The sequence below is a fragment of the Panthera uncia genome (assembly GCF_023721935.1).
Source record: "Panthera uncia isolate 11264 chromosome A1 unlocalized genomic scaffold, Puncia_PCG_1.0 HiC_scaffold_16, whole genome shotgun sequence".
In the NCBI taxonomy this organism is placed as follows: domain Eukaryota; kingdom Metazoa; phylum Chordata; class Mammalia; order Carnivora; family Felidae; genus Panthera; species Panthera uncia.
The window spans coordinates 76,662,496-76,733,806 of NW_026057576.1; the positions used below are offsets into that span (position 1 = coordinate 76,662,496).

General features: G+C 51.3%; 1 protein-coding gene across 1 annotated transcript; it reads right to left on the reverse strand.

Annotated features, from left to right (window-relative positions):
- Positions 1 to 22,970: 22,970 nt before the first annotated feature.
- IRS2 (insulin receptor substrate 2) lies at positions 22,971 to 54,848 on the reverse strand. Its single transcript, XM_049647212.1, has 2 exons — positions 50,861 to 54,848; positions 22,971 to 25,506 (listed from the first exon to the last, which is right to left on the reverse strand). Exons 1-2 carry the CDS (start codon positions 54,843 to 54,845, stop codon positions 25,502 to 25,504), a joined length of 3,990 nt encoding a protein of 1,329 aa, XP_049503169.1. The 5' UTR covers positions 54,846 to 54,848; the 3' UTR covers positions 22,971 to 25,501.
- Between the last annotated feature and the right edge of the window lie 16,463 nt (positions 54,849 to 71,311).

Below are 71,311 nucleotides of genomic sequence, written 5' to 3' on the forward strand. Positions count from 1 at the left end.
TGGAAGCCCTAGGGAAAGCAGAAAGACAAGCCCACCAGCATGGTGGGTGGGCAGGAAGCAGTGTTGGATGCTGGGGGGTTTACAGAGATGATCGGGCATGAGGCAGTGAGGGGCAGAGTCGAGGGGAGACACCTGAGCTGGGCCGGGCGTGCGAGAAATCCTGGAAACGCGTGCAAACTTTGCGTGTGTGTGCAAACGTGCTTTCCTCTGGGACACGTTTGAGTGCGTGACCCAAGAACAGGTCCTTATTGGATGCCCCGAGGGGTAGGAGGGCCGCAGCAGCACTCCAAGCTCCTGTCTCCCCACCCCCCACCCCCCGCCCACACAGGGAGTCTATGGACCAGTTGGGGGACGCGGGGGGGGGGGGGGGGGGGAGGGGGCTGGAGTTCTGGGCCACTGAGACAGCAGGAGTCCCTCACCTATTGGCCGGTCCTTGAACAGCTTTAGTTGGGTTAACCGTTCAAGCACTGAATGACTCTGTTTGAGTCCAGTCTAGGGAAGGCTTGTCAGCCTTCCATCCCCTTGGAGGATCCTTCTCTTGGCCAGAGGCTGGTGGTGTTGGCACAGTGGGAACATGACCCGGCCTGCCCGGGCCAGGGTTTGACATGAGCCCAGGTCTCACCTCAGGCAAACACAGAGCAAGCTTCCTGAGCAGTGAGAGGGCCTGCTCCCCACCTTCCGAAGGTGGTGGGCAGAGGGAACACAGGGGAGCAGCAGACAGCCAGCCAGCCAGCAGCCGCCCCCCACCCCCCAGTCTACACCCGCTTTCAGCTGCTTTCAGCCAGTCCCAAACAACAGCCGGCCAGCCCCAGGAGCCCCTGCGGTGGTTTCACAGAGCAGAGGGTGCATTGCAAATTAAAAAACAACAGCCTGCCAGGCAAAAGCAGTGTTTTGAAGCACAGGAAGAGGAGTCCCACCGTGGGGGGCAGATAAAGGGGCCTCGGAGCACCTCAGGAGCCGGTCCCACACAAAAGCACCTCTGTGCCTTTAAACAAGAACTCCTGTAAGTGTCCCAGGGTTTCATAACCTGAACGCTGCTGCCCGGAGTGATGTGGTTTGGAAATTAACCTAGCTTTTCTTCCCACTGCTGTTTTACATATTAATTAAAGTGTTTTCCTAGGATTCAGGAATGCCTGCCGGCTGGCTGGGTTCTGCAAAGGCCCCGCGTTTCCCCATCCCCTGCCCCCTTCCCGGCCACAGTGGCACAGAGTTCAAGGATTCCAGTCTCCCCAGGCCTGCGGCCACTCTCCCCTGTCCACCAGCTCTGTTATACGGATGCACACTTTCATAAGGCCTTTAAGAAGTCGTGGCTTCTTCCCCCCAAACGACTGTGCGGAGCTAATCTAGGGAGGTCATGTGGGATAGAAGACATCACGGAGGACAATGTCCCACTATCTCCTCCTCCCTCCTTACCTCCATCCGGAACCTGTTCCTTTCTCTTCTCGTCCCGCCTCCCACCCCCACCCCTCACCGTGCTGAGAACAAGTGCAAACAACTCACACGCTGAGACTTGTTTTAACTCATATATTTTTGCAGAATCATGGTGGCCGAAAGTTGAAGGCCACCAAAGATCATGCTGCTGAGGGTTCCCATGTCGTACCCTGATTCGCAACTTTGAATTTCGTTTTTAAAAATTGAAGAATCAGAGGGGTGCCTGGGGGGCTCGGTGGGTTAAGTAAGCGTCTGACTGGCTCAGGTCATGATCTCACGGCTTGTGGGTTCGAGCCCCAATGGGACTCTGTGCTCACAGCTGGGAGCCTGGAGCCTGCTTCAGAGTCTGTCTCCCACTCTCTCTGCCCCTCCCCCACTCTTACTCTGTCTCCCCCACAAAAATAAAAATAAAACGAATCGTAGTGGTATTTAAGATATTCACTAAGGCCAAGATTAATTTTCTGGGTAAGTACATACGGTTAATGCATCTGAGACCCAAAATAATAGAGTTAAGTCATAGTTACTTCCTTGGTTTCATGGACATTTTAGTTCAAAGCTTCCTTTTCAGTTTTCAATTATAATTTGGACTGTATCCATGAACTTCTTGGATTATGTTAAATAAACATATTTCTTTATGATTTTAGGAAATCCATTTGTTTCCTGTAAATTCAAGTGTATAGGGGCTTAACCTATGAAATGCAAAATATAGTGACGATTGGTAATCTCTGATGAAGGCAATTATGTTTCTCCACCAAAGGGTAGATTACCCCACCACTTACACATGGAAGTAGATAGCAGTTCAAATAAGTAAATTCATAAATTCGTAAAGGAATCGGCTGACTCGTTGCGAATAAAATCCAGCTACTTTCTTCTCCTACTTAGCATTTATAAAATTCAGGAGAGATCAGGGAAGGCCAGGATTCAGCGCAAGGAGGGTTTCGGGTGCCGTGAAAGGTGTGGCCTCCACACCGTCGGTCACTGTGTCATCAGAAACATCATCAGGGCTGCCTTGTTCCTTGGAGACACGTCTACGGGACGTCCCTCCTGAACATCGTGTGCGCGCGCCTGCAGGAGGAGGGCAGGAGTCCGGGACCCAAGTAGTTTCATGACAAGGAAACGTGTCTGCTACGACGGTGCATCCTGAGGTATAGAGTTGGCTTCAGCGCTGGGGGACTCAGGGGCCACTGATAGCTTCAGTCTGGGGTTCTGTCCATCTTCCGCGCCAGGATCAGCGTTCTCCTAGAGATGTTTCTCTAACCTCTGCCAGAGAGCCGGGCTCCTACAGTCACAAGACAGCAAGGCAAGACTAGCTCAAGGAGAGGGAAGTGACGGCCTGTAGGAGCGTCCTCGGGGAGCTCGGCTCTGAGAAGGGGATGGGGGGCAGCCCCATGGGGGGGGGGCCGCTTCCCCCAGCAAGATTCTGTAACGCGAGTCCTGTTTACGAGAGAAAAGGACTGTCCCATTTTGTCACGACAGAGGATGCCCTCCTCCCGCTGTGACAGTCCACACAGCAGGGACTGGGGTTCACAGCCTTTATGTGGGATGCAGCTCCAAAGCCCAGGGGAAGCAGGAGGCAGACCAGGCAGAGAAACGCAAGGGCAGGTGTGTGGGTGAGTGAGGGAGCATGGGGGGGCCGGGCTGCTGCACGTGACTGAGGACCCGGGGGAGGGCCAGCCGTGGGGAGCACAGCCCAGGGCTCCCCAGGATGCGGGGAGGCAGTGTGGCCACGCACGGGGAGCCACGCTTGGTGGCGATGCGGTGGCGACGTGGGTGGGCGACACCGGGCTGTGGGCCACGGGGGGACCGGGGAAACACTGTCCACAGTGGACCCAGGCGTGGCCAGGAGGCGTTTCCAGAGAGGCAGCGGGAAACAAACCAGGTCGGTTTTCAGGACACAGACTTCTGCTCCGAGTGAAGTTGGGACACATCTGACCTATTTTCTTCAAGGATCACAGCGCTTCTGAATAGAGAATCATCAGAAGGGAAGGAAGGCAGGGGAGGGAGACCCGTGAGGAAGGAAGCCAGCGGGACCTGGCCACCAATGCGGTGGCCAAGGAGCCCCACCACAGCGTCCCGCCTGGGGGAGGGCCAGCGGGAGGCCCCCCACCTCTGCTGTCCCAAACACCAAGAAGAACCCGACTGCCATCGAGTGGGCAGGGGTGATGGCAGGACAGTGAGCTGGAGGGCAGGGGACTCGGTTCTGGGCACACTGAACTTCAATGCTCGCCTGCCACCCCAGCGCGTGTTCAAGGAGTCCGCGGGGAACCGCACTGGCAGGTGCACCCAGATCACAAATTCAGCCAAGGTCAGGGGCCTGCAGAGGTGTGGTCAGTGAAGGGACCAGCCCAACAGACTAAACAGTGGGCAGGGGCGAGGCAGAGACAGCCCCGAGGGTATTCTGGAAACCAAGCACAGACTTGAGTAAGGAGGAAAGACCAAGTGGTGTCAGAGAAGGCCACCAGGTCTAATCTACCTGACTAGGACATTGCCCGGAGGGAACCCCACGGGTGGGAGCGAGATGGAGGGAGACAGGAGAGACAGAGGAGAAGGGGGAGAGATGGTGAGACAGGACAGAGATGGGTAGAGATGGGGGGGAAAGGGGGGGGGACGAGGGGAGGGGCAGAAGAGGAAAAGGAAGCACAAACAAATCCCCTTGTGTTTGCCTTTATGACACCAAATCAGACCTTCAAGGCAGCAGGGGAGACACGCCCCTCACTGGAGGGAGGGCACCTTTGTAGCTGCCGCTGTTGGGGTAAGGAGGGTGGGCTTGGGGGCTAATTTTCCTTTTCCTGACGATATTTGGCCCTGAGGAGGGAAAGCCAGGCCTGCCTCCCCAGACTTAAACTGTTTACTTTATTTCTTGTCAATAAACTTTTCACGTATCATGGGCGCGCCATAATTTTCAGTGAGCCAGGGAATGCAGGTGCGGGTTTCTCAAAGTGCCTGCAGCATCAGTTGGTTGGATCTTCGAGGGACACCTCTAACGCTCTTCTGACGAACAGGTTTATTAAATCCGAGAGGCGAGAAAAAAGTGACCCACGCTTTGCTAGCTTTGCGTGTGTCACCACAATCGTATCTTTGAAGAACAGAGCGGCCAAAACACACAGAACAGGGGACAGCTGGGTTCCCCAAACTGGCCACAAAAGTCATTTATCAAAATCCGAAGTTAGTTCCCCACGGTGCTGCCTCTTCATACCAACCCACCGTTCCACAAACAGCGGTTTCAAACACCCAAACATTCACGTTCTTTGCGAAACCCTGCAGCGTTGGTGCAAACACTTTAATCGGTGAGACGACGCCATCCCGCCAGACTTAAGCTCCCTAAAAGCTGTTTGCTCCTTAGCAACCACACGGCACACCTCTCCGGTCTTCTCTTTTAGGGTATTTGCACATTTCTAAAAGGATTAGCCCCGAGTTATAAAAACATAGTTACCACCCTACTCATAATCGTAACTTATTATTTTGAGTCAATTTTCTAGATGTGTACCATCCATGAGAGTCAAGCTTCATGGCAGGTGGGGCTGTCGCTCACCCTGCTCTCAAAGTAGAGGGGTAACACGGGCACCCCGATTCGGAGGCAAATTGGGGCCAAAAGAAGGGCGGCGTGTCAGCGACGGGTTTGAGAGGGGATCAGGGAAGACTTCATGGTGGAGGCAACGGTGGAGAAGGGCCCCTGAGGATGGGCCAGCTTCAACCAGGCAGAGCTAGGGGACTGGAGACACAGGAGTCTGGTGACACAGGGTCGTAAGTGTGCGTGAAGGCTGGCTGCTGCAGCTCAGGGGCCGTGCCGTAGCATCACTCAAACGTAGCGTTTGGACTTCATCTCAGTAATAAGGGGGTCTGTTAAGGTTTTGTGTTTGGAGCGGTGACCTAATCCAAGCCGAGCACCAGAAGGATTCATCTGGCCACGCGGCAGAAGTGGACCAGCCGTGAGGGAGAGTAGGACAGAAAGCCCCACGTAACGAGCAGCGTGTTGCCAGCAGGAATGGCGAGGAAGGGTCCCCGTGACGCCTCGAAGACAGAACGGACTGCGTGTGGGAAGGCCCAGGGGGCTGCAGAAAGAGGCCGCCCTCTCCAAGCTGTGGCCTCACTGACTCTGAGAGGACAGTCGTCCGTTTTTGGACGCGCTGGATCCAAGATGCGGAAGGGAAACCAAATCGATGCGTCCTGCAGGCTGGAGCAAGTGCGACGTGGAGTCTTGAGGACCTGAGAGGCAGCTGAAGAGAGACAAGCACAAGCCAGAGAAGAAGGTCGCAGGGAAGGAAATGAAGGGCCCAGCAGGTCCTTGCTGGAGCCCGGGGTGCGTGAGGTTTCAGGAGCAGAGGCAGCAAGGGGCGAAGGATGACAGTGGCTCGGCCCCCAGAGGCCACAGAAGGAGGCCAGGGCACCGAGCGGGCAGACTCAGCCCTGAGCCCGTCCTCTCCACTGTGCTCCATGTCCTGGGCCATCGGGGCAGCTCTGGGCGCGTTCCCCTTCCTCTCCCCGCCCACCGTGCAGTCACTGGGAGGGGTCTCCGGGAGAAATGGCATGCCGGGTGTTAGGGGCAAGGCCTGGCCCTTGCTGGCGCTCCGAAAAGCTTCTGGCACCTCCTGAGCAGGGAGGGGTCTCTTCCTTCCCCCTGCTCCGGGGGGGGGGGGGGGGGGGGGGGACATGAGTTACTGTGTGGGTGACTCAGAGGCTGTCACTACAGCCATCTCAGGGCCGAGGCCAGATTGCAGAGGGGGAGAGAGCGAGAGCAACAGGGAGGAAACAGGGCGATGCCCCTCTCGACCTGGAAAACATCTTTCTGCCGCCTTCCAGGCTGTAGCTGGCGGTGCGTCTCCCCAAAGCTTTCCTTGACTCTTCCAAACAGAATGAGGGGCCCCAGCCCCCGGTGTCTCCATGGTCTTTGCTCTTTCTGTCGGGCCCCGGGGACGCAGTCCAGCCATCGACTTGCTCGCAGGCTCCTTTTCCACCCGCCGGCCCGCAGCACCAGGCGGAGGGCCCCTCAGGCAGGAAGACGTCCTGGTGCCGTGACAGGTGCAGGCCGGTGCCAGACCCACAGCTGACCCGCTGTGGGCACGGCGGGAGGGAAGCTGGGGCCAGTCATGGGAGCGGGGAGGGGCGAAGGCATGTAGAGGCGGGGACCCGCTGCACGGAGCCAGGGTCCCGCTTAGGGCTGGGCGGGAGTGCGGGCCGAGAAGGCACAAGTCACACACGTGCTAGGGTGTCAACAAGAGAGAGGGGACCAACAAAGCATCAGTGAGGCCTCGACTGAGATTCGAAACTACAGATTTGACTTGGGGGTTAGCTTGGGGGCAGTCAGCAAGACGCCTAACCACAGGGTCACCCGGGGCCCGGGCTTTGAAATCTGCTGGGCCTTTCTTGGCTGGTCTCCTGACCCTGCTCAGGTTCACACCGTCTGCTTTAGGATAACCAACCGTGGCTGGGAGGCAGGTGAGACCACAGAATGGGGAGGAGGGCCTGGGAGACCAGAGAGAGGGTCCCGCTGGCTGGAGGACAGGTTCAGGGGCTCACCCGTGGCCACAGAAGGCTGCAAAGTGACAGCCGCAGCATCGCAATGGCAGACGACAGGGACAGCAGCACAATGACAGACGCCAGTAAAGCTTCACCTTTGCTCCGAGCGGATTGCTCGGAGCTCGTGAGTCACTCGGCCGACTCCTCATCGGGACCGGGCTCTGTCGTATCTTGGGACTGGCCGGTGTCTGTCCCGCGCGTCCCTCGCCGGCCCGCTGGAGGCCGGAGGACCGGAAGGGGACAAGGAAGGATGGTGGCAGGGCCATGGCAGGGCCAGGCAGGGGACGTCGACACTGGAGATCCCGACCCGGGACCAGTTCCGTCTCCTGATAAGGTCTCACGAGTGGCTCCTGAAGGGCTAGTCAACACTGTCCTCTGTCATACGGAATGTCGCGTCGTGAACCGGGGACGGGATCTTCAGTGCCTCTGTCACTTCTGATAAAATCAATGAGTGTAATGAAGGGCCTGTGCCTGAGTCGAGGTGATTAGTAGAGGGCATTTGCTGAATGAGTCTAATTCAATGAGATAATCCCCATATAAGGAAGGCGCGGCCCAGAGAGGTAAGACAATTCACCCCACATCACACAGGAGAAGGATCTCCTTGAACCCTAGTCTGTCCTTTCTCCTTTTCATTCTTTGTTATAGTTTTTTTTCTTTACAAGTGATGGAGAAAAGAAACTGATTGAAGACACAGTAACATTAAGTCATGTATTAATTATTTATTATTCTTTATTTAACTTGACTTCCCCCCAAAGTACTGTTGCTCCCTGACCTATAATATGGTATGAAATGGATTCGCCTGTGATATAAGGAGGTGGATACTATGCAGGGACTTAGCACCATGGTTTGGGAAATCCAACCCCACAAGGCTGTTCGTTTCTTTTTTCACACATGATTTATTTCAGCCTCAGAATGCCATGTTTACTTCGGGTCTTATCGTCAGGTTCCAGCATTCAAGAAGGACTTCACTAAAAGAGGATTCTTGTGATTTTACTCTTCACCTGTTTGTCAGTATTTTCCTTTGTCGGGAACCAAGTGGGGAGGGGCGTCCGACTTGGGCTCAGGTCATGATCTCGCAGTTCGTGGGTTGGAGCCCCGCGTCGGGCTCTGTGCTGACAGTTCGGAGCCTGGAGCCTGCTTTGGATTCTGTCTCCCTCACTCTGTCTCCCTCTCTTGCTTGTGCTCTGTCTCTCTCTCTCAAAAATAAATAGATTGAAAAAAAGAAACAAGTGAGGATGCCATTCCCAAACTGTGCCTTCGGCTAAGAACAATTTCAGAGCACAGTAGGGCTGCAGCAGGTGGCCGGGACACAGGCTGGGACACCAAAACAAAGAAGTGCCTGGTCCCCGAGTGATCTGCCTCGGGGACACCTGTGGCATCTAGCAGGAGCGATCAGCATGTGACAGCTGGAACAGGACCCACAGGCATCACATTATAAGGGAACACACGGATCCTATTTACCCAATAAAGGATCCCGTTCTTCTGTGTCGATTATATAAATTCATCTACTGATTGTATTTAAAACTTTCGTGTCTGTGTGGACATTCAGATGCACGTCTACGTATGTGTTTTTAATTCAAATTAATGGGTAAATACTAATTAATAGTGGTTAGATCCTTACTTTTTCCTTTCTCTTTTTCAGTTGCTTCCGTAACTCCAAAACCTTTCGAGGGGAGTGAACGTATCGGGATGCTGACCTGTGCTCGTACGGATGGACGTGTGGGAGGCCCCGCCATTCGTCAGCCACTGAAAGGCACGTGGATGCTGCTATGAGGGGACCGTGAGAAGGCGTTGGCTTAGAGGCAGGTGAAAACACCAGGATTTGCTGAAGGATGGAATGCGGGGTAGGGCTCCCAGCTTCTTGGCCCCGGTGTTCGGGGGGCAGGGCTGCTGTTGGGTAACGCGGGTGGGCAGGGCGGGCTGCGGTAAACCAAGAGGTCTTTCTTTGATCGTGTTGATTTCAAGGCAGGTGCTAGACATCCGGGTGGAGAGCTTCAGTGGGTGTGAGTCACGGGAATGTAGACTGGATGTGGGGCCCTGTGATCTTGTGAGATTGCCATCCCAGATTTCCTGCTTTGGAGGGAGGTGGCAGCGAGGAGGACAGAGAGAGTGTTTGACAGGAACGGCCGCATGGGGGACGCAAGGGGATCCGCAGGCTTCGGCAGGAAGATTCTCTTCCGAGGCACTGAGCACGGGTGCCCGAGGCACGTACCGGTGAGGTGTCCAGCCGGAAGAAGTTGAGGTAGGGGAGGTCAATGCCCAGCACACAGGTGTGCACCTGCAGTGATGAGGGCACGTGCAGGTGTCCAGGCAAAGGGGTCGAGGTGACGAGTATCGGGACGGAGAGGAACACGGAGTTCGAGGACGGGGAGAGGAGACGCACTCGTGAAAGGAGCCACATCACAAAAGTCTAACTCGGAGGGACAGCTTCCTCACATCTGGGTGAGTGTCGCTGTCCTTCCTTACCAAACACGGGAATGCTGGTCCCCACGCATTCCAAAATAACAGGACCTCGTCCTATTTCAGGGCTGGACAGAGGTCATTCCCGCTGTGCGGTGGCACTGGTGGGACAACCGAATGATTCCTGCCAGGAGGATCCAGGCTATCCCACCTTGGAAGCTGTCCGGAGGGACCACGGCCCTCCTCACCTCAGTCTCTGGGCAAGGACACTCGGAGAGCCAATGACCACGTCATGACTGACCCTCTTACTCTGTTCGCTAGCCCTGTTCCTAAGGACAGCGGGGCTTGAGGGAGAATGGAAACGTGGGGGACCATGACTTTTAAGAGTTAGCCCCTTGGGACGCCTGGCTGGCTCTGCTGGTGGAGCATCGGACCCTTGATCTTGGGTCCGTGAGTTTGCGCCCCATGTTGGGGGTAGAGATTACTCAAGAGTCCGTTCCTCTTGCCGTCATGCACGTCCCACTCCCGCTCACACATTATCTGCCCTCGCACCCAAAGAATGGTCCCTGCACCCACAGCATCAGCCTTACCTGGGAGCCTGTGAGACCCGCAGAGCCACAGGCTGACGGCAGAACCAGAATCTGCGTTTAAAAAAATTTTTTTTAACGTTTATTTATTATTAAAAGACAGAGCATGAACAGGGGAGGGGCAGAGAGAGAAGGAGACACAGAATCGGAAGAAGCAGGTTCCAGGCTCTGAGCCGTCTGCACAGAGCCTGAGGCGGGGCTCGAACTCACAGACCGCGAGATCGTGACCTGAGCCAAAGTCGGACACTCAACCGACTGAGCCACCCAGCCGCCCCCAGAATCTGCATTTTAACACGGTCCCCGGAGACTCTGTGTGCACATTAACATTTGGGAAGCATTATCATACATTGTTAAATGACGTTCGCTAGAGGTTTTCCAAAGAAAAGCTTTTGGAGGAAATAATGAGACTCCTCTCTTTTCATAAAAGGCTCGCTCGACTTATTTTGAGGGTGCCCTGAAGACCCAAAGAGAAGCCGTGCAGATGCTGACCGTCACCTTAGTGGCCGACGTGGCTTCTTTCACCCTTTAAAGAGTAGCTTCGGGCACCATCACTGTGTGTGGGCACAGCAGGGACCTCGGAGCTTCCCCTCTGCCTACTGCTCGGGAAGGTGGTGGCACGTGTCAAAGCCGGCCGTGCAGGGCGAGGACGGAGGCTTCGGGTTCATGCCTTGCGCTCTTGGGTCGTTCCCTATCATCTCTGTGTCCCAGTTGTGAGCCACTGTGTGCCTCTGTCAGCACCTGTGCACACTGGTCCCAGGTGGACACTTACAAATGTCACGGTCTGTTCATGTGGCTAGAGCAAAGTCGCCGGGAACCAAGTGGCCTCACCACGGCAGACATCTACTCCCCACGCTTCTGGAGGCTGGCGCTCCAAGACTGGGCCGCCGGCATAGCCAGGCTCGGCCGAGGGTCTCTCGTGGGGTGCAGACTAGGCAGGTCTCCATGCAGGGAGCACGGCCAGGACGCCCCTTCTGCCTGTTTCCTAAGGGCACTAGTCCCACTCAGGACGTCTTCACCTCCCATCCCATCACCTCGAGGCTGAGGTTTCAACAAATTCATCTGCGGGGTGGGGGGTGCCGCAGGGGTGGGATACACACGTTCAGTCTACAGCGACAAAGTTGAGAAGCGATTTTATAGGAAACGAAACAAAAACGACTTCAGTAGCTACTTTGAACTTACTGTGCTTTGGTGCAGTTCAAAAATTAATTACAAGCCACACCTTGCTACCAGACCTTGGATGCAAGAGAAACATAATTAAACGTTTTGTTTTCTCCCTCAAGAGAGCAGCCTAGAGAGCAGTGTTGCGGACTCTGGGACTGCAGGAAGGGTGAGGACACGAGGTCCCCTTTCTGGTGAACCTGCTCTCCAGCAATCAAACTCAAGTGCAGCGTGCCGTCCGGCCCCCCGTCCAGCCCCTGCATCCTGCCTGAGTCACCAGGTAATAGCGGCAGCTGCTGCGGGCATCAGCCTGAGGCACAAGCCTCCTTGCTCTGCCCATGGCTGCCCTCGGGTGTAGATATTTACTCCCTGGCCTGAGCATGTTTTCAGCCACACCTGGATGCCTGCAGGTAACCGGGAGAAAACTCTCAGTGGCAGGGAAACCACATACCTGTGAATAATCGGAATGTGTGCACAGAGGGAGGCGATTACTTACTGTCTTTGGAATGGAGCAGCTTGGCTTCTGGTTGGACAGGTGCACACTGGAAAGGAGGAGGGGACACCGAAGGCCCCCGTGCCTGCTGCCTGCTGTATTCAGTTAGCTCTCGAGGAGGCTGGAAAGAAGGCTCCTTCACCAGAGCCAGCATTCAGGAGATCTTGGGGGACAAATCCCAGGGACCGGGCTACCTTGCAAGCATGCTGGGACCCAGGATTGGATAACACGATTAAACTGGAGACAGACATGTTATCATCTGTCACCAGGGTCTGAGTTAGACACACTGCCTTCATCCTGAGTCTTCAAAAGTGCACTCGCTTTGGGGCGCCTGGGGGGCTCAGTCGTTTGAGCGTCCGACTTCCGCTCGGGTCATGATGTCGCGGTTCTTGAGTTCGAGCCCCGCATCGGGCTCTGTGCTGGCCACTTGGAGCCTGGAGCCCGCTTCGGATCTTGTGTCTCCCTCTCTGCTCCTTCCCCACTCATGCTGTCTCTCTGTCTCTTTCTCAAAAATAAATAAACATTAAAAAAGACTTTGAGGAAGTCCTGGTGGATTGTAATGGGCAAAAGGAGCACACAGCTCCCTGAAGGCCAAGCCTGGCCTTGCTGAGCCGCAGCCTCTGGGCACCGGCGGCCGGGACAGTGGCACTGCCCGCAGGGGGCTGGCTCTGGTGCCAGCCGGACGTCGTGGGTTCAGATGAGAACAGGAAGCAAGACCTTGGAGCCAAGAGCTTCGTGTTTCCAGAGAATAGACCGGATGGCAGGGAGGAGCGCGAGTTTGCTCTGAGAGCCATAAACAACGTCTGGGCTGCCTGCCTGGGAGGAGATGTCTCCGGCAGGTCCTCGAAAGCTACGGCGGCTGGAGGGAGCCGGCGGTGGGCATCCCTCCCCTTCCCGGGTCCCGTGGGGAGGTAGCGGCCAGGGCGGGTCCAGTTTGGGGTAAACCAGACGTGGCGCGCAGCCCTAGCAGAGACAGGGAAGCAGAGCAGAGCCAGGTGGCGTCGTCCCCAGCTCTGGCCAGCGGGCGCCGACCCCTCCTCGCCTGGGTCCCCTCACCACCCGGGCTCTCAGCCCAGCGCCCCCCTCCTCCTTTGCAAGGAGCGTGAGAGGGGCACGAACACCTCTTCCAAGGAGGAGAGAGCTTTGTGGAGATGGACGCCCATGTGCGCAAGTTAACCGGCCTCTGTCGCTTTTCCGGGGAAGCCTGCTTGCCCCCACCCAGCACCACGCTGCTGAACACCAAACCTCTAACCTTACAAAGTTGCCGTGGGAGTGACTCTTTCTGGGCGGCCTCAGGCGGCACCGGATGGTGGAGTGAGACTCCCCGTAGGGAAACACAGCTGGGGAGAGGGCGTCTTCCCAAAACCTCATCCTCGCTCAGTTGAGCGGGACCCCCGTGGCTCGGCGTGTCAGCAAATGCCCGCCACCCCTTGAGAACGGAATCGTGACGGTGTTCTGGGCTTTGCTTTCTCTGGGCAGCACGGACGTTTGCAACAGATGTCACTGATGATGGTAATGCGATGACAGTAATTACATCAGTGGATAAAGACACTACACGCCCGGCGATTTCTGACTGCGCCGACTCGTGAAATTAACCGCCTTCAACGTGGGGTGATGGACACAGCACCAACGCCCGGCAGGCGTGGGGCCCGCCTCAGGTCCACTTTGGGCTCCCTGGAGGCCCCCGGGTGACCGGCCGGGGAGGAGATGTCACATGTGCCCGTGGCAGAGCCCAGCCCGGCCACGCGGGCTGAGACAACAGAGCATCAGCACGCACCCACCCGCGGCGACCTGCTGTTTCTGGAAATGTCCCTCCCTTTCACTTGGAGCAGCCCGTCACCCCCAACGAACAGCCTTTGGAAGCCGATGGAAGTTTCCGCCGTTTGCTTAATGCTGTTCATCCTCCTGTTCCACCCGTTCTGCGTATCAGGCAGTAAAGCAAAGCTTTCAAGAAACACAATAAACTTTGCTGGGAAATTTGCATAATTGATTCTCATTGAAACATGGGAGTTAAGGGGCGCCTGGGGGGCTCAGTCAGTTGAGCATCAGACACTTTTCCTTTTTTAAAGTTTATTTATTTATTTTGAGAGAGGCAGAGACAGCATGAGCAGGGGAGGGGCGGAGAGAGAGGGAGGGAGAATCCCAGTTCAAGGCACTGGGCTTGAACCCACAAAACTGCGAGATCATGACCTGGGCTGAAACCAAGAGTCAGACGCTTAACCGACCGAGTCACCCAGGCGCCCCAAGCATCCAGCTCTTGATTTTGTCTCCGGTCATGATCCCAGGGTGGTGGGATCGAGCCCCAAGTCAGGCTCCAGGCTAGGCGTGGAGCCTGCTTAAGATTCCTGTCCCTTCTCCCTCTGCCCCTCCCCTGCTTGTGCACATAATCTCTCTGTCTCCCTCTCTCTGTCTCTCTCTAAAATAATAAAATAAAATAAAATAAAGTAAAATAAAATAAAATAAAAATAAACATTAGACCTCAATAGTCAGTTGAGAAAGTGAAATAGTAGAGCAGGAACTGACACGATGGCCTCCTTGTTTCTTCAATTTGTCAAGTATGTTTCTGCCGCAGGGCCTTTGCACATGCTGGTCCCTAGGCCTTCAATGCTCTTTCTCTGAATCTCCTCCACACAGAGGCCTTTCCTGACCACCACAGAATGTCATGGTCCCGCCATTTCCCCCAACCTAGCCCTCTCTCTAGGACTCCCTGTCCTGTTTGTCTCATGTCACGTTTTGTGTGTGTTGACTTCTTTGCAACGGAAGAAGTTCTGTGAGTGCCGGGATGCGTGTTCCCTCACCACACTGTCTCCGGCGCCTGCAAGATTGCCCAACGTGGAGGAGACAGATACACGATAAACGCTGTCAAAAAAACAAAGCGGAAAAAGAGGAAAGATGCTCAGTGACTTGTCTCAGATACGCAGCCACATACGGGGTCCCCAGGCGGCTCAGTCGGTTGAGCTTCCGACTCTAGGTATCCGCTCAGGTCATGATCCTGCGTTCTGTGAGTTCGAGCCCCGCATTGGGCTCTGTGCTGACAGTGCAGAGCCTGCTTGGGATTCTCTCTCTCTCGCTCGTTCTTGCTCTCTCTCTCTCAAAATAAATAAACTTTAAACATTTTTTAAAAACTCAGGCACAAATAGCCTCTTGCTTTCTCAGTTGCTCCAAGGCCTATACCATCACTGTCACCATCGGACAGGGATGGTTGGGCTCGCTTACATCTTCTGAGTGGGAAAAACGGAGCGAATTCTGGAAGGTCCAGGGACTCTCGCCATGAATTGGTGTTGAGCAAACTCCCCACTGCCTCCAGGGAGCTGAGGGAGGGACCGGAACTAAGGGCGTCTGCCAGAATGGGAGCTCACATGGGATCTTAGTCTTTTTAAATGTGCGTGCTTTTCCCGGAGAAAGCTGGGGTGTGGTCACCATGCGATTTTTAACAGACGTATCCATGCAGGTACCTCCTTTCCAGCATCGCATGTGCCACAGTAAATATGCGCTCCTTAAGCCTTCGCTCTGCTGTGCGTGATGCTTCTGGCACTTGTCCACGGGCACCGTGAGCCTCTGCACTCAGTCCTCCGTTTAGTTCAGAGTCATGCTGTTTTAAAAACCCTTGAGATAAAAGGAAGTCCAGTAAAAGGTATAGATTTTAAAAGTCAAAACATAATGATCACATGAATGCAAAAGAAGCAGCTGTGTTTGAAATCAGATCTCCATATGTAATGTGTCTGCCCCTCTTTCTTAGACCGAGAGCCTGCTTCAGTTCTGGAGAGGGGGTGGGAGGCAAGCTTCCACTTCAAAGTCTGTTTCCCAGCTTCTCCTGGAACTTTTACAAGTGTCCAAAGTCCAGCCCATGCGACCTACACAGAAGGTTTACTTATAAAGCAGCTGATTTGTTTCATATGTCCCCTTCACTTCCTGGTTGGGAAAGCACGTGTGATGGCTGGAGCTGCAGAAGCCACGTTGCACCACGAAGAAAACTTGAGGACAGAAGATGTGCATAGAGGATGGCAAAGCCTAATGACAGAGCGAGCCTCGGTCCTGAGAAACTTCGTGAAGACACCGTACCGGCCTCGAGGTATCCACATTTGGTCTCATTTTACCTGAGAGAATAAACCCTTCCATATTTGAACCATTGTTGTTTTGGCTTTTCTGTTATAGGGAGCTACATGTACGCTTGGTATTGATGAAGCACTGGGATTGAATGTCAGTCACTTATTATAATTCAGATGTACTTTAATCCCCTCAGTAATGTTATGCATTCATAAAGCCAGTAAACAAGGTAAATATTGAGAGGTATGCAAGTCTATGGTACAATCTTCAAAACAACGAACTCACGTAGACTGGTGGTTAGAGTAATATGCAAGACAAGTGCGTCCATTCAAAACACTCAGCAAACATTTGTTGAGTACCTACTATGTGCCGTGTGTTGTCTTAGCCCTCCCAAAGCACAGGGGGAACGCGCCAACATTTGGAACAAGCGCTCTGAATTCTGACGCTTTGTTTATTAGCCGTGTGACCCCGAGCAAGATGTGTGATCTCTGAGCTTCGGCACTCTGGATAGCACCTAACCCTTGGGGTTTGTGAATGTGACAGGTGAATGTGAAAATGGAGGCAAATGTCCTAGGACAGTGGCTTGGCAGTCACAGAAATGGAGTTTTGACAGCCCCTATGTCCTCAGTGTGGTCCTGTCCTTCGGGGAGCTCCCTCGTGGGAGAAAAATGCACATAAGCAGGTGCCGTGGTGGAGCGTGGAAGGTGGCAGAGTAGAGCGGTGAGCCTTGGAATCCAGAGAAGTGAATGCATGGTGAGGCGAATGGAAAATGGGTCGTGTTGTCCTTAAGACTGCTCACCGCGTGTTTCTGGATTTCCTCCCCCCGCCCTTCCCCCGCTCACACTGGAGATGTTACTGTGAGAAATAGGTCTCTTAGATGTGGGGCTTGCTCATCATGGCAACGTCACCTAACTTATCCTGACTGATCCAGGTGATGCTACCTGTCTTGAAGACCGAGTGCAGGTGTCCAGGTAAAGAAGGAGCCCTCAACGCTCTCGGGCCAAGGGAATTTCTTGCTCAAGGGCCACAGAGGCGTAAAAGGCTTCACGTCGGTAACGAGTTCAGTGTTGACTGTTCCCCGGCACGGGGAGCGTGGACAAAGACGCGTGTGGGGGTGGAGTGTTTAAGCCACCTCGTACAAGGCCAATTCCCCAGAAGTGATTCAAACTCAGAAACATTCTGGATTCAATAAGTTAAGAGCTCAGAAATGATTCTGTAAACAGAAATCAGAATCCGATCAAAAGGGGAATGAAGTCCTAAAGCAGCACTAACACAGCTCGAACGTGTTAGGAACATACACGGCAGGTTGGACGTGGGTGGACTTGGAGTTGCCGACACGGAGGAAAGTCCGACTGACCACAGCGAACACACACAGATAAAAAGGAGAAACGAAGACATGTACAGCGAAGCTAATGATCTGAATACGGACATGTGTCAGAAATAAGGCCCGTCCCATAATCGCTGCCCTTAAAGTAGAACTCAATACGCTCGGAATAAAGAGTCTTCAAAGGCATAATACAAGAATGTTTTCTTGACATAAAGGAAGATCAGTGTCTGGAAATGCAGAGTTCACTGAACTGCCCAGAGCATTTGAAAAACAATGCTCAATACTGGTGAGGCTTCTGAATTTCAAGGATAAAGACAGCTTTTCAGGCATCAAAACAGAAAGAAAAACACTGGAAGAGTAAGAAATTAGGTTAGGCAAGAGTTCTATGCACCAGCATTTAATGCCAGGAGGCAGTGGAGAAATGCATATAAAGTCCTTGAGAAAAGACTTGAAAACATTCTACCTGACCCAATTTGTTGTTCATCTGTAAAGACAAGAGGCAAATATTCTCCTATACGAGAAAACTCAGGTAACATAGCAAATGAAAAGGTTTCTTGAAGAAATTTTTGAGTTTTCTGTTTAAGTCCCAAATCCAGATAATTAACAAATGGATTAAAACATAAGCATGCCCAAAGGTCCAGTGGCAGAAAATTAATCAGTTTAAAGAAAGGTTGAATATTTTAAAAGTCATGTGAATTATATTACGGAGGAAATGTAATCTCTTCATGTTGAGAGTGTAAAACCAATAAAGTATCATAAAAACCAAAAAGACCGGAAGGAAAGGGAAGAGGAGGGGAGGGGGGAGGGGAAGAAGAAGGGGCCAGTGGGAGGAAATGAGGTTCAGAATGGTCTCAGATTTCAAAGGAAGGACTGAAGTGTGATGCCTCATGTATGTATGTCTTTAAAAATTCTTCTGACTTCTAATATTTTAGGAACTAACATCTTTTGGCAACTAAACATTTATTTCCAGCCCAGCAATTCTGATCTTTGGTGTCTTTATGTGTCTGTTTGTGTGTGAGCTGGGTGCAGCTCCCAGACTTTGGCTAAGTCTTGGGCGTGATCCGGGGGCCAAGATGAGCCTCAGGAAGGCCAAAGAAGCCACAGCATGAAGCACATGTGTCCGCCAGGCTGAGGAGGTTTGACTTTTCCTATGAGATAGTGGGATGGGGGAGGGGCCGGGGATTTTTTTTTCCCCCGCCAAGGTGGAGATAAGGTCCCGTGTGGATTTTGTAAGGATCCCTCCGTCACTTTGGCTACACCGAGTTTTATAACCCGTCGACTGGAAGGGCTCCCTCAGCATGGCCTGCCACTCACTGGAGGTGCTCCCTCAGCATGGCCTGACAAAGGTGGGTGATGGTCGGGACCCCCTAAGATCCTGATCCTCCCCTCGGGTCTCTAGATCTTTATGTCAGATCCTTAAATGCCACTTGGCCTCGTACTTTTGCCACAAACTACACTGGGCACAATCGTTCTCTATGTCCTGCTTAAATCCAGTGCTAACTCGTGTCCTAATCTTCAGAGACGCCAGACAAGAAAAGGAAGGAGGCTCCAGGGGCTTGCAAGCTGTGCCCACGGGTCCAGGGCGCTGCTGACGAGGGCGCCGGGGTGGGGGGCGCCCCCGCCCTCCCCGAGCTGAGGACGGCCAGGCCCCGGCAGGAAGGGCCGGTTGAGTTTGTACGGCCCACCTGCCCTTCTCCCCGAAAAGTCTTATTTTTTCAGGCCTCCGTACAGTGTAATCGAAAATTCTTCTGACGTCAATATTGGCATTCAATAATCCTCACCATTATCAAATTATTCCTTGTGGAAAATGAACGTAGTTCTTCCATAGCCTTCCGTCCCTTTTTCTGGTTCTGTCTTCTTTCAGGAAGGTCGGTGACAAATCTCTTTTCTTATCATAGCCTCTAACGTAACCAATGGGGATAAATCACTGCAGCTTTCTCTTTTGCAACCTAAATAGTGTTTGCTTTTAATGCTCCTTCAAAGGTCCAATTTTCCATCCTCTGTATCTTGATCTTGCATGAAATAGCTTCCAGTGTGACAGAAATCAGTACCAAAAAACAAACATACTCAAAGAACATGGTGGTGGAATTATGTCCAGGCTCTTGGCCACAACAATTCTGTAAATATAAGCCGGCTTCGCTGTTATGTTTTTGATCATGCGAAATTTATCACTTTATTCCACTTGTGCTTTATTAGGAACCCCTTTTCGAAGTCCCTGGAGGTGGGGGGGGGGTGTAACGGGAGTGGAGATAGCTCATTTGAAGTACACAGGAAAACCCAGGATCGCGAGTAACTTGTTCTGCGGGTGTTCTGCAAGATGAGCAAACATTTCTTGTAAATTTTAACTTGGAAAAAGAAGGATGTCTTGCAATACGAGTCGTACGTGATGCTGAAAGTCACACGATCACAACTGAGCCAATGGTTCTCCTCTCTCTCTCTCTCTTTCTCTCTCTCTCTCTCTGCAGGATTGTGGGTGACCATCTCCCATGCTCTGATGCTCGGTCTCAGGGCTCAGTGTTTGGCAGAAATCAGTGATTTTTTTCGGACGTTGGAAGGTGCCCCCAACTGGCACTGGTGTATTTTTTGTCACTTCAGAGCACCCAGGGACAGTCCTTTGCTTTTCCAGACAAGAATAAGCTTAGGAATGTTTCCTTCCTTCCAGGGCAGGCTGCCTGTAGATACAGACCCTTTCTTCTGCTGCCTTATTGCCACTTACATTCAATACAGCATATGACAAGCGTTTAATAATACTGTACCGTAGTCAACATCCACTGGTGACAGTGAAAGTCGTCCTACGCAATAACCCTCCTCTCTCTTGTCTCCCTCGCACCAGCCACAAAGGTTTTCAAAGGTAAGTGCGGGTTACTTTATTTTTCTTTATATTTTGTATTCTCTCTTTCATTTTGTATTAGATTACAATTGTAATCATTTTTACATGAATATTTGGGGGTTGTGGAACGAACCATCTGAGTTTCCATGATTTCTCATGGGGAAATTCGCTTTGATATTCAAGTGCTTTGGATTACAAGCGTGTTTCTGGAACGAATTATGCTCGCAAGCCGAGATTTTCCTGTACTTGCGTTTGCAAGGGTTCCAATCACGAGTCCCTTGCCTGCTGCTGGTACAGCCACTGTCGGCCCCTCCCTGCGAGACACGACCCCACCTCAGTGTTTGTCACCAGCACCCGGCTCCGCTCACCATCTTGCAGTTTTACACTTCACAGGATGCTGAGGGCTCCCAGCCCCAGAGGGCGAGCCTCGTTCAGTGCAAACCAACCAGAGACTCTCCAGTGACCAGGATCCCCATGGGCAGGGACCCAGACTCGGTCAGTGGGAGTGAGGCCCAGCTGGCTGGGCGTGGGTGGCTCTGGGACTGTTTGTGTCTCTTCAGAAAGTCCCCAAAGAGGACAGATTGTCTTATGGGATATTATTATGGGATGATATGCCTTTGGGGACCGCGACGGCCATCTTATAAACATGAGGAGACAGGTCTGAGAGAGAAAAGCCAAGCTGCTGAGGGCAGCTGATAGGTGACAAGGTCCTGGGGCCCTGATGATGCCATTTAGCTGCCTACATAACCCCGCCCTGAACTCTTGTTTGTGACGTCATAAATGCCTTTACTGTCCAGAGGCTCTCACAGTTTGGTCCCAGACCTGTAGCCTTAGCATCCCCTGGGACACTGCTAGAAACACAAATTCTTGAGCCCCACCGCAGATCACCGAAAAGAAGTCTGGGGACTGTCCAGCGATCTGGCCTAAGAAGCATTCCAGAAGATTCTGATCAGCCCGCACTCTGGAGGACTGGTTTAAACCACTGAATTGGGCTACTGTCTGCAGCCAACACCATCCTGATGAATACGCGCATTTTCTGGGAAATGCTATCGGTCCATTTGATGTTTTTGTTTTATGTCTCATGTGGGAGTCATCCGGGAACTTGCAGTGTCTCAGAAGGGAGGGCTGAGCTCAGGCAGGCTGCCTGGGTCAAGGTAGGTTCCTTAAGGTGTAAGGAATTTTGTGACAATTTAGAGGTTTTAGAGTTCCTGTCCCGGATGAAAGGAGGGGATTCTGGAAAGGAGAAAAAGAAAACCCAGCAGGTACAGCTCAGGTCAGGGGAGCCAGTGCCCAAAAGAGCCCAGAACTTTCTCTACGTGTAGTGGCCAAGGCCATGGGTCACTTGAGAGTTGAGCTGGACTCAAGGAAATCATTTTAGCCCCAAATCAAGGAGGTACTAACGACAAGCAGGTGCGGAACCACCCAAGAGTTAAACAGCACCCTATGGAGCAGTGCAAGCCAGCCGAGTAGCAGAAGAGACACCGGCCGGAGGAGAGAAAACCCAGCCAGATCCTGGAGGGACGTTTGGCATTGCCCAAGGGCACGAGGCCACACAGGTCTCTGTCAAGGACCATCTCCACCCCGCAGTGGGTCGTAGAAATCAAAGAAATGTGGGAGACCCGCACAGGGAACGTGGTGGAAAAGACACACCGCCCATTGCAAAGGAGCAGTTATGACCCCCTCCGCCCTTCAACGGGGGGCCAAGCGTGGCTATGATAAACACGGCACGCCAGCTCCACTCAAATGCTAGCACGCCCCGTCCAATGTCCACGCATAAGCGAGTGGCCCGTCTGCCGGGGCCCGCTGGGAAACCCGTTCAGGGATGTGGGACCGGGGACCCCAGGTCCTGCGGGACAGCTCACACACTGGGCACGGCAAGAGGCCGGAAGCCAGTCTGCGTCCTCCAAGTTGGCTACTGAGACCCTCCATAGGTGAGAACTGCACTCTTCCAAGATCAACAGAGGGGGATCCCCACCCTCCCCATCGTTGGGTCATATGGGACTCAGCCTTCTCTTCAAAGTTTCCAAATGGTGCTCGGGCGAACATTCGTGGCATTCGTGGACCTTTGCGACAATTCCACGCTTCTTCGTTTCCAACTGGCTTTTGGGTAAAGACATTTGCTGATTTCTGCCTTGTACGACTCCCCTAGAATGGCAGCTTTTAGCTGCCCTTTCATTAAAATAGTTAGATTTCAGGGGTGTCCAGCCTGGAGGCCTTTCTCCTCCTCTGTGTCCAACGGGAGCCCTGAGGGGAATCTGTCCAGGCACGACCAGGCTGCGTGGCCCCCCCGACACCACACAGCTTTTGCCAGTCTCATGCCTTAAAAACTAACACTGAGGGGCACCTGGGTGGCTCAGTCGGTTAAGCGTCCGACTTCAGCTCATGAAGTCATGACCTCACAGTTTGTGGGTTCGAGCCCCACGTCAGGTCTGTGCTGACAGCTTGGAGCCTGGAACCTGCTTTGGATTCTGTCTCCTCTCTGCCCCTCCCCCACTCGCACTCTGTCTCTCTCTCTTTCTCTAAAATAAAAGGTAAAAAAAACAAACAAACAAAAAGCCAACATTGAAAACCATCTTCCAAACTGCTCTGGCTTCATTTGTTCAAAAGAGGGGACACCCATGTTATGGCACTACTTTAATTTTAGGGTAAAGTGCGGGCACAGAGGAATTATCTCTAACAAGGAGGGGAAGCAATCCTTGATGAAAGTCTACAGTCATCATTTCCGTTATCTGCTGCCCCCGGAAGCGCACCCCCCGCCCATGATGACTCTGTGTGGATGGTTCGTGCGCACCCCCGGGGGGGGCTGCGGGTCGGCTTGGACGCTGGCTCCTGCCGCTCAGAGCCATGTGCCCTCTGGCAAAGTCATTTCGTCTCTTGCGCCCCGGCCGCCCCGCCCACCATAAAGGAGCTCGCGTCAGCACAGCGCTGGGGACAGCGCCCAACCAGCAACCGCAAGCATCCTACATCCTGTACAATGTTTCCTTCGTACGCTTACTTTTCATTAATTCTGTGACTTGGGGAATATTCTCGGCTTGCCAGAACAAAAATATTTAAATGAGAGGAGGCGTCCAAGTATCTCAAGAGCTTCAAGTTTTTACTCTGAAACACCAGGAGGAGAGTGGCTTTATGTTGAACTCAGAATCCTCATGCGGGAAAAAAAACCTCCTCAAGGCCTTATCCGTTTCATAAATAACGTATTTTATTTTATTGCATATGGCTGTTAAGGAGAGCATCCATGATCAAGACAGACTAAATACAGTGCACTATTCTAATTCCATTTATTGCTGTCTCCAGCAACGTCACATCGACCCTTATATACAGCGTGTACAATGGAAGACAGACCAAGGTTAAGTCTTTTGTCATATCACAATAGCAAGAAATATATTTAACATCTTGATATCCAGAAACAATACGTACCCAAAAAGAAAACACTGTTTAATAACTGTTAAAGTTTATATAGCAAAAAATATTTTAAATTTAAGGTAAGTCAGGCAAAATGTACAAAGACCCAATATACATTGCGAAGTTTTAGCAAACATAACATTTATACATTTTGGTTCCATTCTGTAAACTAAATTAAAAGTGTAAATATTGCATATGCCTTTTTTTTCTTTTTGAAATGTACAGGATGGAGGAAAATTTAGTATATTATCAACTTTTTATTTTGCTTGTTGTAAGCGGCAGTCTGAACGTGAACCATTTGTATAGAGGCGTGACTACTCTAAGTATAGAGGACTACTTAAATACACATCATACACTGTATCCAGCAGGGTCCAGAGTCAGTCCCACTGTACCCGGGGGAGGGGGTGGGGTGGAGGGGGGCGGGTTACATAGCAAATACCACCCATCGATCCCGAGTCCCAAAACGAAATCCAAACTTTGGGACGTTTTTATACATTTTAATAAAGTATCTGTATTATACACTGAAATCGACCTTCAAACTAACATCGTATGGTCTATACACTGTTGTGATGTGTAATTTTAGAAAAGTAAAACTTTAAAAATGTTCGGGGGGGGTCACTTTACATTCAACTTTGTCTTGCAATACAATCCTCTGTTCTAAAAGTTCAGCACGGAAGCAGGAAGACTTTTGCATTGCCATTAAATATATTTTTAAGACATTGAATTTTTTGGTCTTCCTCTAAAAAAGCCTCATTTTATTAATGCATTATTCTATAGTGATATATATCTATATATTTATATATATTTTTCTCCAAAAAGAAAAAAAAAAAAAAAGCTCACATCTCCAATGAATTAGTGTAGCCTCTCTGGGACCATCCGAGCAGACGGGGACACGGACACAGACGTGCCCGCGGGAGGAAGGTCTATAGCCCTCTGTCACGTGGGGCAGCAAGACGACGGGACATTCTGCCGGTCAAGGTTAGCAGTTTCAGATGACCCCTGCAATGATTACCGCAACACTGATCTTTTCAGAACACTGAAAATATAAAATGAGGGTAGTCTCGTCAGGAAGTTTTCTCGACAGGTCACATGTAACGTGACGTTTTCTGTCGTCTTTTCTTTCTTCTTCCCTTAACGACACAGGGGCCGGAATACCTCTTTTATCAATTTCTTTCCTTCCCTTTCCTTTTTTAATTTTTTTTTCTTTTTTTTTTTTTTTTTGTATTGTTGCTCAGGGCAGCCTCGTTGGCTGACACGGTAGCGTGGAGTAAAGATAACACATTTTTGTAAAATCTGCCAAAGCCGCGACCACCCGTGAATCGCTAGCATGCCTACGTGAATTTTTGGTTAAGGAAACGCAGGCTCGAGAGTCAGGGTAGCAGAGACATTTGAGCTTATAAATAGGATCAAAGGCTTTTGCAATCTGATGTACCTACATAAACGTCTACGCAGAGAAGATTAAACAAGTCTGTTAAAGGTAAAAAGATATATTCACCCCCTCCCCAAACCCCTCCCCACCCCCCCGCTACCCAATACAGTTGATGATTTTCAAAAGTAGGTTGCTTCAGTTACATATAATTATTATTATTATTATTATTTATGAATCCATCTTCAAAGTCCAATCCCAAATTGCATTTCCGTTGAGAAGTGTCAGTCCCACGCTGGGCTCTGGCTGAGTAAACACGCAGGTACCTGGACTGGATCCACAGAGCCGCTGTTTCCTGGGACCAGTTAAATAAGGCTGAAGGCCGCACTCGAGACACTCAGCAGACATCTATGTACAGGAGGTCCTGCCGGCCCCCGGCCACACAAATCCGGCTTCACCTGGAACTGAGGTAGGACTGTGGTAGTTTTGAGTGCATGCCAGTAAATACCAGATTGGCCCACTTCCATGGGTGTTGGTAGCATCTCCCAGCATGCTGAGGGATAAATCTGCTTTGCCAAAACGAAAGTGAGAAGAAATTAAGACACCGGCCACAATTTAAAGGGCCAATGGAAACATCCGATTTTCTTGAGAATACCTTCTTCGGCGAATTTTGTTAAAAAAACAAACGAAACACAGCACGAGCAGCAGAATGACGAATGCCCCCTGTGGGAACCAGGGGGAGAGGCAGGTGTCCTCGCCTGGGGGGTTCAGAGTCTAATACAGTCGTAGATGTTCCAAAATGTAGTCATTGCTCAGATCCAAAAGAAAATCTGTAAGCAGCTTCAGATTTAAAAAAAACAAAAACAAAAACAAAACAGTGAGCATCTTCTTTGAAAGTCATTCTCTGATGCGTGACGTCACGGTGATAAAGCCAGACAGATCCTCACTCTGGAAAAGAAAGGAAAAGAGTCAGCGGTGACTGTCGAGGGCACAGTGCAATCTCCAGTTAGAGGAAAGGTCCCTCTCAAGCCGCCTTCACCGCCCGTGTCTCTGGCAAACACAACTCCGTTTTCCAGAAACAACTTGGAGGGGGAACCCGCCCCCCCCCCACCAAGTGTCCGAGGAAGGGGAACAGCCAGGTTAGGGTGACTGTGAGTGTGCTTTCGTGAGGCCCTGGGCCGAGTGGGAGGCGGAGGCAGAGGGGCCCCCTCGCCCTTGCCCTTGGGGAGACAAAGGGAGCTGAACTCTGCCTCGGGGGACCCTGGCACAGGATCGCCTGTCCCGGAAACGACCACGCCGCACGATCTCCTGCAGAGACAGCCTGACCGCAAACCCTCCTGGCCAGGCGGCCGGGTCCAGGTTACGCCATGTGCTCCCAGGAGCCCCGTAGGCGACACGGTGTTAGGACCCGCCAACAGCTCTAACTGCGCACTCCCTTCCAGGCCCGAGGATTAAGCTTCTGTAACCTGCTCCCCATTTCTATCGTTTCCAGCATATTCTTACTTAACATGTTCCTCTTTAAGGAAATGACCAACTTGGGAGACTTTGACATTTTATAGCAAATTGTCTTTTTAAGCTTCTTAGTTGCTTTTTTTTTTTTAAGATTATTTATTTTGAGAGAGAGGGAGAGAAAGAGAGAGAGAGAGAGAGAGAGAGAGAGAGAGAGAGAATCCCAAGTAGGCTCTAGGCTCTGAGCTGTCAGCACAGAGTCAGACACAGGGCTCAAACCCATGAACCGTGACATCATGACCTAAGCCGAAAGCAGGAGTCAAACACTTAACCCACTGAGTCACCCAGATGCCCCAAGGCTTCTTGGGTTTTTGATTAAAATGCCAAGTGGCCCTGTGCACCACCCCCAGGGTCACCCACGGGCCCTGCTGGCCACACCCTGCCCTGCGGTTGTACTAACCCACTTGCACTTGGCACGCTGCTCTAAAATCATCACAGCCCCTCCCAGACTCTCAGTTTACTTTTGGGGGGCTCTAATTCTTCTCTGTTCACCTTGAGTGCAGAGGGCTGATTCCAGCAAGAGGAAACTCCCAGCGCACCCTGAGGCCAGGAGCGGGCCCTGGAGGCCTGGAACCAGCTCCCAGAGTCATGTCCTGGGTGCAGCCAAAAAACAAAGGCCTGGACACACAGGCCACTGTCAACTGCCAACATTCAACGCCCAACGTCCACGTATCTTTTTCATGACCGTGTTTTTAAACATGCCCCACAACGTGATCTTTTGGGGCAATGCTACCATATTTTACTATTTTCACAAAGCCCTATGGCCTTTAAAAAACAGGTAAACTCTTCCGTAGAGTGGAAACAGGGGCCCAACTCTGTCCTGGGGAAAGATGCGCCCTGTAGCTGGCTATTTCGTCCTTGTCCCCGCGACAGACCGCATGAGAGCCCGCACGCAGCTGCTTGAGTCCCTTAAAGAGCGGCTGTTTGCTACAATCCACCCCGGACTTACGTCTCCCCAAATGAGTATGCGTTTTGTCACCGAGGCCGAGTGCCAGGCGGACCCCCAGCCACCCCAGAGCACGTGGCCAAGATGCAGTCGATCTGCTGACCGAACACGGTTTATTTATTTTTTTACAGGGCTGAATCCCCTCCTGTTAGCCCGACATCCATTATCTTGAAAACAGCTAAGCCAGTAAATTCCTCACTTTCCCAGACTTCAGCGCAGTCCTAGAAACACGGGTGACAGGTACCCCGTGTGGAAGGACGCTTCGCCGTCACACCACGAGATCACTGTGCACCCGAATCGGGGTGAACAGGTAACTGTCTCTTTGTGACGTGCAAGTATCAAAACCTCACTTCTATGCTTGAGCGTCGCGGGCAAGTTTGAATACAGGCAGGGCGATCCTGGCTCGCACATTTGTGCACACGGCGATTTCTCCGGGGCCGGGGCCTCCCTGAGGCCCCCGGGGGGTGCTGAAGGGTGGAGGGGAGCTCCCATGGGCCTCTGACCCCCGGGGCAAGGAGAGGAAGCAGCTTTCGTGCCTGGCGCTGAAGGGTGGCCAGGCCGCGGTCACCGGCAGGGAGAGAGCTGGGGGCATGCCAGGCGGGGTGGGGGTGGCAAGGAACACGATTCCCTCGGACACTGAGGCCCTGGGCTGCCCCCTGTGATCCCACAGGTGGGCTGGGAGAGCCCGTGACGACTGCAGAGGTGACCCCGAGCGCGCACACACACCGTCACAGCGACAGGTACCTGCTGTTGGCCATGGGAAGGATGCAGGAACTGCAGGAAGAGGAGAGACACCAGCCACCAGCACAGAGACCGAGGTTGGCACGAAGTACGCAGGGCTCCGAGCACGTTTACGCACACAGATGTGCATGAGAGCAAACACATGCACACGCACCCCGGTGTGGCAGCGGGAGGGCTGAGAATGAGGGCCCCACGGCCGAGGACCCCGGGTCCACGTGGCCACCCAGCATCATTCCAAACACCCACCCCTCGGTTTACCACCTTCGTGCCTGGGTCCCCCACCACCCACTGCGGTCCCAAGAGCCGGCGGAGGCCTCGCGCCCAACAAAACAGCTTGGTTTCATCTAGCATCCTTGTTCGGATGCAGGAGAAGGAAGGGAAGCGGAGAGCAGGCTGGGGACACCCCCAATCAGGTCACAAAGCCCATGGCTTGCTGAGGAAAAGGATACGGACAAAATGGACCAGAGGCAAGTGCCACCAAGAACACACACAGGAAAAAGGGGATCGGTTTGAGAAATCTAATTGTAAGTTTTAATTTGTTATGGAAAGAAGGCCTGGACAGAAGCCCTCTGCCTCAACTGAGACCCGAGACACCTCCCAACGTGAGGCTGCTGCCCACAGCTAGCGGGGGCCCCGAACCACGGTCTGAGGAGGGAAGCGGTCAAAGGAACAGGTGGCCACCTGAAGGTCGCCTTGGAAGGAGGCCAGGGCTTGCAGGGTCCAGAGGCAGCAAGCTCCGCACATGGAGCCCAGGCCAGCAGGCCACCTGGAAACCCCCCCCCCCCCCCCTGCTCTCCCAGCCCCAGAAGAAGGGCTGGAACCCCCTCTTTCTCCACCCTGCTCCCCCAGGCCCAGAGGAAGGGCTGGAACCCCCTCTCTCCGCCCTGCTCCTCTAGCCCCAGAGAAAGGACTGGAACCCGCCCCCCCCACCCTGCTCCCCCAGCCCCAGCCGGAACCCACCCACCCCCTCCACCTGCTCCCCCAGCCCCAGCCCTGGAGGAAGGGGAAGCAGGAGCTAGAGCCCGAGAGCCGAGCACACTTGCCTTTCCATTTGTTTACTGACTTTTACTCTATGTTAAATGTTTGTTTATTTTGAGAGAGAGTTCAAATGGGAGAAGGGCAGAGAGAGAGAATTCCAAGCAGGCTCCGTGCTGTCAGCGCAGAGCCGGAAATGGGACTCGATCCCAGGAACTGTGAGATCACAACCTGAGCAGAAATCAAAGAGTCAGATGCTTAACCGACTGAGCCCCGCAGGTGCCCCCTGACATCCTCGCTTTTAAATATTTATGCTTCCTAATGGTGATTCCAGCAAAATTTCACATACCATATGATCTGCGTTAATTCCAGTAGAAGCAAAGTATAAATTATTAATTGTACAATCAATCCACCCTGAACATTTGTGAAAATGGGAGATATTCCTTGAACGCGTCAAGTGTAGTGGCAAAACAAAACAAAACACATGAGGACTCACGTGTTGCTTGTGCAGGCGTTACCAACATACCCGGATGCTGGATTCCGGAGGTAACGCATCTAAAGAGAACCTAAACTTATCGGCCTTCGCTGAATTTGTCATAGGATCACACACTGTGCTATTCTGTAGCTTAGACACTACTTTGTAAAGAAACCCACTCACAGCAGCATTGATCTAAAGTAGTTGATTTAGGGGCACCTGGGTGGCTCGGTCGGTTAAGTGTCCGACTTCGGCTCAGGTCATGATCTCATGGTTCGTGAGTTCAAGCCCCGCGTCGGGCTTGGTGCTGACAGCTCAGAGCCTGGAGCCTGCTTCGGATTCTGTGTCTCCCTCTCTCCCTGCCCTTCCCCCACTCGTGCTCGCTCTCTCTCTCTCTCTCTCAAAAATAACTAAACATTAAAGAAATACTAGTGAGGGATGTTTGGGTGAATCGGTCGGTTAAGTGTCCGACTCTGGCTCAGGTCACGATCTCACAGTTTGTGAGTTTGAGCCCCATGTCAGGCTCTGTGCTGACAGCTCGGAGCCTGGAGCCTGCTGGGGATTCTGTGTCTCCCTCTCTCTGCCCCTCCCCCGCCTAAAAAAATAAATAAACATTAAAAAAATTTTTTTTAAGTCGTTGATTTAAGGGAAAAATACTCTCACACTCGTTCCACATGACATGCCACACTGGCCACGTCTTCTCCATCTTGTTTTTGCTCTATCACACATGACAAATGATGTTCACAGGAAGGACAGAGTTCCATGTACTGGTTACCACCACTCCTGAGGATGGCGGGGGGGGGGGGGGGGGGGCGGCGCCTCCCTGCCTGTTCTCTTCCATTTAAAAGAGCATCGGAATGCAAATGAGCAAAGCACCCTCATTAAAGGCCCCACCTTCAATTCAATCTGGGCTACTTTATGAAAGAAAAAAAAAAAGGGAAAGACATAGAAAACAAATCACTAAATAGTACATCACTAAACAAGTCGCAGAGCATCTTTGCCATGGACAGCACAGATGTTGGAACACGGACCCCGTCATGCCACTGGTGAGCTGGGTTCCGTGATTACAAACACATTCGTGGAAAGGACAGTGAGCATCAGGTCTAGAATGTTTTAGAGACAAATCGGGGAAATCGGCAGCAGGGCAAATAAATTCAAGCAACGTTTTAGATACACGTTCTGACCCATTGCTTCCTCGTTCTGATTTCTCATGAATATGTGGGTTTGGATGTGCTTGGCTTCACGGTCAATATTTGAGTGGCCAGAATTCAGGGCACAACGCTGTCCACAGAGACCCCTGGTTCTCTCTCTGCAGAGAGCCTCGTGGGGTGCCCCCCAGATTCCATGTGGAGCCCCAGGGAGGGCCGTATGTGGAGATCTGCGTAAGGCCTCACAAGGCCTCACTCAGGGCTCCATGCAAGCCCCGGGACTTTGCAGACTCTGCGGTGGGTGGAGGGGGGGGGGAAGGGTGCTCCCAGCACAGCTGCACAGAACAGCCTCCTCCCTCCACTGGTGACCAGTCCCCCGACCGAAGAAAGCACATCTGTACTTAGCAGGTAAAAACGACGTAACATTTTCAGGCACATGGGAGTTAGGGGTGCTGGGGGTACTGAGCCGCATGACAAATAAAACAACATACTTCTCAAATTGAAATTTCTATTTCTAGTGGAAACTACGCTTAGGAAGAAAGAGACCCGCGGCGAGCCCAGACACGTCACCCTGTGGCCCACTTAAACCTTTGATGTTAAACATAGGATTACTAGAGAAAATAAACTTTTCAGTTGCGTGAGAAATTCCTAGAAAAATAAACCTGATAATTCAGTATCTCCTTACTTGACTAAAAGCAAAACACTCGTGAATACACCCAAAAAAAAAAAAAAGTAATAAAGTAAGGTTAAGTGTGATAACCAACAAGCCAGAGATTCTAAGAAAAACGGTTACTCGAACTTTTCATTTAAATAGGAAAAAAATAAGTAAATAACTTAAGAGACAGGGAAGAAGTTCCCAGCAGTAAATTACTTTACCGACTCTCCTTGTGAAAGACGTGAAAATGTCTTTTATAGGAGATCCCACTTTCTAATTTTTTTTTTTTTGAGAGAGTGAGCGAGTGGGGAAGGGGTTGAGAGAGACAGAGGAGAGAGAGGGAAAGGGAGAGAGAGAGAGAATCCCATGCAGGCTCCACACTCAGTGCAGGGCCTGACTCAGAGCCCGATCCCACGACCCTGGGATCACGACCTGAGCCAAAATCAAGTCGGACACTCAACTGACTGAGTCACCCAGGCGCCCTGACAAGGCCTTTCCTCTGACAAGTGAAGTCATTTAATCCTGAGTGCTCGCTGTTGAAGAAATTTCCCAGCACCAAGCTGCAATTTGATGGCAATGACACAGCAGGAGACGGGAGGGGGTGGGGGAAGGGGCAGGGGGTCAGAGGGAAAAGGTTGAGTCCTGGTATGGGGCTGGGGTTCATAATAGGTAGCTCTCCTCCTTCAGCTCCTGTTTAATCCTTCACAAAGGACCTTGTCTTAATCACCGAACATCAGAGCTGTCGGGTGTCCTGGCCTGTGAGCTACTGCACTGAACCTTCCCTCCACTGAGCCAAGCCTCCCACGGGGGCCTGCGTGAATTCTCCGATGCCTGGCCTCAGCAGACCTCCACCCGACCCTCCAGCCTTCCTTTCTTTTCTGTGCTTGTTATTAAAAAGCCGGACATGCCCATCCCACAGGCTATGCTTCTATGGTGAGAGTTTTCCATCATCCCTGTAGCAGCAACGTCCAACAGCATAGGAGAAATATTACTGATTATTCTTCAGCCCAGACCCCCGAAGGACAAAAGCGCCCCCTGCATTGCTGGGGGACCCTGCTCTTAAGTTATGAAATGTCGGACCCTCCCAGGTAGAAACCAGGTGAGGGAGCATCAGTGACAGGTCAGCAGCAAAGGACAGCCCGCCCCAGGGCTCTGCACGCACGCCTCCACTGAGGCCATCGCTGTCCATTTCTACAAGTAACGAGAGAGGGGTGGGGCTGGGAAGGGGGACAGGAGGTCTCTGACTTTCACTTGGGCCCTGGGAGTTTACACTTTACCGCCATTAACTCGTTACAAAACTCCCCAGTGACACAAAATACCACACAGGCAATGGCTCACTGCCACATGCACCTGTCTCCCCAGTGAGCTGAGGACTCAAACCCTGCCCGTCCCCATCATCTGGCACGATGCTTGTTAGAGCCTTTCTAAAGCTTTGATGAATTAAGTTGAAATAAAAACCCATGTGGTTTATGCCATGTCTCAAAGGCAGAAACGCTTAAAAAAAAAATCTTCTAAAGGAGGAGGCAACTTTAGAACTGTCTGAGGCCCAAGTGAAAAGAAAACCCTTCTCACCTCACAACAGAGTGGGTTCTAAGCCAGAGGTCAACAAGGTAGGGCCAAATCCGACCTGTTGCCTGTTTCTGTAAATAAAGTTTTATTGGCACCCAGGCTCATTCACTCGCATATGACGCTTCTGCATTTCAATAGCAGAGGCCTGTGGTTGGGCAGGCACTGTAGCAGCAACCTTCCCCCCCACCCCCCCCCAGCATGGGAAGGCACCCAGGAGAAGGAAGAAGGTTGAAGTGGTCAAGACAGGCCCACATATCAATATCTGTGTGTTACACCCGGAGACTCATCGAGTCCCCGGGAAGATTATCTGTGAACTTGCATCCTTTAGAAATGCAACGCTGTCTGCTGAAAACCATGCTCTCCTGTTACAGGCCCTACTGAAAACGAGGAAGGAAGCCATCAAATCATTTAGGAAGCCAGCACCCTTTGGGGAGTAATTTCCCTCACCTACAGCTCTTTTACTTGGTGTTTCATACGGAACACAAAAGTACTAAGCACGTGTGATTATTACTACCTCCTGTGGCACGACTCTTTCAACATTAACAGAGGTGAAGTTATAATACACTGGACCTGAAATTCAAGAGGGGTCCAAATAACCCTTTTCTCTTTCTCGAGTCGCTTACGAACGTGAATGTAAGTGTTATGTTTCTGCACCGAGAAACAGTACAGATACTTGAGCCAGGCGATAGGACGTGCAGTAAAATTGCAAATATCCTACAAGCAGTGCGATTCGTTCCTCAGATTTCATGCATTATTACGCTTAGGAGTTTACACTGATGTAAAAAATACGTATTTTACGTATCCTATAACAATGTCATATTGTTTATATCTGATGTTCTCAAACCTAAATATTGTGTTTTTCCTGCAGAATTAAGGAATGTATAAGAATTTATTCAAAATATATCCAACCCCCAAAACCCTATTGTTACAGACCACTTCGAATGCACCTTTCTTTCTTTTAAATATCTAACTATTTAAGACTTGCTACTGGGGTTATTTTAGTTTTAGGACTTTGTTTCTTTGTTTTTATTATTGAAATCGAAATAGGCATTTTCTGGAAGTCTGAAATTAAGCCAAATACAGCTCAAATCCCACTATGATATCACTGAATAAGAAACAGACCTGTGAGTATAGTTAAAACGGTATGCCTTCAGGATTCTAAAATATACTCTGTTTTTCACATTTAACATACAATAATTTGGGAATGTGTTAAAAATAGAGCGTAGTAATCAATAAAGTGCTTGTCTTTCATCACAAGAAAAAAATGTTTAAAGAGAACGGGGGAAATTCTGGAACCCACCATGTCCCCCCCTCCCCCGCCCCACCCCTGCCCAGCCACCTCCTTTTCAGGTAGAGTGTCCACTGTGCATAAGCGCTTGGTGGCCTGACCGGTCCCTGCTCCTGAACTACAGGCCACCCCCTCCCTGTCTAGAACGTCCACATCGCACAGGATGTCCACGTTGTCCACTGGGGGGGGGGGGGTCAGAATCGATCTCACTGAACAGCCCTTGTGAGAAGGGGCAGCCAGCAAAGCCAAGGCTGGGGGTCGCACCCTGCCCACCCCCAGCAACTTCCCGCCACGGTCACTCATCTCGAAGGCATCCCAGGAGCTCAGGAATGACTCAGGTAAAGCCGTCCCTGTGCCTTAAGCCAAACGCCATTCCAAGGGCTCACTGCGATGTGGGTGCGGACAGTCACTGGCCCGCCCCGCAGGAGTAGGGGTCCTGAGGCCCAGGAGCCAGCATTTACCTATCTGTTTCTTCCAGAAATGGGCACGTCATTCTCCTCGCCTGGCGTTGCTCCCTGGGCCACCGTGAAACCACCCAAGGAGGCTCTATGTACCGGAGTTATAAACCAGGAAGTGGAACACCTTCTAGAGACACACGGAACTTTTCTCATGCACAGGGACACCTGCTTCCTGCACCGCTCGCCCCCAGGCAGCTGGGTCCCCCCCCCCCCACTTTCTTCCAGCTCCTTTAAATGATGTATACACGTAGCCACATGTTTCGTTGTGAACTACAAAGACTTCGTTTTAATGAGCCCGGGCGGCCCTTCGCTGCCAGAGGAAGCCTGACTCCTCCCGCCCCCTCCCCGGGCTAACGTGCGTGGCCATGGCTGTGGCATCGCCCAGCGCGCCTGCCATCGCGGCCCTTTCTTCATCCAAAACTATACCCGTGAATGACGTCACGAGCAAGTGCGACTTGAAGCAGCAAATAAACAACCGATGAAGGCACAAACACAACGGCAAACAGCTCCCGGAATGAAATGAATCAGCTCGTTTTAATTGGACAGAAGCGGAACAGAAGCAGAATTGTTTTTCCGGGGGTAACTCCGGGCCATTTAAAGCTAATAGCTCCCAAACGCAGCACAGCACGCCTGGCCTGGCTGCTTTCTTCACGTCCTGCCGGCAGGACGGGACACCCGGGCAGGGGCCGCGTGCGCCCGGTGCAGACAGCTGCCCCGTCACGAGGGCACAAATGCCCCTCCGCACCGAATGTGCCCGCAAGCACGACGCCACCAGCCAGCTGGGCTGGGTTCCCCTCTCGAGGCCTCACGCACGCCAAGTGCACCTGCCTACGGAGCAACGTGCAAACTCCCTTGCCCCCGAGTTAAGACCCACATCCAAGTGAAACACTACTGGTTAACCTTCCAGTAATGACAAACGCAAAGTGCTGAGCTACAAACCGTCTTTATAAATTTCAGCTGCTGGAAAAGAAAACCGAGTAAGACAGCAGGGCACTGCTCCCGCCTCAACCGCCCCCCCCCCAGCCCCCACTTCACAACCAGACAGCACCAGGGGCAGGACAAACACCTACAGGCGTTTTTCCAGCCAGAACGACAAGGGGCCTCCCTGTCACTCACGACTGGAGTCTCAACAGAGTAAGGCTGCCGACTCCCCTCTGCGGCCTTGGCAGAACTTAGCGGCAGCACCTGGCAGACATTTCAAAGGCTCAAGTGCTGGGGGGGACCTCACGCACCAGCGGCTCGGGACCCCAGGTTGCCTGAGTCAGGCTCCCAGCCTGGGATTTCCCAAGGCCTCCTGGGAGATTGGACAGAGCAGGCGGGTTGGACACCTTGGCCCCCCCACCCCTCCTGGAGGCCCAGGGAGACACTGCTGAGACACACGTGATCACACACGTGCGTCACCCTTCCCTCTTCTCCCGAGAGAAGAAAGCACGAAGGGGCAAAATATCCAACCACAGAAAGACAAGCTTCCCCAGCTGCTGACGCCTGGCAGGGGGAAACAGTCAAATCGGTATGAAGACATCACTCGTGGCACTCAAAGAAGGCTGTACTGTCAGCCTGACCGGCCTGTCACATTTCCCGGGCAGAATCTTCTAGGGCTTTTAAGAATGGCTTTAAAAGAGGGGCGCCCGGGGGGCTCAGTCTGTGAAGCGTCCGGCTTCAGCTCAGGTCACGATCTTACAGGTTTGTGGGTTCGAGCCCTGTGTCAGGCTCTGTGCTGACAGCTCGGAGCCTGGAGCCTGCTTCCGACTCTGTGTGTGTCTCTCTCTGCCCCTCCCCTGCTCATGCTCTGTCTCTCAAAAATAAATAGACTTTAAAAACAAACTTTTAAAAAAGAATGGATTTAGAAGTGACGGGCCTCCCTGACCACCTCTCTGAGAACCACCGGGACAGAAGGCGACAGCAGACGTAAGCTGCACACACAGCATCACCCGCTCCCCCCACCCCTGCACAGCACAGGCTCCATGCTCTTCCTTCCAGAGTGCGGCCGCCAGCAGGGTGTCCCATCCAGGGAATCCTTTCCACCAGGTAACAGCTACCGGTTGTGTGACTTTGTGACACTCAGCACATAGGAATTCATAGAGAATAATTCTTAGTTTCTCCATTTTCCTCAAACAACAACAGGCCGTTTTGTAATTTCTACTTGATGTACTGGGGCGAACACGAGGGGGGCTTCCAAGCGACCTACGCAAAGGGGAACAGGAAGAAGGTGAGTCCATTCGCTCTGCTGTGCACGGGGAGCGCAGGACCGCTGGTGAGTCGGGGTGTGGGACCCTTCGGGGCCGCACGGACAAGGGCGGACCCCACGAAGGCCCAGATGCGAGCCTGGACCCTCCCCACCCCAGACCCGCTGCCCCCACTCCTGCTGGCTGCCACCAGGCCTCACCCATCAAGCTTCTAGAGTTACCTTAGGAAACAGAGACATCAAGGAGGCCAACGGGCACACGCGTATTTTCTAGAACACGCACTTGGAGAATCTAAATGTTCCATCTCTGGTCTGGAAGAGGCAGGAGGGACCCCTGAGCAGCAGGAGCGACGACGGCCAGGACAGGTAAGCAGGTAGTTAGGTGAGGTCACTGGTCCTGGTAAAATGGACCAGTTTATGTATGCTGACTTTTTTTTCCCCCATTATTTCGGAAAAAAGTAAAACTAACCCTGAATCCTGAGGACAGACCCAAACACCATGCCAAGTTCTTAAGACCACATCAGCTACAAAGAACTGCCCGCAAGGCCATCTGCCAGACGGCCATGCTTCTCACACACACAGTGAAGGAGGCAGGGTCCCTGGACGCGGGCGGCACGCCAGCTTTTCTCATGTTCTGGAAGCCTTGGCTGCTGGCTCACTCCATTAGCGCCTTCCTGTCAAGGGACCGGGACTCGGGGGTAAGTGGCCGCGTGCACACTGACCCAGGTCCAGACGCACCCACGGCTCATCCAGGCTGAGGGCCTTTATCCCCCCAAAGAAGGTGCGGCCTCACCAGGAAGACACAGAACCAGGCAGGAGCAAACCTACCAGGCCAACAGCTCCCTCCAGGTTTGCTTCTTAAGTTTGTTTATTTATTTTTGAGAGAAAGAGGGAGAGGGGGAGAGAGAGAGAGGCAGCATGAGCAGGAGAGGGGCAGACAGAGAGAGAGAGGGCGAGGGGGGGGGCAGCACGAGCAGGAGAGGGGCAGACAGAGAGAGAGAGAGAGAGAGAGAGAGAGAATCCCGAGCAGTCTCCATGCCGTCAGCGGGGCTCAAATCCAAGAAACCGTGAGAGTGTGACCTGAGACAAAACCAAGACTTGGACGCTTAGGGGTGCCTGGGTGGCTCAGTCGGTTGAGCGTCTGACTTCGGCTCAGGTCATGATCTCACGGTTCATGAGTTCGAGCCTCGCGTCGGCCTCTGCGCTGACAGCTCAGAGCCTACAGCCTGCTTCGGATTCTGTGTCTCCCTCTCTCTGCCCCTCCCCCCGCTCATGTTCTGTCTCTCAAAAATGAATAAACATTAAAAAAAATTAAAAAAAAAAAAAAGACTTGGACGCTTAACCGACTGAGCCACCCGGGAGCCCCCTCAGGTGTTTTTTTCCTTTAAAACATAAGGGGTTTCCTTTAACCCCCCCACCCCCAAAAGGAGATTCTGAGGACTCGATAACATTTAGAAACATTTTAGAGAGTACAAAGTGCCTTACAAATGTCTGTGTAATCAAGTATGCAATTCCGCCAATAGGCAGGTGCTTTTATCTTGTTCATCATCTGCCGGTGCCCCTCCCCCATCACATCTCAGTGCCTCAACCCACCTGCACGGCTGCTCAGTCTACATGCTACTTTTGAGAAGGAAACTCAGGAGTGGCAGGCAGAAAAAGACACAATGGCAGAATTAGATGACTCCAGTCGAAAAGCTTTTAAATGCTCTATATATCGTTTCAAAGACTGTTCCCCTTCATGCCTGTTAAATATGACATGAAGTCTTTATAATGGCTGACTGGACTCTACAGGTCACTGTCCCTGGTCATGTCCCCCTCTTCACCTACGACTCTCCCTATGTCCCCTGTAATCAGTCACACTGATCCACTTCTTATTCTGGACCATACTAGCAAATCTTCTGCCCCAGGGCCTTTGCACGACTATTCATTCCCTTTGCCAAATGGATTCTCCCCCTAAATATCTACAAGACCTGCTTCCTCATCACCTTCAAGTCAGCACCTTTTCCCTCTCTCCCTTCCCAGCTATATTTTCTGGAGCATTTATCACCACCTACAACACCTGCTGATCTGAACACATTTAAAAATTAAATGTATTTCCTAGGTTTCAAATATAAATCTGAAGTTACATTTGTATTTGAACTGAGTACCTTTTGTGTTTCTTTTTAGCTTGGAAATCAAACCTCTCTCTTTCTGGCCTACACTCTAATATTTTTCAAAGGAGCAAAACATTTGATAAGTATTTAACAACTGACAACTGGCATCTTTGTGATGAAAACATATTTAACAGTCTGATTAAATCTGAAAGTTGAAGGGAGACCTAACCTTTCTGCCTCGGTCTCTCCTGCCCACAGCCCATCTTTGCACTCTCCCAAGCAGCCATTAAGCGAAGTTCCTATTGGTGTGTGTTTGTTTTTTCCGGAAAGAACAGTTAAAAGGCGGGAAGATGTAAGAAGGACAGAAAACTTCCCAGGAAGCCGCTGGTAACCAGGGGAGGGGGCATCCCTGGCTAGGTCATGGGTATTTATAAAAGGACGGGATCTATGCTTTCAAAAGGGCTTCAGATCCTCCTGCACACCATTAAAGGTGTGTCGTAAGAAAATACAGCCCTAGGGGCGCCTGGGTGGCGCAGTCGGTTGAGCGTCCGACTTCAGCCAGGTCACGATCTCGCGGTCCGTGAGTTCGAGCCCCGCGTCAGGCTCTGGGCTGATGGCTCGGAGCCTGGAGCCTGTTTCCGATTCTGTGTCTCCCTCTCTCTGCCCCTCCCCCATTCATGCTCTGTCTCTCTCTGTCCCAAAAATAAATAAAAAACGTTGAAAAAATAAATAAATAAATAAATAAAAAAGAAAATACAGCCCTAGTTGGAAATTGTTAGGACAGGGACTAAAATCTACATGTTCACTTTTTACGGAGGGGCCCGCTGGCAGACAAGCAGCAGCAGTCAACATCTCAAATGTGACTTTCCTACAGGCAGCTAAGAAAGCTCTGGGGTTGTTGAAGAAAGAATGATTCATGGCAAGAACTCGCTTCAGACAATTAAAGAGAGAGCATCTTGGGGCACCTGGGAGGCTCAGTCGCTTAAGTGTCCAACTTGATTTCAGCTCAGGGCATGATCTCACGGTTCAGGAGTTCGAGCCCCGAATCGGGCTCTGCGCTGGCAGCATGGAGCCTGCTTGGGATTCTCACTCTCCCTCTCTCTCTCTGCCCCTCCCCCACTCTCACTCTCTCCTTCTCAAAATAAATAAATAAAGATTTTTAAAATAAGAGACAACATCTTTGTTAAGCAGGAGTGGATGGTGAGCCAAGAAGAATCAGATGGCACAGGAAAGGGAGGTCATAACCTCGTGTTGGGAAGTTTCTGGAAGACTACCCCAGAACGCAAAGACTGGGCACAAAGAGAAATCCCAGGACAGTTACAGGGCAGGCTAGAGAGCCGCATCCAGGAGCTGGGTGGGTTTTGCATCCAGCAAAACCAAACCTATAGTTTCTGAGAAGTAAACTGATCCAGAAATGGTGCCTGATGGGACGTACCCCAAGAGTGTGGGGGGGGAGGGACTCAACGCTGGAGCGGCTCCTTCAGAATCTTCGAGCAAGGCCACCCCACTGTGAAGGGTGGGCACAACACCCCCCCGCCCTCGCCCAGAGACAGCCTTTGTGAGGGGTTCAGATGGCCCCTGTGGCTGCTGGGGGGTTGGTACACACTGAACCTCTATCAGACTGGCCGAACCGTCTTCAACTTTAGGAAATGGCTTAAGACCCGAAAAATTCTGAACATTCCAGCAACACAAGACAGACTCCAGAGTCGTGGAGATTGGGTGCGTATCACCCAGAGTTATTCTAGGAACTTAATTAAATCCTTCAAGCTGGAGAAGCTCGGGTATTTTACTGCTGTGGTTATTTCATTTGGAACAAAGACTGCTAATAAACCGGCCGTACTGATAAGCGAAGCTACAAATAATGATAAGAAGTAAAATGGAATTAAGGTGAGTCAGTTCTACTGTATCTTTAAAATTCTGATACGACCCTCCATACCAAAACGTCATTACATTTGGAACCTGCATAAACTTTCAATGACAATGCTCATTTGGAAAAAAAATGTCAAAGTAGGTAAAACTCTGAAGAATGTTTTCAGATTCATTAATGTTTATAACGTTGTCAGGCTTTCATATCTAGTATTTCCACAACACGCGTTATTCAAGTTTTAACTTTTTTACTGACCCAGCTGAAGTTAGTTTTCTGATGCTGAGTGTAAATTAATACTCCCCTATAATCCTATAGGGGGAAGAAATATTGAATTCTCACTTTTGCAAGTAATAGCAAAATCATACCTAAAGGTTTGCAACTGAACTGTATGTGCATTAGAAGTTGACTTAGCAAACTAATCAAACGGGCTTCGGAAAAGAGTTGATCAAACTTACTTCATAAATCTAACTGGAAGAGAATATGAGCAGCTAACGGATTTGTTTTCTGTTTCATTTGCATCGCAAACTGCTATTTTAGGTCACTTTTATTCCAGAAAACAACTTATGAAAGCCTTACTGTCGTATAAAAACAAAACAGAAGCATGCATTGCCACAAATCACCTGAGTAATTTATCTTTTAAAAAATGCATCCACGGGCGCCTGGGAGGCTCTGTTGGTTAAGCGTCCAACTTTGGCTCAGGTCATGATCTCAGGGTTCATGAGTTCGAGCCCCGCGTTGGCCTCTGTGCTGACAGCTCAGAGCCTGGAGCCTGCTTCAGATTCTGTGTCTCCTTTTCTCTCTGCCCTTCCCCCACTCGTGCTCGCGCACTCTCTATCTCTCTCTGTCTCTCTCTCAAAAATAATTAAACATTAAAAAAATACTAGTGAGAGGTGTCTGGGAGGCTCAGTCGGTTGAGCGTCTGACTTCGGCTCAGGTCATGATCTCATGGTTCGTGAGTTCGAGCCCCGCATCGGGCTCTGTGCTGGCAGCTCAGAGCCGGGAGCCTGTGTCTCCCTCTCTCTCTTTCTCTCTGCCGCTCCCCTGCTCACACTCTGTCTCTCTCTCTCTCTCTCCCCCTCTCTCCCTCTCAAGTATAAATAAACATTTAAAAAAAATTTTTTATTAAAAAAAAAAAGCATCCAGGCTGTAGTGTAAGAAACTGACCACCGGAATCTCCCTTTCTAGCAATTTCTGTCCTCTCAGGAGCACAGGAGCTCCAGAACGCTGTCGGTTTCCCCAAGCCCCGGTTCCTCCACGCATTTTCTTCGCACAAAATCAAAGTGCCGTGCGCCCGCTAATCCCTGCCTTGTTTAATCCCGTTTATTGCTCAGAGTTTCTAAAGCATGATTTGCAGAGTTTTCAGACTAAGAACATCCTGGCCTATTTCCAAAACCTCTCCCCCACGTCACAATCTCCCCCACTCGTGCGCCTACCCTTCACCCTTCACCCGGGGCGCGTGGGCGTGGCCTCCACGGCAGGCCTGGGCCACTGACAACCGTCCCTGCTTTGGGTGGCTTCCCTCCACCGCACCGGGCAGGCTGCGCTGAGCAAGGGATCCAAACCCGGCCCCCGGGGAAAGACCGCTGGCTTCCTTCACCAGGACTCCCTACAAGCAACATCGGAACATCAGGATCTTGCTTCCCAGCTCTTCATTCGACCCCGAAAGCGCTCCGCAGGGCCAGAAGCCGGACACCGGGCGCTCTGACCCCTGCTCCCCCTGAACCGCGCATAGAAGGAAGCAGCGTCTCCGGGTCTGGCCGACCCCGGGGCAGCAGGTGGCCCCGGATCCCGCAAGGCCGGGTGGAGTACGGATGCACACGCCGCTCACAGTGGCAGGCGCGTGGCCCTGGGGCTGCCATCTGCTAGGAAGGAAGTCGTCTCTCCGTGGATGCCGGAGAGACTGACGGCTCACGTCAACAAAACCCTGAGTCACCCGCTAGAGCACAAGCCCGCGGATCCCGATGACATTTTTTTAAAAAACACGCACAGCTTACGAATTTTTGTCTGTCTACGTCTTCCCTTTACGCCTTTGAAAGCGGGGTTACGGTCGCCTCGTAAGGAAGGCAGAAGAACCCTTTCTCCTCGTATAAAAATCCAGTTACATGTTTTTGTTGTTGTTTTTTTTTTTTTTTTTTCTGAGAAAAACAAGATGGGCACTGGTGAAAGTATCCAGTCCCCGGAAGATTACTGACCACCTCGCAACACCCGATGGGCTAACGTGTCCGTCCTTAGGCAAATTCTACACCGGTTAGTTTTCAACCACACTCATCAAGTAGGTTCATCGCCCGTTTCTCAGAAAACCGCTAATGGACTCGTTCACGATGAGGAGTACATGATATTTCACTTCTAGAATAAATACATCACAAAGACATCTCAAGCAGTGACGGGATCCGCGGGGCCAGGCTGGACCAAACACAAAGAGCAACTTACATTTTCCCAGATAATAGAGGCTTTTCCATTTGAATCACCCCAAGAATTTTCTTCTTCTCTTTTCTTTCTTTCTTTCTTTTAACAAGCAAGCACATGATCTTGAATGTTTGCCAAACCTTCGCTCCTTCTACCTCACCAGTAAACACTGCCCACATGGCCGTGAGCCGCGGTGTTTCCCTAATTTCCACCACACTTCCTTATTTAGGTGCCTCAGCCTGTCTCTCTGTCTGCCTGTGGACCCGTTAGTCTGTGTATGAAGCAGTTTACTAAGACGTCCTAAAGTAAAAAAGACAGAATACCACTTCCATAGAGGCTGGGTTGTTCTGGAGGGAATGGGATGTATCTTGGGAGAAAGTTATTCATCAGCACACAAAGGACCACAGACACAGAGCATACTCTGTTCTTTCTTGATAATATTTACACACATTTCTACCAACCAATTAAATGGTGACCTTGGAGAAGACGTCTGACCTCCCTCGGCCTCTGTGCTCACAACCTTAAAGGAGTTACAGGATACTCATGGTTCCCAGCCCTTCTCCCTCACTCAAAGCGTCCTTGTATTTTCTTCTGATTGTGTCCACACTGCGTGGAAAGACTTTTAACATATTTGGTTGGAGGGCAGGGCGGGGCGGGATCTTATCAAGCATAATCCACAGTTGGCTTTGCTGAAATGAAATCAGCTAGAGGAACAGGAGTCTTGTGGGTGCAGACAACGAGGAAGGGAGACTGGAAACCCCCAGAACAGAAGAGCGGCCAACAACCAGCAACAACTCGAGAATCCACAGACACAATGACAGCCATCAAAGTCCTATCCAATTCTAAGTGCTTCTCACCGCCAGGTGTTAAAACTGGTTTAAAACAATTAGGGGGCTTTCCTTCCATGCCCTTCCTGCCTGACTGCCAGCATTGTACTCCAGATGGATAAATGCCCCCCGGAAAGAAGAGAGAAATTAAGTAACTATCACCCAAGTGAAATCAAAAACAAAATGTTACCTTGAAAGTTGCGCTGAGGCTGGTCTACATAAAACCCGAATGTTAACGATTGCTGGGAGCTTCCAAAGCACAGCCGGGGGGTGTAGGACTTGGAGACAACCTGACCTCATGTAAACAGCACTGGCTGGGGATCAGGTGCTCCCAGGCAGAACGCAAGACAATGCTGGTCCATCAGAACCCTTCCACGGTTCACCTTGTGGCTCAGGGAACCTTTGGGTGAGTCCCCCGGCCTCTCGAAGCTGCACATTCCGCATTCCCAAGAAGTGGCCCAGCCCACGTCACCGGGTTATGAAATACCATGTGGTAATATAGGTAAGAAAATGTCTCCACGCTATGAAGCGAAGAAAAACACTTTCTGGATTTTACACAATTCTTTTGACCTAAAAGGGGATGGGGCACGCATTAATCTTTCGGTATTGATCACGACAACGGATACATTTTCAATTTAGCATCTCCAACCCCAGCTGCCTTCTTTCAAATTCATTCATTGTCCATCAGTTTTGGTATTGTTACAGGTAATTTGGAGCCAAAAGATGATCTGATTTAAGTAACTCCTTTTAAATCTGCATAGAGGGAGCTCGGTATCACGTTCGTAAGTATTAAAGATTATGCGTTAATACCATGTAAAAGCATAAATCATTCTCAGCTGAACATGGAACCTAAGGTAACAATTAAAATCACATAATATAACGGAATCTGCCATAATCCCCATTTTTAGCCATTGAAAACACTGAAATTTAATACTAGACTCTAACAATCCACTCAAGCGTTTATACCACTACCATATGGATGGATCAAAGCAGCAGTAAGATTATAATTATACTTCAGGTTATAAAGTTTTAACACGATTAGAGTACACGTCACTCTTCAGTAGTTGAATCTCAATTAAAAAAAATTCACGCCAAGCCTCTTGGAACATGACTACATGAGAAATGGACCCCCCCCCCAATATTTACTTCTGGAAAATTTGATACTCCTTACAATCAATACTAAGAAACCCGCGAGTATTTACAAAGTGCTACACATGTGGTCATTTATCTTGAAAGTATATGATGTACCACAGTATCTGACCAGATATTGCAAATTTCAGTAAAAACACAATAAGGAAGGAGTGTTTTTTAAATCTTGTCTGTGGGCACGAATATCACGTGTGGCACAAGAAAGCAGGGCCACATCTGAAGGCACACTTACCCCGTCAAGTTTCACAATGTCCCTGCGCACGTAAAAGCAACCTCGTGCCAATTTTATAATTTTCTAGTCCAAGAAATCGGAACCGCTGACCAGACTGTATTTTATCTCTGGTAAACACGCAGCCTTGAAATTTTAGCCCAATTCCATCTCAGCGTCCGCATGCGATGAATTCAATCAAGCAGCAAAAGCACCACGCACAGAAGGGTCCTGTGTCATCCACACTCACGAAGCAAGATGCCAGCATACAACATGCAGTTCAGCTGCCTCTCCTCAAACTTCCCTCTGAGCCTCTCATTTCAGTGCAGTCAACACACACGTCTCTGGGGCTCTCTAGAAAGAACTCGAATCGTCACTAGCAATTACCGACCGAAGCATTTCCCTTCAACGGTTGTCAGAAGAGAACCCACCACTGAATCCGGTCTCCACCGATCTACCGTGAACAATTACTAACAAAACAAAACAAAACAAAACCAAGAACACTGCAATCTTGAAGGACGCATTCGGGTGAATAAAACAAACACGCCGTCTCCCCCTTTAGATTTGGCTGGTGCTGTTTTCACGAAACCCACCACCTGATCAATAAACATGCTTGTTTGTAACCGATCACTTTGGAGGTTCAGAACACTTTGTTTTCATTTGCTCATTAAAATGCCAACGTGACAACGCCTTGCTCAGTTTGTCCAGAAATATGCATTCTATTCATGTCTGCAGGAGAGAAAATCTACAGAGAATTCCCCTATTATTCGTGGACTTGCTCAAGACCTGGCTTCGGGGCCCGTGTTATTATTTCCCTCTGAGTTTTTCCCCCACTCTACTTGGCAGGGCAGATAAAAGAGTAAAGTTACATTTTCCTTTAAGTTTCTGAGGTGAGACAGGACGACTGGATTCTGCGCTAGCCCCAAAACCAAAACAACAACAACAACAAAACCCTCTCCACTTGCCAAATCTGATACCCTAGTTATAACTAGCTCCTGGAACTACCCTTCTACAGAAAACACATTAGTGGGAATTCTAACAGAAAGCCCACTTTGCCCATGCTGTGACTAAAACTGCTGAAGTTCTCCTCTTCAGAAAAAGAGACACAGATTCACTTGATACAGAGAACTCTAAAGAAAACAGCACGTTAGTTCTCTATTAAAATTCCTCTTCAGGAGGTGCGGGCCCGGAGAAGAGGAAATGAATCAAACACTGGAGGTGTTCCTACAGTGTCTGACGACCAAACGAATCCAAAGCACACAGCAGTGGCCACCCTAACTGAATCAACCGGAAAACTGAAGCCCCAGGCCCAGCACTGGATTCAGCAGCTGCAAGTTGACGGGTTCTGTGTTTCTTTTGATACATCCTGCGCGAAGAGCCCACACTATCAATTAAAACACTGTAGGTTCATTCTAGTTCTCGATTTTCATGGTGACAGTATGTCTTGGTATGTAAACAAGTCATAGAAAGAAGGTAATCAAAAATACGGTCTTCATGGAGTTTCAGCAGGAGGACGCTATTTTCCTCAGTTGTTATTCTGCGATGTAATTTAAAACACCACTCCATTGCAATTGATAATTATCTGCGAACAAAATCTCAAGTTAAATAAAGAGGGCGAAAATGTGGTTCTTGGAGACTGGAGTGGAACCGGCAGTCAAGCAGAAAAGGCATGCAATTCTTAGAAAGGTATTTGCTCCATTTTCAGAGGACTAGGAGTTGTTGTTTGTTGTTGTTTTTTTAAGAACACTCATTGACAAAAGTGAGTTTCCTATAAATACTCATGGTTTCAAGGTAGTACCAACAACATCATTGGATTTACCAGCACGATCCTTTGGAAGAGCATTTTAACTGTTCCTGATTTTTATGATCTCCTGGACCTCCTAGGGGCCAAGGACACAGGAGGGAGAGGGCTATAATTGCCCCATTTTACAGACAGAGAAAGTGAGAACCAGGGATTAAATGGTTTCCCTCTGTCACACAATGACTCATTAAGATCAGCAACCAGAAACCTGGTTTCCTGATTCCTGGTTCAATGTTCCACATACTATGCTTCCTTCTACGAAGTACTATTTTCGTAAAGGTTTCTCTTTCAATAAAGGAAATAGAACAAGTCATGTGACTTTCATTCACGAAAGCCTGTGTGTTTTCATAAGCACCTTGGCTGTCTGTTCCTGGGAACAGGGCAGGAGCGGTGCTCCTTATTATCTTATTTCGACAAGAGCTGGCCGACCGAAGCAGGGAAAGCACGCCCGACAGAAAAATAAAGGGCATGTGGTCAAGCAATCTCACTGGAGTGCTAAAAATATTCAAGTTCTTTGTTTTAAGACTTCAACAGGCAATCTTTTTAAACATAAATTGGGACTGTACTATACCTTTGGAAACCTTCCTCTTACCCCCAACTCCTCTGACCCTAGAACATGAATATATGGTCCTTATATCAAACAAAATTTAAACGGCAGATGCTTTCATTGGTCATTCTTGTCTAATCTGCCTTACTCGTACATAAAAACCAATTTTAGAATAAAAATCCCACTAAAGAGGAACACTAAGACAGCACCTTTCGTAATACACACCAATCTATCATCATAGCACAAAAATGTATAAAATGAATTTTTACATGCTGTTTTAAAGCATAGATTCAGTATTACATTTCCAGGTCCCAAACAACAACACTCTGACAGATTGGTTAGACTTTCCTGCACATACACACACAAAACACGCAGTAAGTACCCTCCCTTGCTCCCTAGTGAGACGCAGAATTTAGAGTTCAGTTTTTACTTGCTCTGGATCAATACACAACGATTGTATTATACATGCTATTATTATGTGTTAATGCAGAACATGCACACATGCACACACACACACACCCCGAGGGTGCATTAACTGTGTCTTTGGTTCTAGCACTATAATCCCCCCATCCCGGATTCTATGGTAAACAACTACCAAAGGCTGGCTGCAGGAACCTTACGTCTTTGTTACCACTCATGCAAATGCCAACCCCTATGCAAATGACCCCAGACTATTCTGCTCTGGCATAATTAACGACGTGTCTCCGTGTGGAGCTCCAGGAACTCGGCAGGGACACACACACCACTTCCCAGAGCCTGGCCAGCTCATGCGATGACCCGGGAGCTCTTTTCCCACTTCATCTTCAAAGAAATGCTTTCCAAGTCCTCCTGCTATAAATCATTCTCCCAAAGGATGCTTATCTCCCATGAACTTCCTATTTATGAGCACCACGCACAAAATTTCTACAGCCACACGTGAGTTAAATAACAGTGGACGTTCACCTGGAGTTTCTAAACGTTTCCCTCCTGGCTCTGCAGACCACAGTTCAGGTTCCACGTGAATTAAGCCCACATCCTTGTCTTTCCTAGCCTCCTGTTCTCTGTGTCAAAGGAGCTTACTAGAAATCCATTTACCATGGGGTGCTCCTCACAGACCGGTTTTGGCACAATGGGTCAACTGCAGCTCTCGATTTTGCTTAAAAATAGTCCTTTTCCTTCTTAAAAGGGTGTTGACCACAGTGCTCACAGAGACTCTGGAAAACCAGCAACCAAATAGGATCTCATCTTTGCTCAGCCACTCCGGGGCATCTAAACTGCGGTTCTGGCTTCAGTCCTGAATCCTATAGGTTGAAAGGAATTTTATACTGGTGGGAACACAGAAGAAGCTAAAATCAGGTCTCTGGCTCGACTTATCTCCCGCAGTTTAAAATGTTCCCAAGTCTGGAAAGGGCATTATATCATACATGAATCACGTTTCTGAATGTATCTCCTTTATCAGAAAGGCCTTGAATCCTTTTCAGCTTGCAGACACAAACCCCCTGCTCACTCCTGCTTCTGCAGAAGCCCGCTCCGGGGCCCTCCAACTCCAGGCCGGGTTTTGGCCGCCTACTTCACCCAAAGCAGTAAAAGGTGTTAGGTTCTCAGGCTGCTTCTCTGATGAGAATCAGATTTCAGCAAAGTGTGCTTTCGTATTCACTAAGGCATAGACCCATTTGGGCACACGACAATAACTTTTGTGTGTTTGTCTCTTTTTTCCACTCAATTCCGGTCACGCTGGTGTGTTTCTATGGTCTGGGTCCTAGACTTCACTCGTCCTCCAACTTCAGGGCACAGTAGCAATTTTTCAGAAGTACCTGGACCGCCTAACTGAACTGCGAACAAAGTGACCTTTAGTTGAGAGTCGTCGTCGTCGACGGGGCACAGTCTGACCAGTTCCAACTGATTTAATTCCACGCTCAAGCACCATATTCCTGACAATTCTCTAGGACTCTTTCCACCTTTCATTCTATGGTTTTAACAAAAAAGTAAAGAGCTCTTCCTTTTATATTAGAACAGGCTATTTACCCCGTAGCCGCCGTGCTGTTAAATCTCACGGACTACAGGTCCCAGGCATGTTACAAGCCTTATGGCGGACTTAGCGTTCAGCCGGTCTGTGTACTTTACCGACAAAAGGTGTACGGGTTCCCAAGCCACCTCGACCATCACCCTGGATCCGCTGCAGACTGCTGACCTTAGGCCAGCATCTACCAAACACCACTCTCACGGCTTTCGGTTCCCGGGTTCCCACACAGCTTCCACCTTCCTAGCAGCAACCTCCCCGCCCCGCAGAAAGATCCATAACTAGAAACTTGTGAATTGAACATTCACCCCCTCTGCCCCCAGCCCAGCCTACACCACCAGCGGCAGAGCAAACACACCGCTCTCTCCTCATGGATATTTAATGGACTGTGAACAACACCACGGGACACCAGGCTATCGGACTTGAAAACACCAGTGCTGTTGTCTCCCGCCTGTTTTCTCTAAAGCACTGATGCTGAAGCCCGACTGCACGGTAACATCCCCTGGGCAAACTCTGAGAACTGGTGCCTGGGCTCTGCCCACTGGGTGCTTTGCTTGAGTGTGCCCTGGGTGAGGCCCATTCCTTGAACCTCCTCAGGTGAATCGAACACGGGACAGAGTTCTCAGAGGACTCCCCCCCCACACACACACAGCATCCCCCCAACAGCATCCGCATAGCCTGGGAATTTCTTAAAAATGCACATTCTAAGCCACACCCTAGACCTGCTGCATCAGAATCTCTGGGGCTTGACACGGCCCAGCCCTCCAGGTTTCTGGCAAACACTGACCAGGTGACTCCCGGGCAGGCTCAAGTTTGAGAACCACTGCTTTGGTGTGGTATTTAAACACTGTCACCGCTGCAGACCCTCAGGAGAAAGAGAGTCTCCCTTAAGGAAAAGCCCTGCAGTTTACTTGTAAAACTGAAACAGTTAACTAACTGTTCCCTGTTGCAGCCACCAAAATGGATGCTCATTTTCCAAATGACTTTCAGACTTGTTTTTGTAAACTCTGAGGCTCAGCAGAAATCAGGGGGGACCTGGTTTCAGGAAAACAAAGAGAAAGGTGAGGGAGCAGTCAGGACTCCAGGTCAAGAACCGCCAGCGGGCACTCTGGGGGGGGGGCCTAAAGGGGGGGGGGGGGCGGGACTGGCCCTGCCCTGTGAAGGAGAGGAGAGGCGGTGGGAAAAGAACAAGGGGGCGGGGCCCAAACAACGAATCCCAGCCTCCTGGGTGCAAAGCTGCACATTCAACTCAAAGACCACTGGGCCGCTACGGCTGTTTGGCAAAGAAGGAACCCGGGGGAGCCAAGAGGAAAGCAAAACAAGGCGGCTTGTCCAGTATTTTGGTGCTTGTGTCCAGGTACCAAAGGAGCGGATGGTGGTGAAGCCAGAGCGGCCGTCTCCCCGGCCATCCCACCCTGCCTCCCGCCGACCGTCCGCAAGATTCCAAGGGCCTCACCTTTCACAATGGTGGCCTCCTTCAGGTGATGCGACAAGAAGTCAATGCTGGCATAGGTGTTGGCGGAGGGCAGGGCGCCAGGGCCGGGCCCCCCGCACACCCCACCGGTGCTGCTGCCCCCCACCGCGCTGAGGAGACCCCCCAGGCTCCGGGTCCGGCCCCAGGCGCTCTTGTCTCCTGGCTGCGGATGCGGAAGCTGCTGTGGGCCGGGTGACAGCCCAGGTTCGTCCCTCACGTCGATGGCGATGTAGTTGAGGCCGTTCTGGAAGCCGGCAGAGGTCTCCCTGCGCATCGGAGAGCCGCTGCCCCCGGGGCACCCGACCAAGCCCCCTGGCTGACTGGGTAGCCACGGCCGCGCCTGCTGGGGGGGCGGTGGCTGCAGCTGGCGGGGGGACGTGGGGCGCTCGTCGCCCCCAGCCAGGCCGCCGCCGCCAGCCCCTTCGCTGCTTTTCCTGAGAGAGACGTTTTCCACGGAAGCCGAGTTGTGGCGCTTCGGGTTGTGGGCGAAGGACGGGGACACGGGGGTCACAGTGGTGGTCGAGGAGAAGGTCTCGGAGCTGTGGCGGCGGCGGCCCCCCTGCGGGTCTGCGCGGATGACCTTGGCCCCCCGGTGCGGGTCCGGGGGCTGGCTGGCCTGCAGGAAGGCCTCCACTCCCGACACTTGATCCCTGAGACTCAGCCTCTTGACGCCGGACGTGGGGCTGGTCACGCGGGCACCTTCCGGCTTCGGGGGGGCGGCGATGGGTTGCGGCGGGGTGGCAGCCACGCCGAAGGCCATCTCGGTGTAGTCACCATTGTCCCCAGTCTCCGAGGACGACGAGGAGGCAGCGCTGGGGCCCTGGGCGGCGGGGGCGGGGGGCAGGCGGTACAGCTCGCCTAGAGGGGGCGGAGGCAGCGGCTGCTGCTGCAGGGCGGAGGCGGGCGCCGCAGGGCGCGGGGGCAGCGGTGGGTAGGGGGAGGAGGCCTCGGGGGACAGGAGGGCGTCCAGCGAGCCCACGGGGTCCCCGCCCTGGGGGCCCGGCTTGGGTGACTTGGGCGAGCTGAAGTCGAGGTTCATGTAGTCGGACAGCGGGGAGCGCTGTCGGCTGTCGCCGCTCGTGCCTGGGGTGCCCGAGCCCAGGGAGGAGGCCGGGCTGCTGGCGGACAGCAGCGAGGACGACGAGGCGGCCGAGGCCAGCAGCGGGGGTGCGGGAGGCGACAGGCGGGCTCCCGCGTCGCCGAAGTCAATGTTGATGTACTCACCGGGGCTCTTGGGCTCGGGTGGCAGCGGGTACTCGTGCATGCTGGGCAGGGTCTGAAGCCCCTCCAGGGACAGGCGCGTGGGCCGCACGGCCCGGCAGCGCTGGTTCAGGAAGCCCTCTGGGCGGCCGCCAACGCTGCCACTTGGCCTGCCAGGCGAAGGCACTGCTGGGTGAGGAGGCTGGGCGTGGCCGCCACCGCCGCAGCCGCTGGACGGCGCGGTCCCTGGGCTGGCCGGCGGCTCCAGCCTCTCCTCTTCCAGGATGCGCCCCACCGGAGAGCTCATGAGCACATACTGGTCGTTGTTGTCCCCGTTGCAGGTGTAGGGAGCCTTGTAGGAGCGGGGCAGGGAGCTGTGGCAATAGCCGGGCACTCCCCTGAGCATCTCCCCGCTGCCATGCAAGGCGGCGGAGAAGTCGGGAGGGGTCCCGGAGGCGCCTGCGTCGCTGGGGGACATGTTGAGGTAGTCCCCGTTGGGCAGCAGCTTGCTGTCTGCGTTCTCCATGGACAGCTTGGAGCCACACCACATACGCATGTACCCGCTGTCCTCGGGGGAGCTCTCCGCCGGGGAGCTCGCCTTGTAGCTGCCCCCGCTGGCCGGGAAGGCCCTGCCGGCCGCGGGCATGGACACCGGCGCTCCCGCGGGGGGCAAGGCCGCAGCGGCAGCCCGAGGCTGCAGGATCTGCTTTGGGGCGGACACGCTGGTGGGGCTCATAGGCATGTAGTCGTCACTCCTACAGCTGCCACTGCCACCCCCCGTGAGGGCCGCGCCGGGGGTCATGGGCATGTAGCCGTCGTCCGTGCCCAGGTTACTGCTGGAGCTCCTGTGGGAACCGATCTCGACATCCCCGTAGTCCTCGGGGTAGGGGTGGTAGGCCGCTTTGGGAGACGAGGCGGGGCAGGACGGGCAGAGGCGGCCGGAGCTGCCAGAGAAGGAGACCCGCATCAGGGTGTATTCGTCCAGGGACGCAGAGGAGGGCTGGGGCACGGGACGCTGCCGGGCAGGTGTGGTCAGGGAGTACGTCCGCTTCCTCAGGCCTCTGTCCACGTCCTGGGCCCCGTCCCCGGAGACTCTGCGGTAGGGGCGGCCACAGTGGCTCAGGGGCCGGTCCATGGTCATGTACCCGTACAGCTCGCCCCCGCTGCCGTCCCGGGCCGGGGGCGTCTCTGCAATGGACTCGGGCGTGTTGCTCCGGTGGCTGCAGAAGGCTCTCAGGTCCCCAGGGCTGGAGCCGTACTCGTCCAGAGACATGAAGCCGGGGTCGCTGGGGGACCCCGAGGCCGAGGCGCTGCCGCTGGAGGGCCGCTGGCTCGCGGGCTGGTGCAGGGGGTGCTGCAGGTGCGGGTGCGGGCCCGGAGGCGGCGGGTAGGAGCCGGAGCCATGCCCGCTGCTGGACGACAGGCTGCTTGGGCTGGTGGCTGCTGGGGGCGAGTGCGCCACGGGCATGGACATGGAGCGGCTGTGTTGCAGGGCGCCCCCTGCCGGCGCCAGCGCCACCTTGCCCGCGCGGCCGCCGCCGCCGCCGCCGCCGCTCAGGGTGTGCGAGCGGCTCAGGGGCGTTCGCACCGGTCCGGGGCTCAGGGGACTCCCGGCCACCGACACGGGCCTGCCGCCCGCCGCCCCGGCCCCCGCCGCCGCCGCGCCGCCGTCGCCCTCGCTGGCCGTGCGCACCCGGCACGAGCTGCACTTGGCTGCCGGCGGGGTGGCGGCCAGGCTGTCGGTGCGCGAGCGGCGCACCAGGCCCGTCTGGCTGGGGGGCAGGTTGACCAGGTGGTGGTGGCGGCGCGCGCCGGGGACGCTGATGGGGTGTGTGGAGGACGAGCCCGACGACTGGCTCTTGCTGCGCGGCCGGAACTCGAAGAGCTCCTTGAGCGCCTTCATAGCCTCCAGGATGGTCTCGTGGATGTTCTGAGCCACCACCGAGTCGTCGGCCTGCATCCACAGCTCACCTGGGCCCGTAACGGCCGACCGGCCCACCTCGATGAAGAAGAAGCTGTCCGAGTGGCCGCAGCGGCGAATGTTCATGAGCTGCAGCGTCACCGACGGCTGCTCACAGTTAAGTTTCACAAAGCCGATGGTGCGCGCCGACAGGCACAAGCGGTACACGCCCGTCAGGTTCCTGCTCTGGCCCAGGCCCTTGGGCTTCAGGTTCACCTGCCACACCTCGCGGTAGGCGGCCGAGGCGGGCGCCACCAGCCCGTAGCTGTCATCGGCCGCGGCGGCGCCGGCCGAGCCGCCCAGGGCGCCGGGCAGGGAGGCGCTGCAGGACGCGGCGGTGGCGGCGGCGGGGGGTGCGTCGCCGGCGCCCGCGCGGCCCTCGCTGACCAGGTCGGTGAGCGCGCGGTACCAGCCCTCCTGCTCCTGCTCGTTCTCGGCCGCCACGGCGAAGTACTCGTCCTTGGTGTAGAGCGCGATCAGGTACTTGTGCTTGGCGTCGGCGCGCTTGTTGATATTCAGACAGCAGTCGAGCGCGATGACCCGCTTCGGGGCGCCCGCCTTGCTCCGCCACTTCTTCTCGCTCTCGTAGTACTCGAGCCGCGGCGGCTGCGGCGCCGGCCCCCCGCCCGCCGCCGCCGCCTCGTCGCCGGGCCCGCGCAGCACGAAGAAGCGCTTGTGGCCGTGCTTCTGCTTGCGCAGGTAGCCGCACTTGCGCACGCTGTGGTTGTTGTTGTTGTTGTTGTTGTTGAGGTTGGGGCCGTCGCCACCCGCCGGCCCGGGGGGCCCGTGCAGCGGCGGGCTCGCCATCGCCGGCGTCTCAGGCCGCGCCGCCCGGCCCGCCGTGGAGGAGCCGCGGGACAGCGGAGGGGGCGCGGGCGGGGGCGGCTCCCTCCCCGCCCCCCCACCCTACCCCCTGCTCGCCCGCCCGAGCCCGCGTCCCTCGGGCCCAGGAGGTGGGGAAGGTCGGGGGAGACCCGCGGGGGCCGGCACCGCGCGATGGCGCAGCGCCCTCCGCGCTCCCGGGCCCCAGAGGATGCCCGGCGCGGGCGGTGGCCGCCCCCTGGCCCGGCTCCCCGCGGCCGCTTGCCTCCCGGGCTCTCGGGCGGCGCCTGGGGACTCGCTGGCTGGGCCGGGAGTCGGGGTCCCCGAGCCGCGGGGCCGAGCTTAAGGCGCGCGCGGCCGCACCGGTCCCGCCGCCGCGCCGCGCTCCGGGGTGCCGGGGTGCGCCCGGGCACTCGGGGTCCGCGCCGCCACCCGGGCTGCTGCTGCTGCTGCTGCTGCCGCCGCCGCCGCTGCCAACGGCGACCCGGGATCGTCGCGGTCCCCGCCGCACAGCGAGTAACACATCGCGCACCGAGTGACTGAACTAAGAGCAAAACAACATGTGACTCGGCGTGACGCAGGCACACACGGCGCGGCCGCCCCGCCCCGCCGCCCGCATTGGCGCCGCGCCCCCCGACGGACGGCCGGCGCGGCCAATGGGCGCGGGCCGCGGGGGGGCGGGCCGCGCGCCCCCGCCCCGCCCCCCTTTCTCCCCGGGCTGCGTTTCCCGCCGTCCCCTCCTCCTCCCGCGGAGGCCAGGGCCCGGGCGGGGTGGGGGCTGGCCCCGGCCTCATTAATCAGAGGCTCGTTGTGGATGCCGGCGGAGGAGATGCCACCCAGGGCGGGAAAAGGGGCGCGCACGAGGGGCGGGGGCCGGCCGCCGCGCGGAGGGCCTTCCCTCCCGCCTTTGACTCAATTAATTGGGCTCGCAGCTTCCGCCGGGGAGGAGACCGGGGGAGGGGACACTGCAGGGGGCGGGGGGCCGGTGGAGATCAAGGGCCGAGACCGCCGAGCCGGGGGCCGGGCGCCGGCGAGGGGGGCGGCAGCACCCTTCCCTCGGGCCCCGCGTCGCCCTGCTGCCGTTCCACTCGCGGGGGCAAGAAGGGGCAATGAGCTTGGCCGCCCTCTCGTAACCCCCTCCCACCCACACGCACGCTTGGGCGAGCGGATCTGGCGCCCAAACTCCGGGTGGGCGCGCGCCCGCCCCGCCGCGGCGGGTTTGCGCCTGGGTGGTTCCCGGGTGCCCGGCCCGCGCCTTGTTTACGAGCATCACATTAGTCACCGGTGAGCGCCGGATCGATAGCAGCTCGGTGCCCTTTCCTGGAAGGAGGGGAGGGGCGCGGCGCCCCCTCCCTCCCCGCCGCCCCCGATCCGGGGCCGCGCTCGCCTCGGGCGGCTCCCAGGGTCCCACCCGCTCGGGGGCGCCCTTCCCCCGCACCCAGGTCGTGGGCTCTTCCGGGGCGTCATCAGCGCCATTCACTTGTCAGGTTCTCGGGAAGTTGAAATCGTCTGTTTGGGATGGAACCAGAGAAAGAGAAGGAGGACGAGCGGGCGTACAAAAATGCAGTTTCCATAGTGCCGGAAAGAGGGCGGGCTCCAGCGAGAAAACAGCCCGCAGCCCGGGTGCCCGCGGCGGGTGCCCGCCTCCCACCAGACCCTCCGGGCCCCGCGCGCGTTGGCGCGGACGGCGGTGGGCGGCTCCAGACCTGCGCGCCCTTCGCCGGCAGTCGCTGCCGTTGAAGATGCCCTTGAAGAAGTGCTTCCGATATCCCCGTCTCCATGGCTTTTGTGACGGCTTTTGTGACTTTCAAAGTCGATTGCAAATAAGAACCCACGTGGTCGCGTCTCCCAAATGTCACAGTGGGGGCAGCTGGTGAGGATGTGTGTCCCAGAGTTCAGACCGCAGCCGGCTCCGGGTCTCGCAGGGACTGAGAAGGCTAACAAAACAGGCCCTTGTCTGTTTTCTTTCTTTAATTCGTGTGTCTTCATGAGATAATTGGAAACAATAACGTTGGTTATTTTTTATTAAGTCCTGGAAGTTTGCCTTTGAATGCCCTCTATAGTTTATAAGAGTCTTTATTTCAAATGCAATGAAGTCTTAAGTCTAAGGAAAATGTAGGTTTTGAAACGGTGATAAATATGTTAACATACTTGTAGGCATGTGACTTAAAGATCCTGCTAGTTAATGTTATGTGCCCCAAAAAACAGCGTTTTTACTCTTTAGCACGTACACCGTTATGATTCTCGATGAGTCGCATAAATTTGGGAAGAATAATCGGTGAGGCATATATCATAGGAGGGTTTGATATATAAAAAGTATATTTAAAGTCCATATTCCATTTTCAGTCATGCTTTAAAAAATAATACCTGTGGGAATGTCGTTTCACGTGTGTGCCTGCATGCATGTGTGTGTCGTGTGTGTGCACCTGTTGGGCGCACCATCGTGAACACGGTAGTCCGGCTTCCTGTTCCTTTCAGATCTTGTTGTCCTTCCTCCGTTAGCAAATGTTGCCTAGCAATAGGTCTACTGGGAAAGGAGGGATGAAGGAATTCTTATCTGGGAGTGGAAGGGGAATGTGGCCCAGTTTTACTGGCTTTGTGATGATTTCCGCCTCCCCACAGGAAGGGTCTGAATGGGTCTGCCTGTGTGTTCAGGAACCCTAACTAGCAGACGGGGACGTGGCACAACCTCTAACTCAGCCTAACGGGATACTGAGCTCCACTGAGCTCTTCGAAAAAAGTACTTCTTGCAATTGTTCCATTCTTTCCTTTTTGGTTGTGGCTTTTCGTACAAAATTGCAAACTAATTGTCATTCTGAAGTCCTAGAACCTCAAAATACAAGTGTGGGAGGTACAATTTCCATTCTCATTAAGAAGTCAGCCCATGAAACCGACAGTAAGGAACTCTGTCATTAGAGGTATCCCTGCCTTCCTCCCTTCCCATTGCCAAATAAGCGCTTTATTTATTTAAAGCTTGTTCGACACCTTGTGATTTTCCAACTGTTCCCCCATACTTTTTCAGCAAAAGTCAGCTAATAACATCTGCCAAGCTGCTCTCCACGCATGGTCTGTTGCCAACAAGCAGCCTGGATGAAAGTTTTTCTCAGGGTCCAAGACCTTCCCTTGGAAGTTCTCTTTGGTTTTACGGATAACTAACTGGCCGTATCTTTTAGCAAGGAGTGTTTTTCTGTTTGCCTGTTTTGCTTTCTTTACATAAAATCGTACACGAGGACTCTTTTATTAAAACAAAAAGTCCTTACTGGAATAATTTAATTACCTATTATAAAGCAGTCAATTTCATAAAAATGTAGACGTTAAAAACGCGCCACAAATCCACAATGCAAATAATAGTAAGCATCATTAATTCTCTTCTCTGTTTCCTGTAACAAAGGCACACTTAAGGAGGAGAAAAGTAGGTAACGTTTTAGTGCTTGTGAGTTTTTTTTTTTCTTTTTAATTCTTAACCCTGTGTAGCTGTTTGACAGTATTTTCTATCTAGATGAACTGTATCTAAAAACTAACTGAGCAGATAGTTAAGTGGCATACTATACGACCAGTTAGAATAGCTTCAGTTTAAAATGTCCTTTTAAATTTAAAAGGACAATTTAATTTAAAATGTGCTTTATGAGGAAAAAAATAGAATAAAGTAAAATAAAATGTGCTTTAGAAGGTGTAGATTTTAAGTTCAGAGGCTTATGTCAGAGGACATGTTCAGTCTTTTTAAAAAGTAGAGCATTTCATCACATTTTGCCGTATTAAATAATGTGGTTCAGTAGCTCATTTAATAAATTTCTCTTTCTCTGATGAATGAACCAGGAAGAGACAGACTTTTCCCCATCTAGAATTCATAAGGGGACTTCCTGCACTTTCAAAGCTGGTTGTTTTTTTTTTTTTTTTTCACAAATATATTTGCTAATATGTTTCAACTGAAATTTCACAAGAATTTTGTAACATGCTAATTGTGTGCAACAGAATGATTTACAAGAGAGAATGTAACTGCTGTTTGGATAACTTACTACCTGTGCATGACTTTTCGAATATCTAAAGCAACAAGATTTAATAGATTGTATTGGTTCCTTGGACATTGTGAAGGTTTCCACTTTAGTATTTATTTTGCTCATCGTAAGTACTTGTGTATCTCAATTTGTGTCTTTCTGAAATATTCACTGGGGAGAAGGGGTTTTCTCAAATAAATGACTATTTCATGTACACGTAAGGTGAAGCAAACTACTATAACTTTAAACATGAGAATTCTTCTGGAAAATGTATGCAGTGAATCAAAACTCCTTGGAGAAAATCCTCATGTAGTAGCACAGCTAACCCAATACTCACAACATTTTCATTTTAAATATGTTGAAGAAATGTATAAACCAGCAATTACAAAGTGACTATGGTTAGTAACTTAACATTTTTATTAATTCACCTCTGGATTTTGTGGTGTTTGAATTTTGAGACTATATTTCTAAATTCAAAACAAAACAGACCTTCCACCCACAGACTTTCCATGATAGAAATTAAAATTTTACATGAATGACTGCCTAACATTACTGAAGCGTAAAACAAACAAAAACAAACCAAAAGCGTTTCTTCTTAGAATAACCCTCTTGGGATGCTTGGCCCTATAACAAAACTCACGTTTTGCACGACCAGATTGGTGCCCTGGGTAGGTATTGGCTGTCAGCGTTCTAGCTGCTGGGTTAAAACGTTGTTTGGTTGGTGTTACTGTGGTTTTCTGTCAGAGCAAAGCAAAATTGTCTGCCTCTCAATGTGTTGATCACAAGCAGATGACATTAAAAAAAAGAGTCTCTAAAATGACACAGCTATATTTTCCAGAAGGGAGGGGGCATGAGCGGTGAGGAGAGCCATGTGTCCTTGAACAGAGCAAATGTTAGGGAGGAAAGATCAGCCCGTGTTCATTGATCCCACTGTTTGCTCTAGGAGCGAGCTTTCGCCCTGTTTGTAAACTGCTGCGTGGGTGGGGGGGTGGTGAGCAGGACACAAGCCACCCTGCTCTTTGCCAGCTGCTCCGGCGTTTTGTGGAACTGGACTGTAGTCACAAACCTTCCCCTTTGCTGCAGCTCACGTGCTGTCCCAGGCTTGCCTTTGAGTCTGTTTTCTAGAGTTGTTTTGAAATCCAACCTAAAGATAACAGCGAAATGTGACCCGTTCTTGTGAAGAGTGCCACCACCCGGCCGTGCTTCCTCCTAAGGCAGAACAGGCTTTTTTGCAAGACGCTGCAGCCAGGGAGGTGGCCGAAAATTGGTTACAACCTAACCTACCTTACACTTGCTGTGCACAAATCTCTAAATAGGTGGGTAGAAGCAGTTTGGGATAAAACTGACAATGAGCGACTCGGGGCACAATCAGAGGACAAATGAAAGGACACATTCAGTTTAAAAGCTTATTTTTTATGATTGGGTAAGTATCAAGCTAATATGTTCACATTTTCTAATGTATTTTAGCTCAATCTGCATATTTACTTACCAAGAGCAGTTACTGTATGAAAACTGAGTATCAACGATCCTTTAAGACTTTGGAAAACTTCGTAGGCAACACAATGAAAACAAACAAGGATATGAAGTCAGGATTATTGTGGAGTAAACGTGAGTTACAGTCAAGATTGGTTTGTCTTGCAAGCAAGCTTTTTATCGCATTTCTTCACTAAGTCGACTTGCCAGTCTCAAATTTTTGTTTTTAGAATAAGCCAGGCATCCTGAGGGATATTGAAAAGCAACGTTTGAAAAAGTACGGATGGGAAAGAAAATGTATCTTAAAAGCCAAGGATAACAAAATCGTTTTTAAACTGCAAGTAATAAGTGGCAGTTAATAAATGTCACATGTGGCTATTTTTTATGAAGGTAACGTGAACTTGCACACTCACGACTTACCAACTTTAAATGTAAAAATTACATTCTTTTTACTTGTTTTCATCCGTCTTTAGGGAATGTAACTACTAGAGGTAGTCAAGGTAGGAAATGGCGTTTAGAGGTGAGTTATCTAAGTAGAGTGAAGAGATCAGAAGATTTGCTTTCTTTACTGCCAAGCATGCCTTTCTGGTGCCTTTCTCTGTGGTTGGACAGAAGATGGTGATATGTAAAATAGCAATAATAATAACTAGTAAGGATAGCTCATCACTATACTCATGTATGCTATACAATGCGATCCGTACCAGTCTCTGGGACGAGTAAAACATATACAATTCTCTCATGATGCTGATACTGTAAATACATGATTCCATCGCAAGTGGAAATAGAATCTTGTTCTTTTCATTCCCTGCCTTCCCTGTCCTGTGCACCCACATACAATGTTTCAGAAGCACGACTAACTTCTTACATATTATTATTATTGTACTGTTTACCTTGTTTAGATCATGTATAACAGAGGATATCGACTGCACTAGCTTGAGGAAATACGAATTAGTGAGGTTCACAAGAAAATAATGCAGGTGCATTTAGTGCCGTTTTCTGCTCCCGGATGGGTGTTAACTGGAGATAGTCAGTTCAGATAAGCTGGTTCTCAGAATGACCACTGCAAACACCAGCCAGTATCCCGCAGCTGCCAGCTCTTTTTTACATGTCAGCCCAGCCTCTTGCTAAAAGAGGACAAAAATAAGAATTCCATATAAAATTTTTCTTTTTAAAAATGTTTTATGTTTATTTTTGAGAGACACCGAGCATGAGCAGGGGAAGGGCAGAGAGAGAGAGAGGGAGACACAGAATCCGAAGCAGGCTCCAGGCTCCGAACTGTCAGCACAGAGCCCGACAACAGGGCTCGAACTCACAAACTATGAGATCATGACCTGAGCTGAAGCCGGCCGCTTAACCAACTGAGCCACCCAGGTGCCCCTAAAAATGTTCTTAAAATTACTTGTTATACTGCAAGACTGCCTTTTTTTTTTAAATTTTTTTTAACGTTTATTTATTTTTGAGACAGAGAGAGACAGAGCATGAACGGGGGAGGGTTAGAGAGAGAGGGAGACACAGAATCTGAAACAGGGTCCAGGCTCTGAGCGGTCAGCACAGAGCCTGACGCGGGGCTCGAACTCACGGACCGCAAGATCATGACCTGAGCCGAAGTCGGACGCTCAACCGACTGAGCCACCCAGGCGCCCCATGACTGCCTTTTTTATGTAGCAAATAGTAAGAATTAAAAAGCCATATTTATGGCTGCTGTTGAAAAGCAAACGGACAATGGAATATATTGCTATTTTGAGAGTTGACATTTTTCTGTTTTTATTTTGGGAAACTGGTATGTGACTTTAAAATTTCTACACCGTAGAGGTGTATTACAATTTCAAGATGGCACCAACATCCCTTATAGTATGAATTAGAAAGGAAACCAATATGCATGCAGTAACTTAACCTCGTTGGATAAAGTCACTCTGTGTTTTCATTATAGAGTAATAGAAAAATAGGAATATCCTTCACTGCTCAGGTGAATTGATATCTTCCTCAATCCAAAATACAAAAATCACCAAGTTACTAAGCATGTGTCCAGTATTCGTTAAGCATCAAATGTGTTTTAGGAATTACCTAGAATGTAAGTCGTTGCCCTTCGTTTTCTATCTAAATAATACGGCACTGTTTCCTTAAGTGATTAACGTTTAAGTTTCTTTTTTCTCTTGTAGCTTTTATTCAATATTGTCTCATAACTTGGACACAAAAATTATTAGATGTTATTATGACCATCATCCGGCATTTTCTTAGTGGTTTATATTAATTCTTAAGGCTGCTATCTTAGCCTCTTCTTGCCAAGAATATGTGCCAGAGAAAGTGATTTTCGTCTCCGAGCACAAAACTTTTACCAACGGTCTCACATCACATCAAATTACATGTTCAGGAAAATTGCGGGACAAGGGGATATGGAAATAAGAAAACAAGAATGGAACTTCACCTTGGTAAATAAAACGATCTTCCAATTGTAATTTTGTTTGCACTCAGAGGAAGGAGGGATGCATGAGAAAAGTACGAGGTGAATCGAGGCAACTTTAAAATGAATCTTTTTTTAAGGTGTCTTTTGATTTGATTTGATTTGATTTGATTCCACTGATGTTAGGTGTTGCACAGTTAACATGGGAATAGCTTTGCACGTGACCCTGAGAGATTTGGTCAGGACCACAGCTCCCAGGGCCTCTGGTTCCTGCACCTGTACCATCAGGTGTTCCCCTCGCTCCCACAGAAGCATGTCTGCCCTGCCCCCGTTCTGATTCAGTGCTCAGGTAGAGAGCCATAGCCCCATGGTCCCTGTGTGCAAGTCCCCGTCTCAAACTGCTCCTTAAATACAATGAGCTGGTGTGCCGTGGCATCTCGCTGCCAGTCCCCTTGGTCCTTCTCTTCCCTTTGAATTATTAACCCAGTTCCCTTTTCCGCCTTCTGAATGGTGTTCGCAGTCTCGAGCTCATTCCATAGGAGGCCAAACCCCTTTTTGTTTCCCCAGCTTTGTTTACCGGATGGTGTTCCCCGTTATGATTGGATTACAATTTCAAACGTGAAAATGCATCATTAAAACCTTTTGGCGATAAGCACCAAGAGCCCATCTTATAAATAAGGCTCATCCATTTAAAATAAATTAAGGGCACTGAAACCGGAGCATGCTTTTTGAAGCTACCCTCCTACCCTCCTGTTCCAAACTGAACACATCCTAGGGAATTAAACTGGTAAACACAGTCTCCAAATTTCTTTCCATGGAAATCAGTTGTAATTAGTCAAACATTACTAATTCTGTTAAGTCCAGTGTTAGGTTGACTTTTAAAAAAGCCAATGTTCTGATCCCACCTCGGTCTGTGGGCTAAGGAACTGTTTACATGGTATGAAATAACACGGGTACGTGCTTGCTGGTTATGCTATCTGGTGACCAGTTCATACTAACCCAGTGAAATATTTGATTCTAGCAAAGTTATCAATATATTTCAAGCATTTCCTTTGTGCCAGATACCGTGTGTGGTCCCGTGGGCACAAAAGTGCAAGCCGACACCAGCCACCCAGTGGTGCCTGCTCGTTCCCTGGGTCTCTTGGGCTCCCACACCGCTGGCTGGGTAAAAGAAATAAGCATGGCGACCTCCCTTCCCTCAAGCCATTTCTAGGAGTGTGTTTGCAGACAGCCGCCCTGAGATACGAAGCGATGGCGCCTTCCAGGACAAACGGCAGGCTTGCTTCTTTCCTGCTACAAAAGAGGTGGGTTCCCCCAGCCCGTTGAGTGCTCTGTGACAACCTTCTGCACAGGTAGCATGCACCGGGCTTCTCCATGGCACTCCCGTGGTACTTGGGGAGGGAACAAGAAGCCAGTCACACTGTTGTCTGTGTCACGAGTCTCTGACCCTAGCAGCTCCCATCCTCTGCCGGCATGCATGGCACAGGGGAGGCTACCCAATGAGCTCGTTAGGAAGAGGAAATGCACTTTCAGACCCGACAGCGCCCTCTGGAAGCTCACCGAAGAAGAGAAACTACATGCAAATTGCTAAATCAAAGGGTCAACTAAGTGCAGAAAGATCCAATGACACAGGGGAAATGAGTGTGTTACAAGGCTGGCATTTTACCTTGCTGGGGGAGAAGACAGATTATCCAATAAATGGGGTTTGCATACCTGGAAAATATGTCTGAAGACACGTTAAGGTTTATTTATTTTTCAGACAGAGAGAGACAGAGCATGAATGGGGGAGGGGTAGAGAGAGAGGGAGACACAGAATCCGAAGCAGGCTCCGGGCTCTGAGCCATCAGCCCAGAGCCCAACGCGGGGTTCCAACTCACGAACCGTGAGATCATGACCTGAGCTGAAATCAAGAGTCGGACACTCAACCAACTGAGCCACCCAGGCACCCCTGCAGACACATTAAATTTGAATGCCTGTCTCCTTTCACTAAAACGTCAGTTGAATTGAGGATTTAAGCATTAAAACACAAAACCATAAAATGTAGGAGAAAATGAAAGAAATATTGATGACTTTGACTTTCTGAAACAATCCTGCAGGGAGAAAATACAGTAAAAGCAAAGTCAAAGTGCAGAAAGTGAACTGGGAAGAAAGCATAGCCAGCATCACAGATAAAGTGTTAATTCTTATGTCTTTGTATAATACCTTAAGGGCTCCTGTAAGACAATTTAATAAAGAATCCAAAATCGTAGTGTAAAAATGGGTGAAGGAACAGCACAGATGTCATGATAACATAAGCACATGCAAGAAAGTCTTAAATATATGAAAGTTTGCTTAACCTTTCACATAATAAGATAAATGCAAATTAAAACCACAAAGTGGTACAATCATTCACCTATCAGATTGGCTCAGATTGAGAATTTGATAACACAGTGTGTTTGCCAGAATGTTGGGCAAGGTTCCCACACAGGGCTGTGGTGGTACCAACAGAAACACGTGTGCTGAGCAGCTTGACTGTATCTATCAGAGTGGCAAATGCCCACATGCCTGGACCCATGATTTAGCTTCTAGGAATTACTTGTGCATGTGCGAAGTGATTTCTTTATGAGGGTATTTATCGCATTGATGATTGCAATAGAGACAAATACACATATGTGAAACAATATGTATTGAAGTATCTTCATTTCAGTCTTGCCTGGAATAAGAAAAATGTGGAAGCAAGTTGAATGCCAACAATTTGGAACTGATCAAATTTTATCTATGTCTCCAGCTACCTGCCTACCTATCTATCTATCTTAGCCTGTAAGGAAATATACAGATGGTGTTCCGAATCATGACTGGATTACAATTTCAAAGCATTTATTTTGTTTTGCTTTTTTAGAGAGAGAGGGAGAGGGAGGGGGTAGGGGCAAAGGGAGAGAGAGAAAAAGACAGAGAGAGAGAGACAGATGCAGGATTCGATCCCATGACCCTGGGATCATGACTGAAATCAAGAGTCAGGCGCTCAACCGACTGAGCCACCCAGGCGCCCCTGGATTACAATTTCAAACATTAAATTAAATAATTAAAACATTATAGTGCTAACAACCAAGTGCCCCTTTTATAAACAAGGCACACCCGTCTAAAACCCAGTAGGTGTAAGGGTGGTGTAAATGAATAGCAGGGTATATGTGACGGGAACAGGAACGTGTCAGCTCTGTTTACAGTGACCCATAATCACACTGAGGATATGCTGTAAGGTGGGCATATAAGTCACAGTGCGGATCTGGGCTGGGGCAGGGTGGAAGACGGGTTTTCTGAATTTTGTAACACAAGAATCTGTTCAATGGTCAAAGGGGTGAAAATAATTAATTTTAGTTTTAACTAAGGGCTCAGTAGACCTTGGTGAGAGTTTGGGCATGCGGGAGGAGGGGCAGAGTCAGAAATGGCTACTGGAAAGTCTTGCGGGGTGACTGGGACCCACAGAGCCCTCTCCTGAGAGAAGGTGGCGGAAGGAGAATGGAGAGGTGACCCAGCCACCCAAGGGAAGATGTTGGCAGACTGTCGGAGGGGTTTGGACAGGAGATGAGTTTGGGGGCCCGGGCAGGCTGCTAGAGCCATGCCAAGAGTGTGAGTGAGAAGAAGGCCCGGCTGCCCAGATCACACTGGCATTGGGAAGGGCAGAAGGAGGAGCCCACTGGGGGCCCAGGGAAGAAGCAGTCTTTGAACGGGAGTTGGGGGGGACCAGCAGGGTGGGGGTCACGGGTGTGAGCAGAGCGGGAGCGGGGGGTGGCAGCAGGCACAGTCTTGACAACCACGAGGAGTCATCCGGTGAGGTAGGCCTGGATCTCCTCCTGGGCATCTGTGGAGAGGGAGGGGTTGGAATCCAGAGACGCATGTAAAACGGGCCAGGGTCCCTGAGGAGGAAATGCAAGGGACAGAACACTTCCCTTCTGCGTTGGAAGGTCTGTGCGGCCAAAGCCATGGGCGTCAACAAGGATGGCAGGTGCAGGTGCAGGAGAGCTGAGCTGGGGACCAAGGGCAAGAGCTTGGGTTCCCATAGGACACACACTCAGGTTTACAGTGGGGTGACTCTTAGAAGGATGGACTAGAAGTGTTCGGGAAACAAAGGAGGAAAATGGGGCTGGTCGAAAAGCAAGGACCACTTAGCATGACCCCGTGGGAGCAGGTGGATGGTGGGAGGGGTGGGATGCATGACAGGTTGAGTTTTCGTAGTATCTGTGAAGATGCTTACTGAACTGTGTGGCCGGGAGTGGGGCTTGGCCTCTGGGAGGGCACCTGAGTCCCCTTCTCTTGGTTTTGCTTGTGCTGGCATCCACGATGGGTGCAGCACGAGCTGTCATGGGTGCACAGAGAGGCACCAGCCAGGAGGTACCTCGTGGGGGACAGGGACGGAGAGAGATCCGTGTGTGCCCCTGATTGTTGTGTGTGGGCCTCTGTCATGTCTGGACATGGGTCTCCGTTGTCCCCTCCATCTCATGGCTGTCTTGTTGTGAATCTTAGAGCCCCCATTACCGACTCTCCCCCAAAGTCAATGTCGTCTTGCTCTTTCTTTCTTTTTTTTTTTAATGTTTATTTTTGAGAGAGAGAGAGAGACAGACATATGGACAGAGTGCGAGTGGGGGAGGGGCAGAGAGGAACATGGGTCAGAATCCCTTTCCTCGACTCAAGCTGACAGCTTGTTAGAACTTGTTCACATAGTACCTGTGGCGTATGCAACTTGTTTATACCAGCAGCTCCCTTCGAGTGCTCAGGTCAAGAATTTCCAGAGGTCGTGCCATTAGACAACTATCAGGCGCCCCCAATCACGCGTGATGAATGTCGATGTTATTCTGGAACAGGCATGGAAACTGGTGCCCGACCTTTCCTCCCGTCCTCGCCGCTGCAGGCTGGCCGGCTTTCTTCACCCCACAGCCTCAGAGCACCTCCGTTCGTGGCCCCTCCGCCCTGCCCTGGGCCGCTGTTGATTCCCGCTTTACCCTGGATCCGCTTTGTCAAGGAACCACATGGTTGATGCTTGACACATTCTTGTCCTGCCTATTCTACCTGTTTGGGTTATACTTGCGTACTTTTTCCTCTACTAGAACATTTTTGCGATTATAGAAAGGCGCAAGTGAACGGGTACATTAAGCCCTTTGAATCATAAAGGGCCGGCACATTTTTTTTTCAATGTTTATTTATTTTTGAGAGACAGAAAGAGACAGAGTGTGAGTAAGGGAGGGGCGGAGAGAGAGGGAGACACAGAATTCAAAGCAGGCTCCAGGCTCCGAGCTGTCAGCACAGAGCCCGACGTGGGGCTCGAACCCATGAACCGTGAGATCATGACCTGGGAAAGGGCCGGCACATTATACATAGTCAATAAAGGTTTGTTATGACTTTGTATTCTGTGTCATACCATCTGCGGGCCACAGACTCAGAGACCTTGTGGACCTTCTGTCTAGGGAGTGGAGGGCTGACACCTGAGGATATACACAGGCTTGTTTCTCTAGGTCGACGTGTGGAAAATCTAGAAGGTGCATCAAATGACCCAGGAAGGGGAGCAGTGGATTTGGGTGCCAGGAGGGGGTGGAGTGAGGAGGGGAAAGAGGTGATCCGGGAAACCTACATTCTGAGTGCGACCCCAAGTTACAGGGCTATGAGCTGTAGAGGAGCTCATTGACCTCAAGGTTTCTAGAAGAATCCATCCCAGCACCTCCTGATGAAGGGATTGGGTGAGGTTGGCAAATCTGAGTCTTCTGGAGGAGGAGTCAAAGTTTATGACTAAACCCTCGCTACTTCTTGTCCTATATTGTGCATTCTGGAAAAACGTGCGTGAAGTGGATATATAGTACAAATTAGTAGGTTTTTAATAAATATTTCTATGTATAGTTCCAGAAAAGTGATGGTTTATTTTCTAACCATTGCTAGAGGGGGAAAAATGAATGGAGCCAATCAGAAAGAAAAAGCTGAGGATCTCTAGGGGACAAAATGTAATTTTGCAAAAAAAGGGGATTAATAGATAAAATCTTAGTCTATTTCTCATGTACTATTACGGTAATGTAGGATTTGTTTATTCTAATTCTTAATTCCAGAAACCTCTCAGGACAAAGCACGTATGTGTTTGTTAAGTTTTTATTTAAATTCCAGGTAGCTAGAGCTTGTATATTTTTTAGAGCTAGGGACAAATCTGCCATCTGGGATCTGGGGCTCAACAGGTAGAGAGAGGTTAACCGCCCCCCCCCCCCCCCCCCGCCCTATCACTCTCCTGCGGTAGAGTCATCTCTGTGTCTTTGTAGCAGATAACTCTTATTTCGATGCAAACATCCTTCTCGTATTTTGAAATCTACTTTGCAAGATGCATCCTGGGTAAGAAGTGTACCATTCTGGTGAGTGATGGTAATAATGGTGAGGCTGTGTGCGCAGTGCTGTTATAAGCATAGAAGTGCTCTAAAAAAAATAAAGCCTTAAGGGGCGCCCTGGGTGGCTCAGTCGGTTAAATGCCCAACTTCGGCTGAGGTCGTGCATGATCTTGCGGTTCGTGGGTTTGAGACTTGCGTCAGGCTCTGTGCTGACAGCTCAGAGCCTGGAGCCTGCTTCCGATTCTGTGTCTCCCTCTCTCTCTGCCCCTCCCCTGCTCATGCTCTCTCTCTCTCTCCCTCAAAAGTAAATAATGATAAACAAAACTTTAAAACTTGAGCATGCACATGACAGGAAACTTACTTGCCACATAAATTATATTTTGTGATGTGGGAAGACAGAGGATAGAACAGAAATCTTCCTTCCCTTGCAGATTTAAGTACAGGTGACGCTCTGGAATAAGCTGACAAAGAACGTAGGTTTGAGTGCCACCTTTTACCATCCACTTCTGGTTGGTGGAAACTACTGCAGAGGCCCACACACAACATCAGGACCACTGTCCCTGGATTTGGGCAGAATGGTGGCTCTGATCTTGGAGCAGATGACATCCCTGAGCATGTAGCGACTCACCACTGAAATGCGAGCCGTGATGATAGGGTTCATGCCGTGGATAAAGATGGTAACACGCACGAAATGACTCCACACACATTATTGCTACCTCTGGGGACATCTTTGGGAGAACGTACAAAGCTGCTGCAAGGGAAATCTGCCAGATTTTTGCCATCGACTTAACTCTGTGAAGAAATTCAAGTTACGGTATCACGTCATGCAAACCGTCGGGTTTGAGCCGAGTGCACCCGCGGCTGTTCCCTTTCATCTGACCGTGAGCTAGGGAGCGTCATTCTTTCCATCCTCTTTCTCCTGGGTACCAAGAGCATTTTCTTAGCTCAGCACAACACCAAGTTCAAGAGAGGAGTGCAGGAACAGTGACCACCCTTCACTTCACTTCACTTTGGTCTCCCACCTGCCAAAGAACAATGTCTAGCCCTTTGTTGTGTTTGGTCCGACACTTTTTTTTGGGGGGGGGGGTCCCTTAAGGACTTTCATTTATCTGTTGATATGTACTGTGTCTTTCTCCAGCTCTTCCTGTCCCCCAGCAAGTGTGACCCCCAGACCTCCATCCGGAACTCAGCTTGATGAACCCACAGCAAACTTCACTGCCTGGGGGCCAGGAGAAACTTCCCTGGGTCAAGTGCAGGGGGCAGGACCACACCCAGCTGTTTCCTCGCTCCACCCTCAGCACCACCCTGGGACTATCCAGGGTCCTGAAGACTCTACAGTGGCGATTCTCCAGTTCCGTGGTCTACAGGTCCTGCGACCACCATCTGCGTGGGTCAGACTGCTGCTTCTGCTCTGGAGGGTGATGGACGGATGGTGGGGCCCTGCACTGCACCTGCTGTCCCGAGTCTGTCCTGCCCAGTGAGGCTGCTCACACTGGTCCTCAGGGTGTGACGGAAGTGCCACTGGGCCAGTTGCCCTAGCTCTGCATGACAGTGTCACTTAATGGCTGCCTCATCCTCCATGAAGTCACCATAAGGTCATACAGTCCTTTTTCTCTGTTTCCGATTGACAGGTATCACTTCTCCCCTTGTATTTTGCCATGATAAACAATCTTCTGATGAGCGTGTTATGCATATATTTTTGTTTCCATTTTGCATTATTCCCAAGGGATGGATTCCTGAATGTGGAAATGCAAGTCTAAAGGGACTAAATGTTTTAAAGTTTGGTACTGAGTTGCTTCCCGGAGAAGCCGTCCTGATAGCTTCCAAGAATGCCTCTCTCTGCTTTCTCTCCAGCTCTCAGTGTTGAGATTGCTAAGTATTTGTACCTTGTGATATGTGAAAAATGATGTCCCCATGGTTTAATTTGCTCTTTTGATTCCTAGTAAGGTTGGAATGTCTTCATGTTCATTAAACACATGTGTTTTGGGGCGCCTGGGTGGCTCAGTTGCTTGAGCAACAGACTCTTGATTTTGGCTCAGGTCATGATCCCAGGGTAGTGAGATCAAGCCTTACATCTTCTCTCTCTGCTCCTCCCCTGGGCTCTCTCCCCCCCCCCAAAACAAATAAATAAACTTAAAAAAAAACATGTATTTTATCTTATAAATCCATTCCTCCGGTTTTGCTAACTTTTTTCTTGGGTTGCTAATGTTTTCTCACCAAACTTTGTGTGAACTATTTATAGTAAGG

What these genes read in the sequence shown, in the direction of transcription:
- IRS2 (XM_049647212.1), bottom strand. Translation starts at nt 54,845, where the DNA reads ATGGCGAGCCCGCCGCTGCACGGGCCCCCCGGGCCGGCGGGTGGCGAC.